The 72,089-nt window shown below is 38.5% G+C and overlaps 1 protein-coding gene across 3 annotated transcripts; it reads left to right on the top strand.

Annotated features, from left to right (window-relative positions):
* The first annotated feature begins 24,873 nt into the window (after window positions 1-24,873).
* LOC137006164 (NLR family CARD domain-containing protein 3-like) lies at window positions 24,874-60,787 on the top strand. 3 transcript variants are annotated; one of them, XM_067366712.1, is made up of 11 exons: window positions 24,874-24,957; window positions 28,656-28,725; window positions 29,632-29,789; window positions 32,472-32,750; window positions 36,741-36,803; window positions 36,987-37,049; window positions 39,105-40,887; window positions 41,288-41,461; window positions 45,022-45,186; window positions 58,455-58,501; window positions 59,804-60,787. In XM_067366712.1, the coding sequence occupies exons 4-11, from the start codon at window positions 32,492-32,494 to the stop codon at window positions 60,352-60,354; spliced, it is 3,105 nt and encodes a 1,034-aa protein (XP_067222813.1). In that variant the 5' UTR covers window positions 24,874-24,957; window positions 28,656-28,725; window positions 29,632-29,789; window positions 32,472-32,491; the 3' UTR covers window positions 60,355-60,787. The 3 variants fall into 3 exon arrangements, with proteins under 3 accessions (XP_067222813.1, XP_067222830.1, XP_067222820.1); XM_067366729.1 differs by lacking the exons at window positions 58,455-58,501; window positions 59,804-60,787 and adding an exon at window positions 56,573-57,044; XM_067366719.1 differs by lacking the exons at window positions 24,874-24,957; window positions 28,656-28,725; window positions 29,632-29,789 and adding an exon at window positions 31,748-31,857.
* Window positions 60,788-72,089: the final 11,302 nt, after the last annotated feature.

The raw sequence follows: 72,089 nt of genomic DNA, 5'->3' as shown, positions 1-72,089 counted from the left end.
GGGGTGTCTTTGAAAGAGTTAACTGCCAGATTTCTACAGTTCTCTGTTTTTCTGCAGGGAAAATTATCAACAGGCCCATGCCCCGCCGCTCTCAGGGTTTATGTGGCCGCTCTTTCGGCTTGTCATGCTTTGATTGATGGGGTGCCTTTGGGCAAACATGTCCTGCTCTCTCGCTTCGTTCCAGGAGCTAGGCGGCCTAGGCCTCCTTCTAGAACCAGGATTACTTCTTGGGACCAAGCAATAGTCCTGGAGGGCCTGGTTGAGACCCCCTTTGAACCATTAGAGTCAGTTTCTGACAAGCTGTTAACTCTGAAAATGTTTTTTCTCATGACTATAACTTCTCTAAAAAGAACTGGGGATTTGCAGGCTCTGTCCGCTGTGCCATCCTGCTTAGACTTTGCCCCAGGAATGGTGAAAGCTATTTTGCATCCTCATACTGACTATCTGCCGAAGGTATCTTTCTCGACCTTGCATCCAGTCACTCTCGAAGCCTTCTGCCGTCCGCCGTTCACAATGCCGGATAAGTCCCAGGACTGCTCTTCAGACAAAATATCTGCAGATGCACCTGCGGTTCATCTAATTATAGCCCTGCCTATGACGCAATCCAATGATGTCACATAGGCTATAAATATAGGTCAATTTCATTGACGTTGTTTTACACATATTCACAGCTGGTCATGACTAATGACTTCACATAGCACTAATCGCAGCTTGTCATTCCCACCTTTTCAGGGAACAGGTTTACAGTAAAGTAACCCGGGGCGTTTCCAATAGTCTATTTTGAAACCAATTACACTAGTTCTGTGTGCTGGAAGACACTGTTTCTTCTCTTTAATTTTTAACTATTTATTTAATGTGTATATTCTTTATTCTCTGTTGAAAAGGCAGATTTCTGCAAGTACACAATCAGTACATCATATCAAATGTTGGAAATTTTATCAGTTACTAACTAGATTAAAAAAGCACAGAAAATGTGACTAATAAGGAAAGCCCAGAAAGTGCACTGCTATAAAGAAGGAAACATATGCCCTGCTGACTTAAAATAAATAAACTTTAATCACACTGTAACTGCTGTACAAGTATAATGATACTAACTTTAGTTTCTTCAGCTTGAATTGTTGGTTCATCAGTAGATCACTGAGGTTTTTCACTCCTGTGTTTCCTAGTTCATTCCAGCTCAGGTTCAGCTCTCTCAGGTGTGATGGGTTTGATTTCAGAGCTGAAGTCAGGATGAGACACTGTTCCTCTGTAATACTGCATTCAATCAGACTGAAGACAGAAAGAGAAAACGACTCAAATCCATGTTCAGTCCATGTGTGAGTTTTTTAGTCTGTTCTCACTTCTGTCTTGTTTCACAGCAAAAATTTGTCAGATTTCAGCATATGAAAAATTTTATAGCTACAAAGTTTAAAGTGCTTTAAAGTTTAATGCTCTTTTTACTGATACACATACAAACCTGTTAATTAATACCATTTCTGAATCTTTCTTCAGATGAAGATGCAACGCTACAAATGATGTGACTTGTGCCCTGTTGTCTTAAAATAAACTAAACGCTAAATAGAGTATAATGATACTAACTGTTTGAAAACTGATGATGATAATGAAAGTTTCTCCAGCTTGAATTGTTGGTTCATCAGTAGATCACTGAGGTTTTTCACTCCAGAGTCTCCTAGTTGATTCAAACTGAGGTCCAGCTCTCTCAGGTGTGACGGGTTTGATTTCAGAGCTGAAGTCAGGATGACACACTGTTTCTCTGTAATACTGCAGTCACTCAGACTGGAGATAGAAAGAGAAAATGACTCAAATCCACGTTCAGTTCATGTGTGAGTTAAATGAATCATTAATGAATGCCATACGATCACTAATACACCAGCAAAATCATGGAAACTTAAATGATATAAACAAACAAACTTAGACAGGAGCATTTGAGGATACTAGTTACAATCCAAGTCTGAATCTGTCCTCGCTCCCAAAAATAAGTGAATTATCACTGTAGATTAATATATGGGATCAATAGAAAAACAGAAAAATTAACATTTAAATGGACTATTTTCATTATTAATGTAAGAAAATCTGATACATGAACTGATTAAATCATTTTAAAGTATAATTTACAATCTCTAAATACACATTTTGTTTAATAAAAGATGATTTAGTGAAAAGTATCATTAGTCCAGTATAAATGTAACATTTCAGAATAATCTATTTGTGTAACAGTTTTGTTGTGTTTTATTATCATGGTGTTGTCTGTGTGTGTTCCCTAGTTAGTGTTTCTTGGTTGTTAATTAGTTCCTGCAGCTGTTCTGTTTTACCTTGATTACTCTGTCTGTGTATTTAAACTCTTATTCCCCGTCCACACGGATCTGGCATTTTTGAAAGGTGAAACCGGTATTTTTTGAAACCGGGTCCCAGAGTGGAAAAATTTGAAAACGCCATCTTGCCGTTGTCGTGTGGACGGGGCAATCCGTATATTTCCTGAAACGATGATGTCATCACCCCACGTGTCGACCGTAGTCAGACGCGCTAACAGCACAAAACAGCACCAACAACAGCAATAGCAGACTCTACATGCTTGAGTTCGTGCTGCAGAAGCTACTGAACCAAAATAAAGCGTTATTTCTAAGCTTTGCTATAGTTTGTATACAGCGCACAAGGTTTATGCGCATGCTCCAAGTCTTCTTCGCTGCTTTAAGTGCATTTCTGCGGCAGAATTACAGTGCCACATACTGGTCTGGCATGTATACTACATCGTTTTGAGTCGTTTCAGTGGTTTCGTGTGGACGCAGATATTTTTTGAGACGAGGAAAGAAAAAAGATCAGTTTAGGTTAAGCTCCGGCTTCGTGTGGATGTAGCCTTAGTTCTGTCTGTTCATTGTTTTGTCGTTTATGTTGAAATGGTTGTGTTTTATCTCTCCTGCATGTTAGATTTATGATTAAAGACAGTGTTATTGTATTCTCCATCGTCGTGAGCTTCATTACAACCAGACATTCATGACAATTTGTTACACTGTTTTTAGTCTGTTCTCACTTCTGTCTTGTTTCACAGCAAATATTTGTCAGATTCCAGCATATGAAACAATTTTACAGCCACAAAGTAAAATGCTTCAAAGTTTAATTATCTTTTTACTGATACACATACAAACCCATTAACTAATACCATTTCTGAATCTTTCTTCAGATGGAGATGCAGCACTACAAATGATGTGACTTGTGCCCTGTTGTCTTAAAATAAATTAAATGTAAATACAGTATAATGATACTATTACATCTGCTGTGTATTTTGGTTGTTTCTTTCTCAACTGTCATAATTCTTAGGTTTATGATTGGTTGACTAGCACGTCAATCATCATCATCATCATCATTCAATGTGTCGACACCTCCCCCTAAGGAACCAATCCAAACTCGTCTGCTTCATATAATGATCCGGAAGTGACGAGAGGAGAGAGGCGCGTGTTTCCTCTCATTTTCCTCTCATCCACTCGATTTACTTTTTTTAGTTTGTTTTTCTTGGTTAATTTATTTCTCTAAAGCTGTGGTGTTGGATGTGACTTCATTGATTCAAAAAGATCTTCCCGGACTCAGAGGAGGGATAGTTAGTACGTCACGCAGGGGCGCAGGAGACATTTTCAAAGTGGGGGGGGACCAAACTGCATTTCGGGGGGAGAAATGGGAACGTGGGGGCACCGCGATGTGACCACAAAGCAAAGGGCACTTTCATTTTCGATCAAAGTGCACGCCACTGATAAGCATTGTAAATGCAGTATTTTATGGTGCGTTCAAGTCTTCCTGGGAAGTTCGTATTTACGAGGTGGGAAGTCGTGTGTACGACGGCAGGTGCATTCAAGTCACTTTCGTCGGAGTATGATGGCGGTGTGCCTTCTCTAAATTAATTACACAAAATAACAACACTTCTGCTTCTAGAAAATGTAGAGCAAAGAATGTGAATTAGTTGTATGTTTTTTTTTTTAATGTTTTTTAATTAATTTATGAAGCCATTGTAAACTTTATTGTTACATATTACATTTTTATATTGTGATACTATCGTATTTTTTGCTGGTAATCAGCTTACTTCATTGTAAATAGAAAAGCCTGACAATGTCACTGCTAAATACCTGTAAGTATTGTGGAATTTTGCCATGTTTCTGACTGACACGCCCCCAACTCGTACAGATCGGAGCTTAAAGAAAATTACAAGCTTCCCACTGGTATTTACGACATTGTGGTGGCGTTCATGTCGGTTCTGCTCGTAAATACGATCATACCAATTAAACGCGCAGATCTCCTCTCGTGCGTCCTCCCCACTGCGTCGCTGTTCGAGGCAATAATCACTTTCGTTTCGCTTTCAGATATCCATTTTATAGATGCCATTAATGCTTTTACCTTTCTAGATGTAATTACCAAAATCAAAACAGTCCATAAACTACAAATCCACATGGAATCTTCGGGGGGGGGGGTTATATGCCCTGCAGACCTTACAGGCAGGTGAGGGTGCAGGTGCAGAGAGGTATGAAGCCTACGGCGGATCTGGGAGCTCGGGGCGCCATGGCGGGTCTGGGGATCTACGCATCCCTGGACTGGAGCGAACTCTGGAGCGGGCTCATGGGCTGGAGCAGAGTCTGAAGCCGACTCGGGGACTGGAGCGGAGTCTGGTCAGGGGCTGAAGCCCTTACTGGACTCTGGTCACGGGCTGAAGCAGACACTAGAGCAGATTCAGGGGCTGGAGAAGACACTGAAGCGAAATCAGGGGCTGGAGAAGACACAGGAGCAGATTCAGGGACTGAAGAAGACTGTGGAGTGGATTCAGGAGTTGGAGCCACAGGAGCAGCAGCCATTTTGGGACAGATCTGGATGCCGTCCATCTTAGTTTGAGGATCTTGTGCTGGCTGGAAATCATATGAGGGAATAAAACTCTCCCAACATATGGCAACTGCCTCTCTCCAGTCCAGCCCATCCAGATCCGGAAGTTTCCGGGGGTCGACATATTTTAGCCCCAATCCTGTATAACCCTTGATGATCTCATTCTCCAAGGAGCTGTTCTGGATTAAACAACAGAATTTATCTGTGTAAGTAAACAAATTGCGGCTGGATTGAGCCACTGCTGCGGTGAATTACCAGCTCTCCCAGCTCATGCTGTTGTCTGACAGTGTAGGTCCGGTCTTCTGTTACGGACAGATACTCAGGGAATACAGAGGTACACATAGAATTATGTTTATCAGACAAACAGCAGGGGATAACAGTAATGCAGGTAAGTAAACAGGAGATGTGAACTTGGTAGAGTCGTAACTTGATACTGATACAGTCTTAACCCTCTGGAGTCTGAGGCTGATTTGGGGCCTGGAGAAGTTTTGACATGCCCTGACATTTGTGCTTTTTTCAGTTGTTCATAAACATATAAATGACAAAAGTGTCATTACACTGTATTCAGCACAAACTAGGCTACAATAATATATGAGGAACATGTATGTACATGTTTGTGTTTTTGAAGGAATAATGTTTATGCGTGGTTACTGAAAAAACAAAAAACTTAAGTCACTGAAATAAGGCCAAAAAAAGTATAGTAAATCTGTGTTTACAATACTTTAGGGTATTGGAGGTTGTAGACTATTGTTTTTGCTTCAGAATTATGTAAAAATTATGCTGCCTACTCCTTCATATAAAACAATATATTGATTTAGTTTTTGTAAGACACTTTTTGCCAAGAAACACAGTATGCGAGGAGGTGTGAATCACCATGAATAATGGGCCATTCTCACCTGAGAAGACAAAAGAATTGGATAGTAATGAGCTGAAATGACTTGCATATTAATGAGGCATTTCAGTCAGGTAGGCTGTGAAAAAAACCTTCTGTGATGTCTCATCATGATACATGAAACATACAGAAAAATATTATTACAATATAAAGTAATGGTTTTATATTATACTTTAAAATATAATGTATTTCTGTGATGCAAAGAGTCTGAATATAGGCTTTTAGTTTAAAAGCATTCACATTTGGAGAAATATTGGATTCTCATATGCTTATGTCAATTTTCTTCTTATATTTTCTTCTTATATTTATATTATATATAGAATATTAGTTATATTTATTTAATATTCATTGTCATTACTATGAGCGCTGGTGTTTTCAATTCATCCTTGAAGTCGGAGGGCTCTCTGTGCATTTTTAGTCCACAAATTCATCTAAAAGAAGAAGAGGCTATTCCATGAATGGAGTTTCCGATTCATACTGCAGCCGGAGGGCGCTAAAGAAACAAAAACTCATCTAAAATTCATCTATAGAAGAAAAGAAAACAGGAACTAACTGCATGTCTTCTAGAGCTCGCTAACCATGACTTTTACATCCAGATAAACACTTTTCAAGACAATAAATACACGATTGAGACGATGAATGCATGTATTGCCTCTGAATTTGCGTCTGAATAGCGCTGGCTCCGTGGGCGTGGCCGCATTAGCGGATAATGAGCTGAATCACGGATTTCTGACATGGCTCTCTTTTCATACAGATTACATAAACACAGAAGGTTTGTTTTCGATTTGACTTACATGATTTAAAACCTGACATCTTAACGTTTTTTTAGACATAAGTGTAATTTTTCTGTGATTAGTATTCATAAGTTACAGTTCATTTTCTGAGAACTATCAGATTGGACTTCGTTCAGAGGGAGACGAGAGATCACGCATCATGTTAGTTTTCTTTATTTTACAAAAAGCACAACATTTTGTTTTTACTTTGAGTGTATACAAATAAAAGGAGATATTCTATAGTTTCAATTGATATATTACTTATGTCTCTATGACAAAAAATGACGGAGTATTTTAAGTCTGTTTTGCTGCAATGTGAAAAAAAACCTGCAAAACGCGCCGGCGCGTTTTCAGACCTCAGAGTGTTAATTAAATTATATGCATTTCAATCTTCTGTTTATTCAGCTACAGCGATATGATGCATGTTATCTTCTTCTGCTGCAGGGCATATTTTGAGTTTCTGCGCAAGAGCGCCCTCTGACTTTCAGATGGATTTACTACTGATCTCAGAGCCTTAAAGCTCTGACAAGCCACACATTAAATAATCGCAGCCTTTGCCATATCGTGTGCGATTTTATCATGATAAATTGTGCAGCCCTACTCTGTTTCCTGGTATATAGACCACCCAATTTTAATAAGGATTTTATTTAAGAATTTTCTAACCTTCTGATCTCTCTGATGCCACATTATGATAGTTTTCTGATCCTCCGTGACTTTTAATATTCATGTCTGCTGCCAGTCCAAACCTTTGGTCAAATAGTTATGTCTCATGGACTCTCTTAACTTTGAACAGTTTGTTTCTGGCCCCACACACCTGTCACAGACACGCCAGGCTCTTCACTCATCCAATCACAACGCACTCGTTCCCCTGAGTATTAACTAGCTCCACCTGACACTCATCACCTCCCTCATCAGCGGCACTACAAAAGACACTCCAGATCACACAGTCATTGTCCGGTCTTGTTAATGCATACCTACCTGCCATGCTTACCTTAAGGACTCCTTTAATGCCTGCTTACCTGTCTCCAGTGTTCTCCATGATCCCTAGTGTCTCCAGTGAGTGTCATTGTGTCCTGTCTGCTCCACGGCAACCACAGTGTTCAATTTTTTTTGAGGCTGTGGCCTTCTTGTTTTACAAATTGTTACTGTGTATTTAATGTTAAATAAATGAATAATGATACAAGTGTGTTACGATTGTCATTTCCCCACAAACTGTTTGTATCCAGTGTTTCATTTACTATTTTGAATAGGCCTACTGAAACCATGGCAGGAGCTCTCGTCCCAAAACCTAATGTCAAGTTGCCAGTTTGGGAACATTTCAGATTTCGACCCAATGAAAAAGGCGAGCCAGCGAATTTAGATAAGCCAATATGCAAAATTTGTGGCAAAAAGGTTCCTGTGACACGCTGCAATACATCTAATTTGAGGTGCCATCTGTCTAACTGTCATCCAGCCATTGAAGCGCAGCTGCACCCTCAAGCATCAGGTTGTGGAGCAACATCAAAAAGAACAGCTGAGGCCGGTAACGTTACCAGCCGACAGTTAGGAGCAACTTGAAGCCTTTGCGAAATCTGTAAAATACAGCCGTGAAAGTAACAGGCATAAGTGCCTTACAGCCGCTGTCACGCAGTATTTTGTTCAGGAGATGGTTCCATTCAACACAGTGGAGAAACCAGCATTCAAATCAATGCTTCAAAAATTTGACAAGCGGTACCAGCAAAACCTACTTTTCAGAAACAGCTGTGCCGAAAATGTACAGCACAGTCAAGACAGCGATCAAAAGCGAGCTCATGAATGTTGACTACTTTTCTGCCACAACTGATATACTCTGAAATCACGTTGCCTCGATATTTCGGATGCTCTCCGGCATGCATTTGAAGAGTGGTCCCTGTATGAGAAGAAGCTGGCATGCATTACTACAGACAACGGGGCCAACATTGTTGCAGCAGTCAAAAAGTTGAACTGGCTATGGTTGAACTGCTTTGGTCACAATTTACATTTGGCAGTCACAAATGCATATGGCAAGCGTCAAGGACCGCACAACCCGAGCAATAGGCCTGTGTCACACATTGGTCAGTACATTTTCTCAGAGCTGGTTGAAGAGATCTAGCGAAAGCACAAGCGGAACTTCAAATTCCTCAGCATGGCCTCATACTGGTAAGTTATAAAATGTAGGCTAAACGATCATGTCATTAGGCAATAAATACAAATTAAACAATATAGGCCTACTGTTACAATAGGATACTTGTAGCCTATTAAATGTATTTTTGTTTAAAATAAATATTTTTTATAATATAAATTATTTCAAAAGGTATATTGAAGAAAAAAAAAATATTTAGGCTAATTTCAGATCAATTTAACGTCCATATCTGTGTGCATATTTAAAGACTATGCATTCTTTTGCAGTTGGGATAAAAAAAAAGTTTTTTTTTGTTTAGTAAAAAAATATATTGAAACGAATAAATAGCCTAATTTAAAATGTAGCCTATAATTTAGATTAGATTTTTTGTCATTGGCTAATTTCTATTCAATGATTTAACGGCCAATATTCTGTTCAGGACTGTGCTACAAGATGGGGCACCAAACAGAAAATGGTGGAAAGGGTTTTGGAACAAATCCCGGCTATCAGAAGAGTTCTGGATGATGGGAGACACCACCATCTACATCCAAGCTGGCAGGACATCGCTGTCCTTGAGTCTGTGAATGCAGCACTTAAACCCGCGGCTGAGTTTACGGATCTGCTGTCTGGCGAGAGCTACCAGCTGCCTTACAAAAACGCTTGGAAAAGGCCTGTTTTTCAGATCCTCGCTATAGGGGCGATCATATAAATGACACGGAGACAATCCGCACTCATCGAAGAGATGGTGGGAGTGGAGGGCGAAGAGACCGCTGCCAGTGCGTCAGTGGTTGGAGAAGAAGGGCAAGTGATGGTGCCACCACCAGTAAAGAAAAAGACTCTTGAGACCTACTGAAGTCACGGGCAACCTCTGCGTCAGCGCCCATACCCAAGAGAGCGCGAGCAGATAACGAGCTCATGCGCTATCTGCGTGAGGAGTGCATCGACTCCAACGCAAATCCACTGTCCTGGTGGCGCGATAATCAGTCTAGATTTCTGCTGCTGTCCAAAGTCACATGCAAACACATTTGTATTTGTGTAACGAGCGCAACCTCGGAAAGGGTTTTGTTACCCCCATGCGATCCTCCCTGAAACCACACAAGGTTACTATGCTGGTTTTCCTAGCACGAAACAAGGACATGATAACCCAGGTCTAAATCAAATTCGTTAACATTTAAGTAATGTTTCATTTATTTTCAGTTTTTTTCACATAGGCCTACACATTTTCAGGTGATACTGTAGAGTTCTTTGATTTCTTTTATTTTTAATTTTTTTAAATGGGAAAAGGCATTCTTGTTGCTGTTTTAGATTTAACAATAAACAAAATTGTTTTAAAACGTGTCTCTGTCGGTTAAAAAGCAACAATGTATGCTACACATAATAACTCAACAATAAAGCTTTGTATGCAGTAAAATTAGGTTTGTTAAAAAAAAATTTAAAAAAATGACAGTAATACCGCATATCGCGCTAAATTTCTTAACCGCAACAGCCCTAACCATAGGACATATGCCCTTGCTGACCACATTGAAAACATTCTACATAATCAAATGGATTTGTTTCACTCTCAGCTACAGCAGCAGACACTTTACCTATATTCTAATCATCATCAGCTTATTTTTATGCCATTAATTCTTAGACAAAGTGGTGTTCTGAAGTGTGTGCTTATATGCTGCTGTGATGACAATCAGGTGTGAGTGATTAGTACTCTGGTGATTGTGACCTCTGTGATTGGGTGCAGATGGAGTCTGACATATAACTTCTAACATACATTATTATTAACACACAATGAGAATGTTAGGTTTGTGTTTTTGACACCCTTACAAAAGATTACTGCAGTTTTTACATAGAGAAAACTAAAAGTTACTAATTGGGGTTTTATTTACCAATGTTTATATGGAGAAGACAATGTTCTGACACTTCTTAATGTCTGCCTGTAAGTCAATGATTTCATCCCTTAAAACTCATCTTTGATCACCAAAAGTACAAATTTAAAGTTTTTTTTTCTGTGAAAAAATGCCTTAAAATAGCTTGAAAATAACTCTACACCCTTGCTTCATTTAATATTCAGGGATCTATATGAATATGCTAATTAGCTCCGCCTCCACTCACTCGCATGTGAGTTCAGAAGAGATCGACTCGTCATCTTAGTGAGGTAAAGGCTGCACAATGATATCGCTTTTTACAACGTCGACACATGACGGTAATTATTATGATTAGCCTTTTGCTTGATTATCAAACAGCACAAACTATGTTCACATTCACAAGTCAGACAGCTGACTTCCAACAATCAGTGTCCTTACAATCGCTTTGAACAAAGGCATATACCGAGATTTTGAGAGTCCCTCGCGTGGCCAGTTAATGATATGCTAAAGCCTGCCGGCACGTTGACCTGATTAGTTACAAGGTAGTTTGACGTCATAAACATAAAAACCGTGGGTTTTAGACTGTCTTTGGTTTAATCCGGAGGTCGGCAACCTGCGGCTCTTTAGCGCCCCCCTAGTGGCTCCCTGGAGCTTTTTCAAAAATGTATGAAAATGGAAAAATATTTTTTGTTTTCATATGGTTTCTGTAGGAGGACAAACATGACACAAACATTCTTAACGTTTTCAAATGTTGTAAAAATGTGTATAATAAATATTAAATTTCAACATTTCTGTCAACGAAGATTTGCGTCATAGCTTGCGACCATTGCGGCACACGTTTCAGCGCGGCGCGAGGGTATGCATCGACGTCACTTTCCCGCCGAAAGCACGCTCCCTCAGCTGGACTGAGTGGCAAAAGAACCTGCTGCATGACTGGATTTAATAGAGGAAACTGCGAAAACGCGAGTAAAACAAACGATTACACTAAAGGTTGGACTCGAAAGTGTTTCTTACAACTTGTCAAATAAACCTAATCCATGGATATTGACATGCAGCCAGGAGTCGTGTTTCCTGACATTTATATGTGCCTGATTTCGATGCTGGGGAAATACATAAAGAAAATCTGCCTGTGAATATTTTATATAACTACAATATAGGTAGGTTTAAATCCGCGTAATCACTTATATCAATGTTATATATATCGTCATATTGTCCAGCCCTAAAACATATAGTTTTATAGTATAGTTTTTGTCAGTGTTTATTTTAAAACACACAATTATGCAGAATATAAGGTGGAAAATATTTAATTGATGATTTGTCAACATAATATATAACAATACAATATATATGGAATGATTTTACCTCAAAATCCAACAATTTGACACAAAATGATAAATGCCAATCCATGTTTCTCTGCCTGGAGTCCAGCTGTTTCTGTGAATTGCACCGATCCATTTGCTTCTTTTTTCTGTAGCTTTCAGCAGTTTTTATTATATATACCTCGGGAATACCTCATTATGTATTTGTAGCCTACTTAGTCATTTTGATAGTAGGCTAATATAGCTAATATACACTTACAGACTGTGTTGCCTTCATATAAGGCTTATATACGTTAAGGCTTTTAATTTTTTTTGCGGCTCCAGACAGATTTGTTTTTTTTTTTTTTTGGTCCAATATGGCTCTTTGAACATTTTTCGGTTGCCGACCCCTGGTTTAATAGATGGTGTTGACTTATGAATTTGTACATGATTTGTCTTAAAGCAAAACACCATAAACAACATTAAAAACTTGATTTTCACCACAGGGGGACATTAATTGCTTGCTAAGTTGGTAAATGATTTCAGAAACTTTATCAAATCCTAAAATGAAGTGTTTTTTAATTATTTTCATATTATTAGGAAACATTCTGAATCATTTTCCCCCACAAAATTATTTATTTAGTTGAAAAAACATCTTAAATGTGGAAAAAAAAAACATGAAGCACTGTGAATCAGGATTCAGTTTAACACAGTGTTGATATGAAACTATATGAAACAGCTGTGAAATGATCAAACCTGCAGTATATTGACTATGAAATGTTTTCTATTCTACAGGCTTTCCATAACAATTACAATGTTTAAATTTTAATGACGTTTATTTAGTGGCTAAAATAATAGACCATGTAGTAATTTGCATATCTGTAATATCAAAGATAAAAGAAAATGAGTTTCATTTTGAACAAAAAGAACAAAAACTGAACAAAAGAACATGTGGCACAGGGGAAACATACACACAACACTGAGGCTGCGTTTACACTGGCACAAAAAATCAGATCTTTTGCTCACATCTGACACAGATCGGAATTAGTCGCACACGTGTAAACACAAAAATCCACACAAGATCTGATTTTTTTTTCGCATCCGATACATATCCGATCTCAGGACATATAACCTACGTCTAAACACGCATATCCGATTCCCATTGGAATTCCAAGCCACCACATGGTGAGGGCGACACGTTTGCTCATTAAAAGGTAGCTTTAATGTAGTATTATGAAGCAGACGTGCCTGTATGCACTCACACTAAAAATTCACAGCTTTATTATTGAGGTCGAAATTTTATGTCTATTTTTTCCACACACACACACACACACACACACACACACACACACACACACACACACACACATTCAGCAGCTGAATGTCTAAAGTGAATGTAAACACACTGGCCAAAAAAAACAGATATGGTCAAAAGAATGGATCTGCGCATTAGTGTAAATGCAGCCTAACAGAAATCTAGATACCAGTATGATAAGACTGCACAATTTATCAACTTTTTACTAAACATTATACTCTGTTTTGCAAAAGAGTATGTATTACACCTATTTCTCACATTGACAAAGTGCGTGCGTTGTTCAAGAATCAATTTAGAGACCATGATTTTCTACGGTGGCCGAGAGACGCAATGCAAATAAAGAAAACGCAGGCAAATAGAAAAAACACCAGCAAATAAAGAAAACATCATCAGTTTGACAACACGTGCTGCAAAAGTTCACACATGCACAAGAATAATTCATCATTGCCTATGAAGATAATCATTAAAATATATTTAAAGTTCATTACCCCGTTTTCATGCATGTTAGGGCTTCCACAAGAACTACTTTTTGTTGTGCAATATATTGCACCAAAATTAATTGCGATAAACAATATTATTGTAATTTCAAGACCATTTTATGCCACTGATTATATAATGACAAAACAACAAAGAATGTTTTATTAAGAATATTTAGACATTGCAATTGGAATGTGAAAAAATATATCCTAACTAAATAAAACAAATAAATACACCTTTGTTAACAAAAAAAGAGCAAGGTAACAAGAACTAGAACGAAACAAAGTAACATGTTTAACAAAGTAAGATTAGACTGTTAAAGTGTCTCACACAGAAGCCTCAAAAGGCCATATCTGCTACCAGATCTATTTTTAATTGTTAGGCAGATTTCGAGAAAGGAACACAAACATGTTTACCTTGTGGGGCTTAAGGCAGGATCTTTCTGGGGTAACAATGTTACCAGCTGTGCTAAACATTCTTTCTGAGCTAGTGCTTGTGGCACAAATACACATATATTTTTGTGCTAATTTGGCTATGGTTATCACGCCACTTCATCAAGGGATCAGATGATGCATCAAGTGCTTCTTCCTGGAGGAACTTGGTCAGCTCCCTCTCTAAATAGTGTTAAAGTAACACTGAAGCAGAGTTAAAGTTAATGAGATAATTAAGCAATTAATAAGGCTGTGACTGAAGTCAGTTGTAGTACTTGTGTTTCTCTTTTCTTCTGTGATTCTGCTTGTTAACAGCAGGTGTTCATCACTTATGTAAATACATACATTTTGACTAAAATACAGTTTAAAGACTCAAAGTAAAATGGAAACAACAAAAATAGGCTACGTAAACACTATTGGCTCATTTAGCATATCCTAATGACACCTCTGGCAAATCAATGGCTGTGTTCATATCAATCATAGCTACTACATGACATGGCATAACACAATATAGCCTACATGTAAACTATTGTGCATCAATGACAAGTTAGAATATAAGCTTTACTTCATTTAATGCTGAAACAAGGCTAATCACACCAACATTTTTAGAGTCGCTTTTACAATTTTATTTGAAAAACTAAAATCTGAATTTTTATTGTAGGCCTGCTGAAATTCAATTATTTATAAAAAAATAAAATAAAAATGCAAGCCCAATTAGTATGTTTTGCCTTCTCAAAGTCAGGAGGTTTCATGGCATTTCACATGAAACCAGTGTTTGCATGCATGACATTAAATATAAAAAAATAAAATAAATAAATATAAGTTATAAATATAGGTGAAAGTACTTACCCAGTCAGTTTTTGGACCAGCTCCAGTGGGTTGTGTCAAACCGCATAAACCACAACAGTCATTCTTTCTGAACTCTGAAGATATCAAAATATTAAGCCAAAAACAGTTTCATAATGTCATTTTGTTCCCATTCAGGATTTCCTCAGTTCCTCCACATTGCTTATAGAGGAATTGATGTCCAGGTGGGAGTGAACTTCGGGGAAACTAGTGACAATCTTCCTTGCCATCTCTGAACAATAGTTGTAGTTAAGTGTAAGAATTAATTGTATTTAGTGTCAACTATAATGTACTTACCATTTGAGACAAAAATACACCACCGCTGTATGAATCCTGCTGGATTGTGTGCTTAATTGTGGACACTCTCATCTCAATCTCCACACACTCTTTTTTGCCGAACCTCATTTTGAAGTACTGACTTTGATAAATGTGTGACAGTTAGGGGTAATACAGTTAAAGTAAATGAAAGTAATTTTAGCATTGTATTTTTACCTAAATCTGATAGCATCTTGTTTAGAGTCCTTCTCTTCCTCAGTTCCTTGTGGATTAATAAGGAAACCCTGACTGGAAGATGCATGTAGATGCTGGACAAAAGAGGGAAACCATTTCAAATTATAGTTCAACTTTGACCACATATCCATGAAGAAGGACTTACTGGTATATTTTGAAAACTTCCAGTGGTTATCATTCTCCTTCAGGAAACTGATCATTGCTTGGTACTTTGTAAAGTCCACCTGAGATGTTTGATATTTTCACATTAGTAAATATTTTTAAACATGTGTTTTCATATCTTCAGTGTATAACAATACAATGATACCTTCCGTAGACTCGTCTGCACACTACATCTGTACCATACATCAGCATAATATATAAAGCCGTATAATGTACCATTTACAGTATTTAAACAATAAGTTATTCTCAAGGTCATGTAATCAAAAAACTGAAAGAATGAGGCAGCTTGATCTTAGGAATGGACATATCATTGTGACACTGACAATCAAATTAATTTCAACAGGCTTTTCATTTATTTGTAAAAAAAGTTTACAACCATTGGCCTTGGTTTAAAATCTACACCATGTCCATGTCACAGGCTGTGGAGGTGCACGATAACACTTTGATGATGTGTCGGTGTCTCATAATTATTAATGAGACTGAGTTTTCTTATCCTATGAGAAGACACGGTATCTTAAAGGGATAGTTCACCCAAAAATTAAAATTTGATGTTTATCTGCTTACCCCCAGTGCATCCAAGATGTAGGTGACTTTGTTTCTTCAGTCGAACGCAAATTATGATTTTTAACTGCAATCGCTGCCGTCTGTCAGTCAAATAATAGCAGTGGATGGGAACTTCAACTATAACAGTAAATAAAACTTCCATAGACAAATCGTCTCAGGTTACGTATGTAACCATAGTTCCCTGAGAACAGGGAACGAGACTCTGCGTTGAACCGAACGCATTGGGGAACCGTCACGTGTACCAGGTGTCGAAAGCACTATCCAACAACTCCAATTGCTATTGGCCGGCGACAGCCTATGACGTCATACGGCGCGACCCGGATGTATAAAGGGAGCACCTGGAGAGACAGTCACTATCTTATCGTCTAGAGGGACTGTTCTGAAGGCAGGCAACCTGAAGCATGGCAAAGGAACGCAGAGTCTCGTTCCCTGTTCTCAGGGAACTATGGTTACATACGTAACCTGAGACGTTCCCTTTCGAAGGGAACTCCACTCTGCGTTGAACAGAACGCATTGGGGAACGATATACCCACGCCGCCATGCTGGAGGAGAGTGCCTGCCAAAAAATATGGCTGAGGCAAAGACCTCAAGGCAGTTCTCAAACTGCCCAGCAACTCCCCCTCGGGTCACACCAGGCTGTCAGTGACAGCATTCCCTTTGGCCAACAGCCCAAGCTGACCTTCCCACAGGCTTCTACCTTTCTCTTTTAACAAATAGAGCCTAGAGAAACGCTAAGGCGTCTAGAACCCAATTTTCTTGTGAGAAAAGTGGTTCCTTTAAGGGAATGTGGCCAAGGAACCAAAGGGAACCTCGGCCAGTCACTCATGAGGGGAGCAAGGTCACCCTCATTGCCACCAGGGAGGCCGACCTGGTCTTCTCAGGGAACAGACCCAGTTCAGGCCAACCCTGTCTGAATACAGAGCCTCTAAAACGCATTCTTCAGGAAGATAGTAGGTAAGAGTGACTGCAGAAAGGCAGAAACCAGCTCAGACCCACGCATAGAGACGGGCATCCTGGAGAGCAGAACTCAGCTGAGTATACTTCAATGAGCGCGAGACATCACTTCCATTGTCAGAGCGCGATCAGACCTCACTAACAGGAAGCTGAACGGAGTTGGACATAGTGGTGTATTAGAGGTAAAAAATGATATAAATACTGTTCGGTTTCTCACACAAACCGATCGTTTCGTGTCTTAGGACATTAATATGCAAGTCACGAGCCGCAGGGTTTAATTTGGATTTGTCTGTGGAAGTTTTTTCGACTCTTATTGTTCAAGTTCCCAATCACTGCTATTATTTGACTGACAGACGGCAGCGGTTGCAGTTAAAAATCATAATCTGCGTTCGACTGAAGAAAAAAAGTCATCTACATCTTGGATGCGCTGGGGGTAAGCAGATAAACATCAAATTTTAATTTTTGGGTGAACTATCCCTTTAATTATTCAGGTGATTCCTTCAACTGACAGACATGTCAAACTGTGAGATTGCGCAGTAGAGGAGAGAAGCATTCATGGGTCGTAAGTGTTTGTTTCCGTGGTGTAAAAGTTTAGGTTTGTTGCATGGCTTTCCCCGCGAAACTGCTAAGGCAAGACAGTTGGTTGGCCATCAACTACTGACACATCGAAACTGTGTGTAGCAAGCGAGCTTGCCAAGCAGAGAAGCTGCAGAGAGGTTGGCCCCTGGAAAAAGAAGCGTTGTTAATCACATTTACTGGTGTGGAGCCTCATCATCATCAGGGAAGGAAATTGTTGCAAAATGGTGATAACCATGTTCAAGACATCGTTGTAAACCATGTTCAAGACATCCATGAAGATGATGGGGAATTCCCAAGATGCCAGCATCCTCCTCTTTTTGGTGACCAGGCAAGGCAGTGGCTTAAACCGAGTAATGAAACTTTTACATTTATTCAGTTTACTTAAAGGTCCCCTAGAACATGTTTTTAAAAGATGTAATATAAGTCTAAAGTGTCTTTAACTGCCTATTTTGGGGCATCATTAACAATGCACTGATTTACACTCGACCCCGCCCCCTGCCAATCGCGTCTTCCCTGCCACACAAGCTCTCGACTATATTACAGCGCATTTACAAAGTTCACACAGCTAATATAACCCTCAAATGGATCTTTACAAGATGTTCGTCATGCATACTGCATGCATGCTTCGAATTATGTGAGTAAAGTATTTATTTTGAATGTTTACGTTTGATTCTCTATGAGTTTGAGGCTGTGCTCCGTGGCTAACGGCTAATGCTACACTGTTGGAGAGATTTATAAAGAATGAAGTTGTGTTTATGAATTATACAGACTGCAAGTGTTTAAAAATGAAAATAATGACGGCTCTGGTCTCCGTGAATACAGTAAGAAACGATGGTAACTTTAACCACATTTAACAGTATATTAGCAACATGTTAACGAAACATTTAGAAAGACTATTTACAAATATCAGTAAAAATATCATGATATCATGGATCATGTCAGTTATTATCGCTCCATCTGCCATTTTTCACTATTGTCCTTGCTTGCTTACCTAGTCTTACCTAGTCTTTTTTGCTCACTTGCTTACCTAGTCTGTTGATTCTGCTGTGCACATCCAGACGTTCTGCCCTTTCTAATGGCTTGAATATGAGCTGGCAATGTTTCAAATAAACTTTCAAATAACACTTTCAAATAAAAAATGATAATTCACTCACCCCCATGTCATCCAAGATGTTCATGTCCTTCTTTCTTCAGTCGAAAAGAAATGGAAGATTTTTGATGAAAACATTCCAGGATTATTCTCCTTATAGTGGACTTCAATGGACCCCAAACGGTTGAAGGTCAAAATTACAGTTTCAATGCAGCTTCAAAGGGCTTTAAACGATACCAGACGAGGAATAAGGGTCTTATCTAACGAAATGATTGGTCATTTTCTTTAAAAAAAAAAAAAAAGAAAAAGAAAAATGTATATGCTTTATATAAACACAAATGATCGCATCACAAGTGCTTCCACCAGAATGCAATTCCATATTCTTCAAAAAGCTTACACTGAATGTCCTACACCTTCCCTATTAAAATTACGGAAAAAATGGTACTGGCGCTGCGTTCGTTCCGTAAGTTGAATAGGGAAGGAGTAGGACATTTAGGACATAAGTGTTTTGAACACACTTCATGTGTGTTCATGACAAAAAAGCTCCCTCTGAGCTTTTAGCTCAAAAGCATGCACATTTTGAGAAATATTGATGGATTTTCCTGTTTACATCAAATTTCTAAACAGAGGAGTAATATTTATTAAGTTTTTACCCAAAATGCACCAATGTAATCATTACGAGCACTAGAAACTAGGGATGGGCATATCGATATGAAGTATCGATATATCGATACATCGATACTGACGTTGACTATTGAAAGTATCGATACTCAAATTAATATATTGATACTAATGTTTTTTTTTTGTTTTTTTACCAGTTATTATGTTTATTTAACAATAAATTTCATGCATACAATATGCATTGAATTGGACAAATAACCTTTGTTAGTACATAATTTGTAGTAGAAGTAGTTTCCTGCTCATCTGAACACACAAATGCTGCAAGTCAGAACCAATCAATCACAGAGAGCATTCGCTCACTGCCGACACATGCAAACAGGGCTGCGTTTAGTATCGTAAGAGACCATTGATGCTTTTGGGAAATGAAGCCCAGAAACATGCTTAACAGCAGACAGAAAAATAATATTAGTTATTTCACAATAAACAAATGAAATAGTAGCCTACATAGTTTGTGCAGTTACATTTATTTAAATTGAAGGTTAAAAGTTCATATTGATGTTCTGTCAGAATACAAATGTTTCATTGTATGTGTGCAACAGCCTGTCACTGGCAGTCCCTTATGAAACTGAACCATTACTACAGTGACCATAGTTCAGCTAAGCCTGTAGTATTTGTAGATTTCCATAGTTTAGCAAATAAACATTTTAACCATGTGTAAACAAAAATATAATCTAATAAACTGCAATTAAGGCATATTGAATGTTAAAATGCCTTTCAAATATAATGTTAAGTGGGTATCATTACCTATTTTACTCTTAGTAATTCAATAATTGAACAAATGTTAAAATCTATAAGTTCATATTGGAGGTATCGCATCGGTATCAATATCGGCGATATTGGCCTTGAAAGTATTGGTATCGAAAACAAAATAAGTGGTATCGCACATCGCACAGAAACTCTGCTGTGTTTTCAATTCATACTTGCAGCCGGAGGGCGCTCTGTGAACACATTTAGTCCACAAATAGCACATGATGAAGAACTGGCATACCATGTGACATATGTCAAGAGTGTAACAAGCAGTGCTTTAATTTACAGCCCGCAATGTCATACTTACCCTGTAACTACATTTTTAAAGTACATATTACATTTATATTTACATTTATGCATTTGGCAGACACTTTTATCCAAAGCAACTTAGATTGCATTACACTATACATTTGTATCTGAGTCTGTGCAATCCTTGGGATCAAACCCATGACATTGGCATTGCTAGTGCCACACTCTAACCACTGAGCTACAGGAAAGCTTTTTTGTATTAAAAAGGTTGCAATAGTTCTTTCTACTTGGCTTGAACAACTTAATCTTTCTTGCTATATTGCTCCCAAGCATAAGCTCATGTACCTACCTAGACAAAACAAGAAGTCGTCCTTGGACACACTGACACTCTCACACACATTTACGCACATACATTTCTTATTTGTTATTATATTTCTTGAAATGCCATACATGGTAAGGTTTGATTCTTAAGTCGTATGATTGGAAGCTCAAGCCATCCTGGAGATTGTTGTTTGACCTCTGTCTATAAATATGACCCTTCTTCCTGAATAAATCTGAGAATGCTTTGTACCACACTTGATCTGTGTCTGCTTGGTCATTCTCCCGAGATCTCGCGCTGCTGCTGCTGCCACACATCACAGGGGTTGAGGCTCCTGTTTCTAAACTGATGACTGAGACTGCAAATATTTTACTTATGTTTGAGATTTTCATCTAACAGTATCCGACATCCGTGTGACTTATCGTGTGAGTTTCTTGGTACGCTTACATCAAGTTATTTCAGGCATAATTTCTCAACCCTCTCATGCACGCACAGGTAACAGTTGGTCAGAAGGGTTTGTCTACAGTTTAAAAATGTAAAATATTTAGTATTTTTCTTACAAACACATCATTTCACTTCAGAAGACATTGAGTCATCCAATGGGGTCGTATGAATTACTGTAGTTATTACTGTATGTGCTGTTTGATGCTTCGACTTTTAGGAACACATGAGCTTGCATTATAAAGCTTTCCCAGAGATTATTTATTTTTCTAAAAAACTTTGTGTTCATTTTAAGAAGGAAAGTTGCATATATCTTTGATGGCATGAGGGTAAAAGATGAGCAAATGGTGAGGATATTTCTGGGTGTACTGTATTTTCTTTTAATATATACAGAATTTAAAGAAAGAAAAAGAAGAAGAGGAACAAGAGAAGGAGGAAGCCAAGCAAGAGAAACGAATAAGAAGTGTTGCAAATCTGTTATGAAATAAGTTGTTTTTCAAATAAAGGTTAAGTGATATCAGATTGTGTATAAACATGTTTTTATTGTCCTTACCGTGTAACTACATGAAATAAGAGGGCAACAAGCACCACATTAATTTACAGCCAGCAATGTTATACTTACCCTGAAACTACAGTTAAACCAAACTTTATTCAGACACCTTGAACATTCTTTCATTAATTTACATTAGTTTACAAAAATAGTAATGAAATATAAGATCTCAGAGTTAAACTGTGTCATAAAAAAAATATCTTAAGCAAAACATGGTCAAGTCAAATTGTCTGAATAATTTTTGGTTCCAGAATTTTTATCAATTTTACTGGTAGTCCACTGAATGAAGAATTTTTGGGTATAATATGTCAGTTTACTTTATTTTGCTATCCTCACTTTTTTTGCTATCCTTTTTTTAAAGTTTGGGGTTAACTGTACATGAAACAATATTTCCCCAGTATTAAAAAAAATAAATAAAACCAAAATACTGTATAAATGCACTGTTATGTAGCTTACCCCGTAATTAAAAATGGCTTTATTTATTTGTACACTATTATTACAAAAAGGTGTGCAGTGTATGTGCTCGCTAAATTCTCACATAAATTGTTGTCTATCATAATGGTATTGGTAAGTACTCCTTAGTTCTAAAATACTTACAGTATAAATAATTTGTTATTTTCCTGGTTGTTACCCCTTTATTCCCAATACTTTACATAAAGTTCCCCTATACTTACACATACTTACTTTATAGTGTTTTGCAGTGTGTATTTTGATCTTAACACCTTTAACCTGATTTATTATTCTCAGGTTAGGTAAAGTAAGTCGAGACTGGCCTAAATTATAAGCATTTAAAATGACTTACAATTTGGTCAGAAGAACTACATGGAAATGACATACAGTGAGTCTCAAACTCCATTGTTTCCTCCTTCTTATATAAATCTCACTTGTTTAAAAGACCTCCAAAGAACAGGCGAATCTCAACATAACACCGACTGTTACGTAACAGTCGGGATCATTAATATGTACGCCCCCAATATTTGCATATGCCAGCCCATGTTCAAGGCATTAGACAAGCCAGTATTAACGTCTGGATCTGCACAGCTGAATCATCAGACTAGGTAAGCAAGCAAGAACAACAGCGAAAAATGGCAGATGGAGCGATAATAACTGACATGATCCATGATAACATGATATTTTTAGTGATATTTGTAAATTGTCTTTCTAAATGCTTCGTTAGCATGTTGCTAATGTACTGTTAAATGTGGTTAAAGTTACCATAGGTTCTTACTGTATTCACGGAGACAAGAGCCGCCGCTATTTTCATTTTTGAACACTTGCAGTCTGTATAATTCATAAACACAACTTCATTCTTTATAAATCTCTCCAACAGTGTGTAATGTTAGCTTTATCAAACTCATTCATAACCAAATATAAACATCCAAATAAACACTGAACTTATGGGCAGGGAGCATGAGATTTAAAGTGGCCACAGCGTAAATCGGCGCATATTTAATGATGCCCCAAAATAGGCCGTTAAAAAAATGAATAAAAAAAATCTATGGGGTATTTTGAGCTGAAACTTCAGACACATTCAGGAGACACCTTAGACTTATATTACATCTTTTAAAAAGACGTTCTACGGCACCTTTAAAATGCTATAAATCAAGCCAAGGTAGGCAGCTTTTGTAATCAATTAAATTTCTTTTAATAGGTTACTTTTCTTTTTATAGCAAAGAAAAATGTAAAGGCCATTAAAACTTTATCATTAAGGTATAAAATACAGTAATCACTCTTTTGTCCTCAGCTCTGGGCTTCTAGGCGTCAGGGGGTACTGACGTATCAGTATCCGAAGAGGCAATCAGCTCATCAGTCTTTTATACTCGTGTTGTTTATTGCAGACGTTGGGTTATCTTCTTGATTGACGTATGTTGTAACTTTCCCAAAGTTTCCAGATCCTTCTCAAGGCCTCGCAGGTGCAAGCTGTCTGGCTTTTGTGTCCTTGAACTCCAGTAAACTCAGCCAAGATGGCTGATGTCCTTATAAGGTTCTAAGAGTAGAACCACAGTTCTCTGTGTCCTTGAGCACACACACATAGAACCAGACACATATTTGTTTATTGACACACACTCCCGTTCACACCTTCGGTTCGTCACTCTCTTGATACACATTTACAGGGTTTTTTTTTGCAGTCACCAGGACACATTTCTCAATACTTAGGTCACTTTTTCAAAGTTCTTCACACAGTTTTCATAACCAACTCGCAGCTTAACAGAGAAGTTACAGTTTTTTAAATGTTACATACAGTTCCTGAAACTATGGCTCCATTTCTCAAAACTCTAAACCACAAAACACACACATCTTGCAAAAGCAAACACTTCTAAAAATTATTATAAGATAATTGACATTTTTCACATCTGTGTGTAGTTTTGCTTGTTCAGAGTGCAGTGGTGTTCTCAGGGAATAGCATATAAGACGCAATCCAAGTTTCCTTCGAAAGGGAACGTCTCAAGTTATGCATGTAACCATGGTTCCCTGAGAACAGGGAACGAGACATTGCGTCTCCCTGCCATGCCCCGGGAGCCACCTGCTGAACAGTCCCTTCAGACGATAAGTGGATGGCTTGTTCTCTAGGTGCCCCTTATGTGCGTTCGAGTCACACTAGTAGTGACGTCATAGGCTTTCGCCAGCCAATACGATTGTTGCGATTTGATAACGTATCAGACACCGGTTCCCGCGGAGGCGTTCCCCATAGTGTGTTAGACACAGTGTCTCGTTTCCTGTTCTCAGGGAACCATGGTTACATGCGTAACCTGAGATGTTTTGTATTATGTTAGTTTTGAACTTAAATTTAACAGTTTAGAAAAGAGTATGTAAACATGTGCAAATTGGCCTGTATGTTCAGAGTTTTGGTGGTGTTTGTGTCGAAGTGAGAAATGAATTCATATAATTTGAAAGATGTCGTCATTGAATTCATTTTGCGCCAATTAAATGATAAATGATCTGCAGTTTATTGCACATTATACAATCACATTGGTCCTAGTGACTATAAAAATCTGTAATGTTCAAAACATGTATTAACAAAGTTGGAAAAACCTACTTCCAAAAAGTTCAGTTTACTGAGAACACAGATTTAAGAATAAAAAACAGTTAAGAATTAGTGTGTTTGCGGACATCTGACTGTCACTGACACTTGAGAAGCAGTTTCACTTCCTTTATTTCAGAGAAAGTGAAAAAATTCAGAGCTGCTGCCCAACGCGACCGTTCAGAAGAGAAAAAAATGAGAAGTCAACAAATATTGTTTGAGGTGAGTGTTTCATCTTTCACTAGTTGCTTTCATCTATTTTCAGATACAGAAAATTCCCATTGCAGAAATAAAGTGTCCATAAATACATAAATATTTTCACTTTTGAATGCAGATCTGTGAAATGTGAGATGGGAAATGTAGGACTGAATAATAATTATGTATAATTAACTGACACATAATCTGTTGTCACACATCTGAAGCTTAGAGATAAACTAGTAACTAAGTAAACTAAACTAACCCTGAAATATCTTCTGAGACATAAACCTGCTTTCTGGAAAGTGTGTGTGAGTGTGTACTATATATTATATATATATATATATATATATATATATATATATATATATATATATATATATATATATATATATATATATATGGTTAATGACATGGGTATTACAACATTAGGATTAGTAATTTTGCACTTTCTGTGTCCTCCTAAACCAAATGACTAAACAGTGGTTTTTTTTAGTTAAGAAATGTAGAAAGTTTTGTGTGATGTTAGGTTTAGGGGTAGGGGTAGTGTAGGTGAGAGAATGTACAGTCTGTAGAGTATAAAAACCATTACGCCTATGAAGACTACCCATAAACTACATTTACAAGTGTGTGTGTTTTAAAAAAACACAGTGACAAAAAGAGCAGCATATTGACTCTCTCTCTCTTGTCAGATCTATTTCCTCCACTGAGATGTGTAAATCTAATTTAAAAACGTACTTATTTTCTGTAACTTTTAATTGTTGGTGTTTTGGGGGCTGTATTTTGTTTTATGTTTATGTTTTTGATGTATATATTTGATGTTTTTATGGTGTTTTTACTGACTGTAGAGTCTTTTGGTCTATATAGGTGCATCTCAATACATTAGAATATCATGATAGTTTTTTTTTTGTCTGTGATTTAATTAAAAAAGTAAAGTACTTTTTTGTTTTAATTTTGATGATTACAGCTTGCTGCTCATCAAAATAAAAAAAATCAGTATCTCAAATGATTAGAATATTTAATTTCAAGTTTTATTAAATGACCATTCTCAGGGAATAAATACTGGGTTTAGGTCAGTAATGCCAACAGCAGTCATGGGGAAGTCTGCTGACCTGACAGTTGTCCAGAAGACGATCATCAAGACTCTCTACAATGAGGGTAAGCCACAGAGGGTCACTGCTGAAAGAGCTGTTCGCAGAGTGCTGTGCCAAAGGATAATCATGGAAAGTTGACTGGAAGGAAAAAGTGTGGTAGGAAAAGGTTTACAAGTGAAAAGAATGAGCACAGGCTTGAGAAGATTGTCAAGCGAAGCCGATTTAAGAACTTTGGAGAGCTTCATAAGGAGTGGACTGAAGCTGGAGTCAGTGCATCAAGAGCCACCACACTCAGACGTCTTCAGGAAATGGGCTCCAACTGTCACATTCCACTTACCAAGCCACTTCTGAACCAAAGACAACGTCAGAAGTGTCTTACCTGGAGAAAAAGAACTGGATTGTTGCTCAGTGTTCCAAAGTTATGTTCTCTGATGAAAGTAAATTTTGCATTTCATTTGAAAATCAGGGTCCCAGAGTCTGGAGGAAGAGAGGAGAGGCACACAATCCACGTTGCTTGAAGTCTAGTGTGAAGTTTCCACAGTCTGTGATGGTTTGGGCCTCCATGTCATCTGCTGGTGTTGGTCCACTGTGTTTTCTGAGGTCCACAGTCAATGTAGCCATCTACCAGGGAATTTTAGAGCACTTCATGCTTCCTTCTGCTAACAAGCTTTTTGGAGATTCTGATTTCATTTTCCAGCAGAATTTGGCACCTGCTCACACTGCCAGAGGTACCAAAAGCTGGTTCAGTGACCATGGTGTTACTGTGCTTGATTGGCCAGCAAACTCACCTGACCTGAACCCCATGGAGAATCTATGAGAGGAAGATGAGAGACACCAGACCCAACAATGCAGAAGAGCTGAAGGCCACTATCAGAGCAACCTGGGCTTCATTACACCTGAGCAGTGCCTCCATGCCACACCGCATTGCTGCAGTAATTCAGGCAAAAGGAGCCCCAACTAAGTATTGAGTGCATAGAAATGAACATACTTTTCAGAAGCCTGACATATCTGTTTAAAATATCCTTTTTTGTTGATCTTATGAAGTATTCTAATTTATTGAGATAGTGAATTGGTGGGTTTTTGTTAAATGCGAGCCAGAATTTTCACAATTAAAAGAACCAAAGACTTAAAGTACTTCAGTCTGTGTGCACTGAATTTATTTAATACATGAGTTCCACAATTTGAGTTGAATTATTGAAATAAATGAACTTTTCCATGACATTCTAATTTATTGACATGCACCTGTAGTGTAGTTGCAAAATGCTCTGTAAATGAAATAGTCTTGACACTTGGGACATGGCCACTGACTATATTACCTGCTGAACCTGGTAAAGTTAACCTGGAGATGTTTCCAGCAGGCTGGAGATCCTCTTCTCTATCAGCTACTGCTGGAACCAAGTATCTGTTAAAATGAGGAAGTTCCTCTGAAGACACAGAGGAAATTTTGAAATAGCTGCCAAGTGAATTTGCTTTCACAAACCAAGTGCGGTTTTCTCTTGCAGCTTCTTGTGTCTCTGTCATCATTGGTGTTTCGATGGCTGGGATGTTGTCTGGACTGATAGTTTGTCAAAACAGTGATTAAAAACAGGATCAGTCATGGAAACAGCTGTGGAGACGGTTCAGATTCTGCTGTAAAGCGCCTCTAAAAGACAGAAGTGTCATTATTTAGCTCAAGTCCATTCAGTGTTTATTCAGATGAACTATAAATCATAATTTATTTATCACAATTTCTTCTCCTCTTGATTTATTTTGCGTAATCGTGTGTGATATTTGCCTGCTGGTTATTTATCCTGAAAACATTTCATTTTATTTTAGAATTTGCATTTTCTTTCATTGATATCAAGCCTCCACAGAAATTTTCACTTTGTAGTTTTAAACCAAATGTAAAAGAATAGATGAAGAGCTGAATGAAGATCAAATTCACATCAGTACAGCAGGTGGAGCTGACAACCAGTTTACTCCCATACTGGACTGTTGAAGTGACCGCTTTAACACTGACATAATGAGCATATATTTTTAAATCAAACCCAGATGGTATGATGAACACAATTAAAGTCATCTGCACTTTTTACAGTTTTTACTATCGTCTTTGGGACATTTCGCAATACACTTTTTCAAAACACTTTACACAGCTCTCCTCATCAGCTTTCAAAGCAGAAGGTGGATGGAAAGAGGCTGGATGAAAGCAAAAATGCTAGAAAGCAGTAATGCAGAAGTGAAAAATGATGTTACAAAAATTGGGTATTTAACAAATAGAATTAATAAAATATTGGTGATGATACCTGTAACAGCTAGGGAAAGAGCAGTGAGGAAGATGGTGTCAGTAAAGATGCTATACCTCTTTTTTGTTTTGTTTTTTGCTCTCCCAGCCATGTAAAGAATGAGGTTTGTCTTAAAATTGCAGCTCTGTGATAAAGTTATTCCATTATAGAGGCTTGTTGGTGTTCATCCGCTTTTGAAATTTTAGTAATGTAGGGAGATTTTACTCTTGAAAAGTTTTAGAATTATATTTTTCTGTGATGCTATGCTGTTTGCATTAATGCAGTGCCAATAGACATTGATATTCTTGATGCTGCTCTGTTGCGCTGTACTCTGTAGGATGACAAAAAATTAAAAATGTTACATTTTTAGGCTGGTCCGCTTCAGTGAATTGTGAGAATTCCAGTGTGATGCTTCAGTTTTAATGGTGCAGGAGTTAAAGGTAAGGTATAGGCTAACTATTCATTATAAATGTCAACTGTTTTATGATAGAAATGTTAAATGACTGACAGCAATGCTGTGATGTACTGGACTTTTTTTGACAAATGCTGCCATTTTGATTTTGAAATGAATATAGATTATTCATGTGATTCTGATTTAAGTAATTCGTTTGAATTTGATGAAACAAGAAACATTAACAGCCGTTTTCGTCATATTAGGTATATAATAAAAAAAATATATTATTTGCAGATATAATTTATTGTAATACATTTGAACTATTTATTTTACTATTTTATCTCTGAAATCCCTTTAAATCCTGAGCCACAGTAAACTCATGAAATTTGGCAAGGCTCCCTAAAGAGCTGTGCGGTCACCAGAGTTGGGAAGGTTCAAATGTACAAAATACATGCTTTAAAAATTAATTTGTAACATATTTTGTTAGATTACACATGTTTGGTAACTTAATCTAAATACTTTACAATACTTTGGAATACTAATAAGTTATGTAACAAAGTGTCTACCAAACATAGAACTTGGTTTTTCTCTGCATATTATTTTTAGCAAAATCAATTTTCCACAGTATTTCAGAAGTAAAAAATGCAGACAACCTATAAAAAAAATACTGATGCAACAACATGCATTAAGAGCTGGGGTGTGTACACTTTTTGAATTGCATGAACAGGGTAAACTGTGATTATTTTGTCTTCTGGGAATCATGGAAGTATTAACTTTCGAAGGGCAGTACTAAATAAAAAATATGATCTTCAAACAAAATTTGCACATCATCCTGTTCAAAGTTTACATTCCCTGCTCTTAATGCATTATTTACTTCTTGAGCATCAGTACATGTTTTCACGCTGTTGTAATAGCTGTGTACGACTGACTCAATTATCCTTTGTGTGAAAAGATGGATCTCGAAATAATACAATCATTGTTGGAAAGGTGTCAAATATGCAGAAGATGCTGAAAAATCTGAGAATGTGCAGGACCTGGAGGAAAGTTTAACTGTTCAGGACAAACAAGGGACTCACAAACATCGAACAAAGACAATCGTGGATCACTCAGGTAATGACAGACAGTTAAGATTCAAAGGGATGTCATTTTTTTATATATATACAGTTGTGCTCAAAATTATTCATACCCTTAGTAAATATGACCAAAGAAGGCTGTGAAAGTAAATCTGCATGGTTAATACTTTTGATCTTTTATTTAAATAAATCTGTCATAAATATAACAGCCACTGTGATAAGCCTAAATGATTATATTTCAACAATTTGGAGTAAAAACATAACTTTATAATTACATAAATACATTATAATAAATAATTACATTATTTATTACATACAAGTTAATGGAGACACTGCCTTGCAAGTTTTTTTTTAATTTGAGTGTTGGTTATTATATCTAAAAATAAAAAGCATTTGAATTTAGGCTAATAGTTTGGGCTCTGTTGTTAATCAAGTTAGGGCTCCCTATATAGTTTACAGCATTAGCAGACATAATTATTTTATCCTTAAGAAACAAACAAAACACTCAAAAACTTGAACAGAACAACTGGTATAATGGAATGCAAAAGGACAACAAACTGAACAAACACAGGGTTTAAATATCAAGAAAATCAACCAAATCAACAGGTGCATCAACTCAAACAATCAATAAAAACCCATGGTAACTGCAATCGATTCCACTGTAGGTAAGTTGAATTGAACCCAAGTGCAGTTTATTATACTTAAACATGAACTAAATACAAAACAATGACATGGCATGGCAAGCTCACCAACAATGGTTAACACAGACAATGCTAGATCAAGAGCAATGAAACATGAGGGATATTTATATACAAGGACTAATGACAAACAAGGAACATCAAGACAATAGGCTTGTTCGACCGATCAGAGGCTGACATGAAGCAGTGCATGCCGGTAAGAAATTTTGTCCGACTTGAGACAGCACAGATGCCATGTGACTGTGACGCATCACATCAAATTACCCCAAGAGCGATTTGAGAGTCAGTTGCACAAGCTCTGATGACGACATAGCTGTTCCACGATTGGCCAGATTCACCGCATGACAACAATCATGTGTGTTTCGTGTTTATTCTGAAACCTTCACTTCCACTAATGCTCAAAAATCTGTATTTTTACAGCAGTTAAAGCTCTTTTAATGTAGTTACTATGTTGTATTGTCATGTTGTCGTCAAAATAAAACTCAAGTTTTATTTAAGTGACTACTATATATATATATATATGTATATATATATATATATATATATATATATATATATATATATATATATATATATATAAATTTTTGTACTTTCAGTATACTACTGTTCCAATTTAGTTATTTTTTAAACTTGAAATATACCTTTAACTGTACTTTTAAGTTTTATTTATATAGCGTTCTTTCCATAGATCAAGGTCGCTTTACATAGTGCTATGCAATACATTTACACACCCATGTACAAAATACAACCACATAAGGCCACATTATCCAAAATACATATTAAACAGATATGTTTTTAGCTGAGTCTTGGAGGTAGACAAAGATGATATATTACGAAGTGTAAGGGGTAGCGAATTCCATAAACCAAAAACCTGGATCAGATTCAGAATGATGATTAAAAGTAGAGTAGAATCGAGTCCATCAACTCAATCAAAAGATTGATTACAAGTAGGCTATAGGGCAAATATACTTTTTCTGTCAGTATAAGTCAAGTATGCTTAAGTGCAATTTAAAAAAATAAAAAAAATAGTAATGGACCGATTTCAAATCGGTGGTTCAGATCTCCTATCAAACAGCTAAACTGCTGAAATCATGTACTGACAGTCACTGATTCGATTCGCAAAGCTCCGAAGCAGTGTTTTGAAATCAGCCCATCACTATATTGTTGAAAAGTCATTATTTAGTTTTTTTTGTTGCACAAAAATGTCCTCGTCCCTTTATAATATTAAGGTAGAACTGCTGTACTCGCATGAACTCTTTAAATTATGTTTTTAGTACCTTTATGGATCTTGAGGGAGGAAATATCATAGCTGTGAATTCAGGCCTCACTGAGCCTTTGGATTTAAAAATATCTTAATTTGTGTTCTGAAGATGAACGAAGGCCTTACAGGTGTGAAACGACATGAGGGTGAGTAATAAATGACATTATTTTCAGTTTTGGGTGGACTAACCCTGGTGTGTGTCATTCAGCATGATACCACATTGAGTTCTTTTTTCAAAAATTACTGCATAATACCACTCTTTTAAAGATAATCGTTAAATGTACACACTTCTTTGACTTGACTTGATCTCCTCCACGGTCTCTAATATTCCACCTTTACTAACTGGAAGTTAATGATATCGAATTGTGAATTGTGAGTCCAAAATTTACTATGACGAGGTTGGCTACATTTGTTTAGGCTATTCTCACGTGAAAGAAGACTACTACTCACTTTTATGATCACCTAGCTATAAAGACAATTTAGGAAAGAAGAAATAGGGCAAAACATGATTTTTTCATAATAAGTGTGTAAACTAAAAAAAAGAGCTGAAATATGAGAATGTCCCAAGAAAAACTGGTCATCTGGTCACCCTACCTTTAACAGATGATTTTGGATGAGTTGACTCTGATAGTCCTGATCCAATCACAGCTTAATTTTATAATCCAAATAACATTTGAGCATTTAGGTCCACATAGTAAGAGTGAAACTACTTGAGTTCTTTATTTCTTTTCTTTCTTTTTTCTTTTTTTTTGTCCTGCAGCTGCAGATCGGTGAAGGACGATGGGGTCTGTTAAAGACCTGCTCAAGAACTCACTGAAAGATCTGGTAGAAGCTGAACTAAAGGAGTTTCAGTGGCAATTAGTGAATGATCATGAGTGTATAACAAAGTCTGAAATGGAGAATGCAGATAGGTTAGACACAGTGGATAAGATGGTAGCACGTTTTGGACCAGAAGAAGCTGCAAAGATCATGGTGGAGATCCTGAGGAAGATGAACCAGAACTATCTGGCGAAGCAGCTAGAGAACAAACACAAGCAAGGTAAAAATTAAAATGAAATGGTTAAATGTACTGTTAAAAAAATAAATAAAATGTAAAACTAATAAATGGATCTTTTTATAAATATATTTGAAAAATTGTACTATTATTCTATAACTGATGTCTCACAGAATAAATGTTTACAGAATAAGCTAATAACTGCTGGCTTTCAACCTAAACTTTCCTCTCTGTTTTGCTGATGTGTTTGTGTGGTTTAAAGGGTTAGTTCTCCCAAAAAGAAAAATTATTCCATGATTTACTCACCTTTAAGCAATTCTAGGTGTATATGACAATCTTCTTTCAGACGAACACAATCAGAGATACATTTAAAAATGTCCTTAGCTCTCCAAGGTGTATAATGGTTGTTAATTGCAGCCCAAATTAAAAAAAAAAAAAAAATGCATCCATTCATAATTTTTTTTATCCATATGGCTACAGAGGGCTAATAAAGGCCTTTTGAAGTGAAGGGATGCATTGTAAGAAAAATAGCCATATTTAAAACATTATAAATTGAAATAACTAGCTTCCAGCAGACAACCATATGCAGAAATCTTAAGCTGTCTTGCACCTACTGATGCAATGTATGGCGCAAGATGTAAGAGTATCGAAAGCTTAGACGCCTCTCACGGATCAAACAAATAGGCCTGTGCAACAAACTCAAGCTTCTCTTCTCTTATATCGAAATAGTCTCATGTTACGTATGTAACCATGGTTCCCTGTTTGGTTCGATTTGAAGGAACCCTGGTGCGTTTACTCTGTTTGTGCGGTTCATTTGAACATGTGTGAACGCTGCCATCCAAACCCTGGTGCGCACCAAACAAGTGGACAGAGACCGCTGAAAAGATGGGTCTCTGTCCGCTTCCAAACGAACTCTGGTGCGGTTCGAATAATATATGAACGCAACATGGACCAAAGACATGTAAACAAATCAAAAACAGGAAGACGAGACCCTAAAAAGGACAGAATCCTCACACATCAGTTTTTCTTGTCATAGTTGTGAGTTTGCCCATCACAGGCATCAGACGCTCGTCTCCACGCAGCAGATTGTTTGTGTGTGACGGATGGATTCCCGCCGCTGTTTTGACTACTTTACACGTTTTATAAGCTCTTCACGAGATCCCAGCTGGCCAAAATACCATCACATGCAGGCTACACACACACAACGAGCGCTTTTACCTCAGCACACAGCATTGTTTTGGATGTTCGGTAAGTTCCGTCTCAAAATAGGCAATACGTCATAAAATCTGATCAATCACATTGTGAATGTGTCCCTATGCCTTAAGGTTTGGTATCTTTTGGTTCAGTGATAAAATCTGAACGCTAATCGGACCAGAACTAAATTTTTTTTTTTTTCTTCTTTGGTCCGGACCAAATTAACTAAACGAACCGAACTACAAGTGTGACCGCACCCTAACTTCCCCACCCTTTGAGCAGGATGGCTTGATGAGCTTGTAGAATGGACATTGTGTGCAACAGTGCAACCATGCAGCCGCCTGACCTGTTGCCGAGTACACTTTACCCACTAAAGCAGAAAATGTTCTGAGTGGCTTTGTGGGTAACTTCAGGGCTTTTAGGGAAGATGCAGACTCAGGGGAGAGATAGCTCGCAAGCGTCTCTTCCACCCGAGGCATCTCCCCATAACCACGCCTTTTTAGTCCCATGATATTGCTGTAATTAGATATTTGGGGACTAAAGGAAGCGCTAGACCCGATAGGAGGTGGGTCTATTCCACGACCTCAGTGTGGAGGTCGGGAAAGAAAGGCAAGCCCCGGCATGGAGGTTGTGACCGGGATGGAAGGAAGCGCTCGTCTAATAGACTAGACTGACGGGCTTCCTGCTTTTCAGCTGGCCAGCTTATGTTCAATCTGGCAAACATCTCTAGTTACAACCTCCACTAGCTCCTCATACGCTTGTGTGTGAGCTGGCGAGTCCTCAACATCACAAGGATCGATGCTAACAATGCCATCTCTAACCCCTCTACAAGATCCATTTGCGAGCCCCACGACACAAGCCGTTGCTGTGCCTCAGCAGCAGGAGGACCGATTTCAGAGGACCGAGACAGACGATTTCACAGAGAGCGCTTACTGAAGACACAGAAACTAACTCTGTTTGGTTCAGGTGTGGTTTATAGTTTCCTGGTCATGACGTCACCCGCCTATGACGTTCCATCACGCCATTGGACTGATTTCACATGTGCTTCATGATGCAATCACGCAGAGGCATTCCCAAAGCATTTGACGCAGCGCGAGTTCCCTTGAAAGGGAACCTCCGACATTTCTCTTTAAAATTTCTTGTTTTAGACTTCGTGACCAGTGTTTGTTGTGCTCTCTCCTCTGTACCTCCGCGTTCCTCATTGCGTGGGGTCAAAGGTTGCTCTTCCACCCAAATCAACATCTGCATTCTGTGTACAATCATCTGCCGGAAGATCATTATTTGAATGTATAAAGTTTTAAATATGGATACTTTTCTTACATAACCCCCTGGAGTCATATGGATTCTTTTTTTTTATGGATGGATACATTTTGTTTAAAATTTGCTCTGCCATTATAAAACTTGGTGGACTAAGGATATTTTTAAATATATCTCTGATTGTGTTTGTCTGAAAGAAGATAGTCATATAAACCTAGAATGGCTTAAGAATGAGTAAAGTTTAAAACAAAGATTTTCCTGTCAACACTCATGTCGAAGGGCATCCCAGCAACCATACTCCAATAGTTCAAGTCTTACCTCTCAGGTAGGTCCTTCAGGGTATCATGGAGAGGTGAGGTGTCCAAGTCACATCATCTTGCTACTGGGGTACCTCAGGGCTCTGTGCTTGGACCACTTCTCTTCTCCATCTACACGTCATCACTAGGATCTGTCATTCAGGATCATGGTTTCTCCTATCACTGTTATGCTGATGACACACAACTCTACCTCTCATTCCAACCAGATGATCCGACGGTTGCTGGTCACATCGCAGTCTGCCTGACAGCCATTTCTGCCTGGATGAAGGACCACCACCTTCAACTCAACCTTGCAAAAATGGAACTGCTTCTGGTCAGTCCCAACCCAACACTTCACCACAACCTTTCAGTTCAACTTGGGTCTTCAACCATTACTCCTTCCAGGACAGCCAGGAACCTTGGAGTGGTGATGGATGATCGTTTAAGCTCCACAGATCACAACAGCCTGGTCCTACAAATTTGCCTTGTACAACATCAGGAAGATTAGACCCTTCCTATCGGAGCATTCCACACAAATTCTTGTCCAAGCTCTTGTTCTATCCAGACTGGACTACTGTAATGCTCTCTTGGCTGCCCTTCCAGCATGCACTATCAAGCCTCTACAACTGATCCAGAATGCTGCAGCAAGACTGGTCTTTAACGAGCCGAAGAGAGCGCACGTCACTCCTCTCTTCATCAGTCTGCATTGGCTGCCAATAGCTGCTCGCATCCAATTCAAGGCTTTGATGTTTGCCTACAGAACAACCACTGGCTCTGCACCACTATACCTAAACTTGCTACTTCAGTCAGAAGTTTGCAAATAGTGCCATCCCAAAGGGGCACAAAATCACTCGCACAGACCTTCTCTTAGTCTGTTCCCTGCTGGTGGAATGACCTCCCTAGCTCAGAGCAGCTGAGTCTTTAGCCATTTTCAAAAACTGCTAAAGGCATATCTTCTGCTGATGTTATGTCAACACTTGACATATAATATCAGCACTTACTTTTTCTTTTTTTCCCTTTTTGTTCTCTCTCTCCATGTTTAAAAAAATCCTTGCTACTTGCACTTTGCTGGATTAACTGGGACTTGACATAGCACTTGCATACTGTTGTACTCATGTTGATCTGATTGCTTCTACTGTTCTCATTTATAAGTTGCTTTGGAGACAAGAGTCTGCTAAATGACTTAATGTAAATGTAAAAGTAAATCATGGGATAATTTTCATTTTGGGGTAGACTGTCTCTTTAATGTCACGGTATTTTCATTCTGATCTCTTTCTCTCTCACACAGCCCAGTCTGAGGGCAGTATTGAGGATCCTGCACTTGCTGGAGCTAGATCAAAACTAATGGAGGGTAAATAATGATCACTGTCTGTACAGAGAATCCCCAAAATCAGCTGCTTTATCATGGGTTATAGAATAACTCATAAATGAATAACTGCTGGTTTTCAGCTCAATATTTCCTCTGTTTTGCTGATGTGTTTGTGTGGTTTAATGTCACAGTATTTTCATTCTTATCTCTTTCTCTCTCACACAGGCCAGCCTAAGGGCAGTATTGAGGAGCCTGTGCTTACTGGAGCCAGTACAAAACCATTGGAGGGTAAATAATGATCCCTGTCTGTACAGAGAATCCCCAAAATCAGCTGCTTTATCATGGGTTATAGAATAATTTATAAATTAATAACTGCTGGTTTTCAGCTTAATATTTCCTTTTGCTTACTGGAGCCAGTACAAAACCGCTGGAGGGTAAATAATGATCCCTGTCTGTACAGAGAAACCCCAAATTTGGGTTTATTCTTACAGATGTGGCCTTAAAGAACACAAATTTTTTTCACCTGGTATGACACAATTAATCACGGGTGATCACAGTGATTCCTGCAGGCACGGCTCTAAGATTTTAAATAATGGTTCATTTCTACTGAGCGGTATGGTTCAGTTCAATACAGTTTGATCTGATTCGGAACAGTACACCCTGAACAGGCTTGTGTTTCCACCACCAACAGTACCCTTACTTGATAGGCGTGGTGTAGCTGGACAATGGCGATCAACGTCATTCTCGCACAAAGAAGAAAATGACACCGTAAACAACAATGGAGGACATACAGCAGATCTTGCTCTTGCTTCTCTGCTTTTGGCCGTCTGTCACAAGAAGAAGACAAGCTTTGCTTGCTGCACGCCAACATTTAGTGTTTCACAGTACCAAGTACACAAAGTTTAGATATCCATGGTAATTGGCAATCAGTGCAGTGGCACTACTAGTTTAACTACATTTTTCAGTAGCTTGTATGTAGTTCAGCTACTTTTAAAACAGTGTAGCTTTTCCAGTAGTTAACTACATTTTCCAGCAAGTAGCGGTGTAGCGCGACCAAAAGCTACAAGCTACTTTCTGTTTTGCGTTCTGACGAGCCTAATTCATTCATAAAGCAGCACAGCGTCTTCAGATCACAAACTAAAATCGTGCATTACTGCCATCTATTGTTATATAATGCATCTTGTGGCTTTACAGTTCATCAAGAAGAGATCATCTGATGATTATGTGAGGACAGGAGTGGGTTTACACTTCACACGAATCGATTAGTAAAGGTTATGCCTAGTTTATAAACAATTGATTAAAACGCTGTCTGTGTCGAAGACTTCAAGCACATACAGGTGAATAATAGCCTTTTTAAATTGATTGTCCTGCTTTATTGCAGTCTATATCAAATGTATGCAAACTGTTTTATACAGTGGTGACCCGTCATAGTCTAATCTGTCCCGTCATAATGAATCTAAGATCACTAAAGCTGTGTTTTGCGTCATTGCATTGGCAAAGCATCCGTCAATTGAACAGAAAACAAAAATGTGAGCCTAGTATGCTTATCACACGACAAAGGCTGATCTAATAAAATCGGTTGCGTGGGTTTCAGAATGACGTTCACGCAAGAAGCACATGATTCGCGTCTCAAAGCTTAATCACTGCATGTGCTGTGAGTTTAAAATTTTTCTGTCCAATTTAATTTGCATATATTTTGTTCTTTAGGGTGCTCCTGAAATTAGTCAGGATGCTACAGTAAAGTGCAGATGTAGTGTGTAAACAACGGCTCCACCATAACAAGAATAGCAATGTACAGTGAGATTTTTGAAGTCATTAATTTTACAAATAATTGGAATAGAATTGAAAAAATATTGATACAAATTTTTTTCTTGTCTGCGCATCGCTTATTGTTATTATTATTTCATATTTTTGTCCCATGTTATGGTAGTAATTTTGAGCTTGAATCCTGCATTTGTATGTACTGTATTTGTTTATTTTACTGTATTACTGAGGTCGTCGGTCCTCTTATAGCATGAAAAACAAAACTTGTATTAATAAAATAATATTTTGTTTTCATTTGTTTGCCTCTACAAAGTATGCATAATCAATAAGGTGAATATTGAAATTGGTCTTTTAATATAATACTACATTAGATCTTACGACAAACCTGGTAAAAAATGACTGCCGGGCAATGGAGGAAAGCCTTGTTTTGCCCTCCAAGGTGGGCTTTCCTTTAAGGGTGTGATGTCACATGAAAACTATGAATAGGAATCACAGACTAGATTGGAATTTACATAAAGATTTTATTATTTTATTTAAAAACTGATCACTTTTTGCTGACTTCTTCCCTCTTTCTCAAAGGCTCAGCTGCAGAGGACAGTAAAGCTGCTCTTCATGTGATCAGCCTCAGACTAAAGGGCAAATTAAAACAGGAGTGTGAGCAAATATTGGTTGGTAATTCTCAGATGGGTCATCTGAACCATATTTACACTGATCTATATGTGGTGGAGAATGAGACTGGAGGAATAGTTGAGCACAAAGTGAGACAGATCGAATTCAAACAATTTGATGCCAAGGACACACCAATCCAGTGCAATAACATTTTTAAAGTCCATAACGGTCGACAAAACAAAAAAGTGTTGATGATGGGCATTGCAGGGGTAGGAAAAACAGTCTCCGTCAATAAATTCATCCTTGACTGGGCTGAAGGAAAAGAAAATCAGGATATTGCCTTAATTTTTCCTCTGCCATTCCGTCAGCTAAATTTAATCACAAATAAATGCAGTCTCATGGGACTGCTTCACAAGTACTTCTTTAGTGATCCTAAAGAACTGCCTTCTCTTCCTGATGGTGACGGTAAAATCATGTTCATCTTTGATGGGCTGGATGAGTGTCGCTTCCCTTTGAGCTTTAAAAAGGATGACAGATTTACAGATGTTCACAAAGAAACAACAGTTAGTAAGATAGTTACAAGCCTGATCAAGAGACAACTGGTTCCCTCTGCTCTCATCTGGATCACATCCAGATCAGCAGCAGCCAGTCTGATACCCCGAGACTACATTGATCTGGTGACAGAGGTGCGAGGATTCAACGATGAGCAGAAAGAGCAATACTTCAAAACTAACAGTAGTCCTATGGTTGCTGGAAACATCATCCGTCATATCAGGAAATCCAGGAGCCTGTACATCATGTGCCACATCCCCGTCTTCTGCTGGATCTCTCTCACTGTTCTTCAGCCTCTACTGGCTCGAGAGAGCAATGACAAAACACCCACAACTCTCACAGGGATGTACACAAGGTTCTTACTTACTCAGCAGCAACAGATGGAAAACAAATACTGTGATGACTCTCAGCCTAAAGCCAATGCCGGGTCTTTTGATGAGATTATTCTGAAGCTTGGGAAACTGGCCTTTCAACAGCTGGAGAAAGGAAATCTGATTTTCTACAAAGAAGATCTTCATGAATGTGGATTAGATGTCAATGAAGGGTCGGTGTTCTTTGGGTATTGCACTCCGATTTTTCAGGAGGTAAAAGCTGTTTCAACAAGAAAGGTTTACAGCTTCGTACATCACAGCATCCAGGAATTCCTTGCTGCTCTCTATATGTTTTTGATTAAAGATGAGAAAGCAAAGCCACTTTTTAAATCCTGTAGAGAAAAACTGACATGGAAACTGTCCAAAAAGACACAGTTTCAGCTTCATAAGGCTTTAGTCAAAAATGCTTTGCAAAGTGAGATTGGACACCTGGACCTTTTCCTCCGGTTCCTTCTGGGACTCTCTCTGGAGTCCAATCAGAGTGACCTGAAGGAACTACTGCCACGACTGGAACTCAAAACAGAGAACATGAAAAACACTGCTGACTATATCAAAAAGGAAATAGAGAAGGAGAAATCAGTTGAGAGGACCATCAATCTCTTCCACTGTTTGAGTGAACTGAAAGATGACTTTTTGGAGGAAATCCAAAAGAATCTGAGCTCAGGAAATCTTTCAGCACATAATCTCTCCTCTGCTCAGTGGTCTCGTCTGGTGTTTGTGCTCCTGATGTCAAAAGAGACTCAAGAGAAGTTTGAACTGCAGAAATACAGAAGATCTGATGAAGCCGTGATGAGACTGCTACCAGTGATCAAAAACACCAAAAGTGCACTGTAAGAATCTTCTTTACATTAATTTATATACTGTTGGTCTTTTGTAATTGGGCTTTCTTTTTACATGGATAACTTGTTGGCTGAGACTGTTCAGAAAAATGAATAAATGTAAATGTATCAACGGGTGTGATGATATTAAAAGCCAAAATGTCTCCACCATCAGACAGGTTGAACCTGAGTGTTACCCATGTTATGATTCTTAATTGTATCATAAATTAAAGAAACTGAAAATACTGATTCATTATTATAAGAGAACATCATTTTTTTCATTATTATAAGAGAACATCATTTTAGTTTTGCTTACATGACAGTCAAAAGTTTTTCCAAGTTACCAATGCTCTAGATTATAAACACTACTTAATAAGCATTAATATCGCTGTTTGTTTTGTTCTCTTCACAGGCTACAGTGCTGTAATATCACTGCTCAGTGTTGTGAAAGTTTGTCTTCAGCTCTACAATTCGCAAACTCATTCCTGAGAGAGCTGGACCTGAGTAACAATGACCTACAGGATTCAGGAGTGAAACTTCTTTCTGATGGACTAAAGAGTCCAAACTGTCAGCTGGAAATACTGAGGTAAACTCTTTAAAACCGGATGGAGTGCCCACTCTCCCGTTTGCTTGTCTCTCTTTAAGGGCCAGTAAAAACTGAACCCATATAGGTAGCACAAAAATTCTTTTTGCATACAAAACCAGAGTCTTTACATGTTCAGATAAAGCCAACATGCTTCTGTTGTGTTGTTTTCACCCTCTAATGAGTCTGAGTAATATGTGTTTACAACAAAAACAGCACAACTGCTAACTGAATACAAATATGTAGATGTCACATGCTCATAATTTCATGAAAAATGCACAGATCATAGAAAATGGCATATCATTATTTAAAGCAGATTCTCATGATTAAAATTAATCCAAAATCAAAGTTTGCCTTGATCACAAGATATATTACTCACGGAATGATGTAACATACTTGGATAAAAACACGTCTCTCATCTTTCCGGGATGCAGTGTGTATCCAATGTTCCCGGAACCATCCATATTCTTTTTCCAACGTGGAATAACAAAATAGGCATTTTGAAATTTTGAAAAACTCCTAAAGAATCCCGAGAAGTGCCTCTAAAGTTTATTTAGCTGCAAAAATTAATAACACTTTATTCAACTATACTTTATCAAAATAAAAAAAAATGAAAAATCATAATATATATGTATCTCTCTCTCTCTCTCTCTCTCTCTATATATATATATATATATATATATATATATATATATTGTATTTTATCTGCAATATCTCAGCATGAAAATATCCAAATGTAATGTAATTTATATTTCCTAAAAATTTAAAAAGTGTTATTTCAAATGATACCTACCTTTTGAGTCTCCTTGCTAAAGTTTTGCCGTTACAAGTCTTTACTTTTGTGTATGTCGCTCAGAAAAAAAACTCTAAAAAAGCCTTCAGGTCTTAAAAGGTTAAAATAATGAATGAAATACTATCACAATAAATGATTTTTTTTTTTATACAGATGTGCATATTTTCTGAGTTGAAAGTATGACCCACTTGGACTGCATAAGTCAGAGAAAAATATTTTTTTCCCCATTTATCATTTCTACCTAATGGTTAGAAATTGTAACCGCATTCAAACCCATAATAGCTTTAGGTAATTTACATAAAGTTCATGTAAGCATAAAAATCACATATATAATAAGAGAAATTCAGTTACTATAGTAACATTTAGAAACAAAAATCCAGTACTGGATTACAGAATATAACATTATCCATTAAGTGTAATACAGGATATTGCCACAAGGCATATTCAAATGAGCTAATAAATGGCATAATGACATAATAATATTGCATCATTATGATAAATGCTTTAGGCAAAGCAAGGCAATTTTATTTATATTTCATACACAATGGTAATACAAATTGCTTAACATAAAAAGAAAATAAATACATAAGAATAAAAATGGAATGAATAAGAAATAAAAACAATAACAAAAGTGTAACGGATGGGAACGGGAAAACGGAGTTGGAGATTATTTTTACAGGAGAGCGTAGTCATAGAGGCAGTTGGTCAAACACCAGCAAACAGAAACAGGAAGGCAAGGCAAAAGAGTATCCAATACACAGGCAAAAGCACAAGGCAGGCAGCAAACTATCACGAACAAGAAATCAGTCAAGGGTCAAAAACACAGGCAAGGCTAGGCAAGACAAGGAACGGACGGAATGCAAACAAAGGGCTAAACTATACTCAGCCATGTGTGCGTGTCTGAGTGCAGCTTATAAAGAGTCACTGATGGGAAACTGATGTGAGTGTGTGATTGGTTCCTAGGTGGGGAATTGTGGGAAATGGAGTTCATATAATGAGTATAGAGCACGGTCCCAGGGCACATGTAACAGAGCCCCCCCTCAAAGGAGTGGCTTCCAGACACTCTTAAACTGTCCCGGAGGGAGGTGGAGCAGAGTCAGACCAAGGGGCGTGATGGAGGGCCAGGTCCATGAAGAGGTAGGCGACCTGGAAACTGAAGCAGGGCAGATGACCAGGGCGAAGAAGGCTGGACAGACAACCAGGTAGACAGACCTGAAGACCCGCACGGCGGAGCAGACGACCACCACTGCAGTTCATACAGGTTTGAAGACCCCCATGGCGGAGCAGATGACCACCACTGCAGTTCATACGGGTTTGAAGACCCCCACGGCGGAGCAGATGACCACCACTGCAGTTCATACGGGTTTGAAGACCCCCACGGCGGAGCAGATGACCACCACTGCAATTCAGATGGGCTTGAAGACCCCCACGGCGGAGCAGATGACCACTACTGCAGCTCAGATGGGCTTAAAGACCCCCACAGCGGAGCAGACGACCACAACAGCAGATCAGGTAACACTGGAAACCCACACTGCTGAACAGGAGAAACTGAAACATGAAGCACAGAGAGGTTAGAATTGGCCCCTAGGGCCATGACAGTGCAGGCAGGGAGCTCAGAAAAGCCCTCCAGAGCTCTGACTGGAACATCCTCTCTGGTCATTTTGCGGCGGGCAGACAGTTCAGGAACAATCTCTGTGGTTACATTGGGACAGACAGGAAATTTGGAGACAACCTCCATGGTCGTGTCAAGGCAGACAGGAAACTCAGGGACGACCTCCGTGGTTGTGTAAAGACGGACAGGAAACTCAGGGATGACCACAAGGCTGGATTCTAGGACTGGGACAAACTCTGGACTGGACTCTTGGACAGAGGTGGACTCAGGAATGGACTCATAGATTGAAGCAAGCTCAGGAGCAGTTTCATGGACTGGAGCAGGCTCTGGGACTGTAGTTGATGTGTGCGCAGCCCACACACACAAAATGGCAGTGGCCATAATGGCCAACGCTGCAGTCTCTGGGGGCTCAGGAATGGCTGCCATCTCGGCTGAGGGCTCAGGAAGATCTGCTGAGAACTGACACGGCTCTGGAAGATCTGCTGAGGCATGACGAGGCTCTGGAAGACCTGCTGAGGCGTGATGAGGGCGTGATAATCAGAGTGGAAGGCATAGAACTTTGCAGCGGTACAAGCTCCGCTGCCACTCTGCTGCCCCCCAGTTCAGAATCTGAATCAGTTGAGACCCAAATAGATTAAGCTCTGATGAAGCATTCCTGTTTTTATTACAAAATGAATTTTTGGTAAATCTTGGTAAATCTTTGGTAAATTTTTTGGACTGTTTAAAGATTTTAAAATATGTACACATTCAGTCTTGTTTGTATGCCTAATATGCTGAAAACAATTTCTTCATATTCAATTACAAATCACATGAATCACGTAAATATATATTTTCAATTCAAAAGTCACTGGAAATTAATCACTATTTAAGTTTTTTAAAAAGTTAAAAATAAATAAAACCTAATGAATTGCTGAAATAGGTACAAATGTAAAAAAATATTCATATAATGCAAATAAGTATAAATGTTTCTGATGACTTGGCCTGCTTATTCAAGTAAATTAATACTTTTACTCTGGTTTATTTCCACAGACACTTGTTACTTTTATGGCTGAATTTACAGAAATTAACAGCTTACAAACTGCACAGGTCAGTGTGTGATAGTGACTGATCTGATTGCCAAACTAATGTCATGTGGACTGTTGCTATGTGTGTCTGCAGGTTGTCTGGCTGTATGGTGACAGAGGAAGGCTGTGGTTATGTGTCTTCAGCTCTGAGTTCAAACCCCTCACACCTGAGAGAGCTGGACCTGAGCTACAATCACCCAGGAGAGTCAGGAGTCAAGCTGCTCACCGATACACTCAACCATCAAAACTGCAAACTCAAGTATGTTGAGCAGGAAAAGTTTGACTTTCTTTCTTACATGCATTTACAATGTTATGTCCTTACATCTTACAACAGCAAAAGAACCAAAACCCACAATGATATTGAACAAATATGTATAACCAACAATAGGATAACATGACAAACTACTTGATATTCCCACAAAGTAAGTTTTTGTTATCTATGGAAAGCACACCATTTCCCGCATGTTATCTCCCGCTTACAGTACATACACTTACAGTACAGACACACACTAACACACACAGATAAACATACACATGCACAGAAAATTGTTGTCGGCACTTTCCCACGACTTAATCAGTTTCACAACTTATGTCTGAAAGAGGGACTATATGAAGTGATGTCCGATTTCTAGATTTCCTCAAGGGGTGTTGGTCAAAACGAAGGACCCATGCTTCATCCAAAGGAGGGTTATTTGTTCCCAACACAAGGGTAACTTTCATCCAGGCTGTACACAACACATCTGTACACCGTTTTTACAGAGTTAACCCATATTCATGGAAGGGATGTGTGCATATATACTTGAATATAATTAGGGTTGGTGTGTATGTGTGTGTGGCTTACAATAGAAAGAGATTATATAAATTATCTTACATTTCTCAGGTATTATCTGAAGACAATACTTTTTACAAGTTTACATAATATTTGACAAAAATTCAAGTGAAATGTTATTAAAGTATTAAACTATATAAATAACCATGGAGTCTTATGCCACCTCCTATTGGAAATGGTAAATACATTGAAACCCATAACTGCATGAGGTAATTTACATAAAGTTCATGTAAGCATAAACATATTGTATATAGCAGCAGAAACAATGTCAGCCTCAGAGGTGTGGAAATACTTCAAAATTAATGATGACAACACACACACTGCGAACTACATGCTTTAATCACAATTCGTTATCAATTAGTGAAGGCGGGATAGGCGGAATCGTGATGAATGACACATTCTCTCTCTCGCATGCGCTCTCTCTCTTTCTTGTGCACGATCCCAGTTCTCTCAGACAGCACAAGATCAGTTCTCCTCGCGCCTGAATGGTCAAATGCACACATAATTGTCAAAATGTCCATCATGCGGAGTATCTCACGTAAATACAGTGGGTTATGGCTTAAGTGGACGTAAACATTTGAGTGAAAACAGGATGTGTGTCAGTATCCATGGATTCGGTCTTAAAGGGACCGTAGCCTATATTTGTTATTAATGTTAATAAAACAACAAAACATGTTAAATAAATGTATACATGGTAAATAAACCTACTGTATCTGAAAAACAAGTTTATTTAATTTGTGTCTCTATAGTATTTGTTGTATTGTTTGTAATTTGTAAATTTCTTTTTATATAACAACAATTATATATATATTGGTAATTATGCCCTTTGAAGGTTATTGGACACTGTGATATTTTTGTTTTTTAAGTTTGTGACAAGCACATAAAAATTATTACTTTTTTCATTAGAGTAATAATAAAGAAGCTGTCCATTCATTAGTTTACTCGCTGTGTTGTGCTTGGAAAACTGCAAAATCACAACAACAAAAAGAGAGAGAGAGAGAGAGAGAGAGAGAGAGAGAGAGAGAGAACTTAATAAATGTATAGGTATTGGTATATTTAAAAAAAAAACTCAAGTGAAAAAAATTTCTTCATGTCTTAAAATAGCTATTTTGAGGGGTTTTTTTATCCTCCATTAAAAGCAACAAAATTACTGACATTCAAGGTCCAGAAAAAAAGTAAAAGTGAAATATGAACTAAAATATTATCTCTGTATTTAAAAAAATATATTTAGTTACCACTTGTAGTACACTATTGGTTGAAGTGTACCCAAAAATTTATTTAAAAAAACAAACAAACACGCATCATTATGAATGCCCGTGCTCATGTATTACTTTCACTTTTGAAGTAGTGGCAATTTGGAGGTGGCAGTTGCTTGAATGGTTGGGTGGGTTTATTATTATTCTTAATGAAAAACACAACAACAAAACAGTACAATGACAAACTCACTTAAATATGCGCTTTTACATTGCGCTTTTCAACCAATTTTTCATCCCTAGTCTTGTCATTCAGAAAAGTGAGGCGAAATGGGCAAAGTGAGGTTCAATCTGACTCCTGCTGCTGATCTGTGCTGCAACTCTCATTCGACTCACTGAATTGAGCAGACGCGTTCAGTTTTTAACTGTATCTCTTCTCCAACTAAATGATTTTAATTACTATAAATAAAAAAAAAACGACGGTGGGGCCAGTTTTATCAACTGGCAATTTTCAATGCACATTTAAAGGATTAGTTCACTTTCAAATTAAAATTTTCCTGATAATTTACTTAACCCCATGTCATCCAAGATGTTTATGTCTTTCTTTCTTTAGTCGAAAAGAATTGAAGGTTTTTGATGAAAACATTCCAGGATTATTCTCCTTATAGTGGACTTCAATGGCCCCAAACGGTTGAAGGTCAAAATTACAGTTTCAGTGCAGCTTCAAAGGGCTTTAAATGATGCCAGACGATGAATAAGTTTAACGATCTGTCATTTTCTGAAAAAAATTAAAATTGTATACGTTTTAACCATAAATGCTCATCTTGAACTAGCTCTCTTCTTCTTCTCCTCTATTAGAATTCCATCAGTGTAGACACTGCTAAGTGTATTACTGCCCTCCTCAGGTCAAAGTTTGAACTAATTGTTATATACTTGCACTAGCATATTGTATATGACAATTTAGCGACCTGAGGAGGAGAGTAAAGAGTGCAAGTTGCAACTATTAACAATGGAAAGATGAGGCTTATCAGTATGTCACAATATCACCCTGTTTGGACTCTGTTTTGCACAATTTCCTGCCAGTCTCTCATCATAGTTATGCATTTTGATTCACAAGCTTGCATTTCAAGTCAATATCAGTTATTTTGGATATACTGTATATCAGGTAGACTACAGTACATGGCAAATTTTTTCAAGAAAAAAAACTCAACTAATGCTGTATAATATACATGGGAATCAGTTGGTACTACATTAATATTGAAGGTTAAATGAACTGATTTGTATATAAACTTAAATTACACTTAAGATAATTTTTATAATAATGAAGTTATAATAGGCCTACTACCTTTAAAATTATTTCTACTCCAATACGTTTTTTGAAATATAAACATTTAAATGGTGGCTGTCCACTTGATGGATTTATTCAAACATGCATTATATAGGCTATAGAAGAACATTAAAAATTATAATTAATATGTAAAATGGTGCATATATTTAGCTCTCTATTATGCGCCTCTCTATAGTTATTTTCTTTATAGTTATTTAAAAAAAAATTATTAACATCTTTCCGCGGTTGAACACTAAGTAAGCGATTACACGAGGCATGACATGGATTTCGGTAAGTTGATCTGAATCTTTTAATATACCTTTAGTTGTTCAATCATGTTTATTTCACACTATAACTGGTATTAAAGCGGAGGATCAGTTCACGTGTGCATCAGGCTGCTACTTCTCTTGAACTGAGTCTACAGCGACCCATCACACCACATTAAAGAGCGCCAAATCTGTATCCTCACTCTTTTTTAAGTGGATACGGAAATCCTTGACCTTTCCTAGTGGGTATAAGGCATATACCTGCGTATCATATAGACTACACCACTGGGGATCCCCCTAGGGAGAAAATCACGGGAGCCATTATGACTGCGGTTACGCCCACTGAGTGGCAAAAGTCTGAGTGGTATCATGGTTTTCAGCATGAATGCCGCAAAAAATACACAAATCACATCTGTAACACAGTTTGGAGGACACAAGCATAATAAAACATAATGTAAAGTCCAGGCCTGGGGCCTCATTTATAAAACTTTAAGTAGATTTCATCCTAAAAGTGTACGTACGCGCAAAAGCTAAATTCTGCGTACGCACAAAAATATTCAGATTTATAAAACCATGCATATGCCAGGACCTGCGCACAAATCCCTTTATAAATCTCAGTCAGCGGAAGATTGTGTATACGTGCATCTCCTCCCCGAAATCACCATATATGGAGCTTATGACGCCTAGTTTTACTATGCATAACCTCATCTGCATATCATTTCATTGCATGTTTCCACGTGACACCATGGTTAACGCCGTCAAAGGTACAAGACATTAGAAAATATTAGATATGGACTATAAATGCCATTTGTTCAATACACTACACTGATCAAAGACATCCAGTATCCTCTTTATGTTTTAGAATAAATACACCAGATTATCCATAAAAAATATAATTGTTTCATTCATTTTCACTGGCCAAATAGTATTTTAATGGTATAAAACAATTCAAATCAAATTTATGCAGTTTTGCTGATAAGGTGAACATATCTTTTAGGAAGTTTATACAATTGTCTGTCTCGGCGCGTCACTGACAAGGTATTTTAAAAAAGGAAACGTGCAAATCTTACCATTTTCCTCAAATTATATCCTTTAATTATATCCTTCAAATACAGTGGTAATTGTTTGAAGATCCTTCACACGACATCAACACCTCCGTGCAGTAGCATATCTATTATCTAAATTCATATCATTTTTGTTTAACTTCTCCGTAATGACTGTGTAATGTAATTTCAGTGCTTATCGCCAATAGTGAAAGTGTAATATTAATGTAAATGCAAGTTTAAATCGTTCTTTTTTTTAAACTTATTGTGAACATGCACTGTATTTATGATTATGACTCATAATTAGGAAGTGGTTTTCCTTCATCTGCCGTCAGTCCCTCAGCTCACCATCGGTGTCGCCAAACTGCTGTCTCCAAAATGTTTGTACGCATGGGTCAGAGTTTGCATGGAGGTGCGCAAATTTTCCCATCAAGTTTGTTTTTATAAATCTCAACTTATGCATAGAAACTGACGTACGCACTTTCAGGGCCTGTTTTGTGCGTACTCAAAGTTTTATAAATGAGGCCCCTGGTCTTCTCTCGTCCTTCACTGTTGTCACTCCTCCTTTTATGCTTCCGTAGCTCCTCCGTGAGAGATTCGAGACCAGTGTCAAGTGTGATGTTCATTAGCAATCGTGCTGTTCCCTCTCTGCTCTTACCCAATGTAATGCGGTTTAAGGAGTGAGACATGGAAAGTGGGGTGAATTCTGTATTGAGGTGGTAGTTGGAGCTGATAGGTGACCGGGTTGATCTGCTTCAGGATGGTGAAGGGACCAATGAATCTGGGACTGAGCTTTTTGCAGGGCAGGCGCATTCTGATGTCCCAGGTTGACAGCAAAACCTTTTGTCCTGGTTGGTAAACTGGAGCGGTGGAGCGTCTCAGGTCGGCTGTCATCTTGCGCTGCGAAGAGCTGCGTCCCAGACCCTCTCACTCTCCCGGAACCAGTAGTCGACCGCTGGAACATCCAATGGTTCCCCAGACCAGGGGAACAGAGGGGGTTGGAAACCGAGTACGCACTGGAAGGGAATGAGTCCAGTGGTGGGCTGGCGTAGCAAGTTCTGAGTGTACTCAGCCCAACCCAGGAACTGGTTCCAAGACTTCTGGTGGCCATGGCAGAGGTATGTAGGAAGTGGCCGATCTCTTGGATCTTCCTTTCCGTCTGCCCATTTGACTGCAGATGGTAACCAGATGAGAAGCTTACGGTCACACCTAGGAGGGCAAAGAAGTCTTTCCACACTCCTGAGATAAATTGTGGTCCACGGTCTGACACAATGTCCTGGGGAATCCCATAGTATCTGAAGATGTGGTTAAACATGATTTCTACAGTTTCCATGGCTGTGGGTAGATCCTTGAGGGGTATCAGCCGGCAGAATTTTGAGAATCTGTCGATGACCACCAGGATACAGGTACAGTTATCAGAGGGAGGTAGATCGGTGATGAAATCTACTCCTAGGTGTGACCATGGTCTGTTGGGAATGGGCAGAGGAAGGAGCTTGCCGGATGGGAGATGGCACAGGTCTTACATCCCAGTACATACCTTCTCACATACCTGGCCATGTTTGGCCATCAGAAGCGCATTTTCAGCAGTGAGAGGGTTTCATCGGCCCCTGGGTGGCCAGTGCCCCGAGATGTGTGGGAAGAGTGGATGAGAGGAGTGCGTTGAGTTCTGCTGATGTATTGTAATCCAGGAGGACAGCCCGGTGGAGTGTTGTTGGAGACATTGATGGTAGGATCAGATGTTTCCAACCATTGGATGGGACTCACGATGACACTCTCAGGTAGGATGGTTTCAGGTACTTCAGGGGTTTCTTCTGGAGCATAGAGATGTGACAAAGCATCAGCTTTAACATTCTTGGGACCAGGACGATAGGAGATACAGAAATGGAAATGGGTAAAGAATAACGCCCAATGGGCTTGACGTGGGTTGAGTCTCTTAGCATCCCTCAAGTACTCTAGGTTTTTATGGTCTGTGAGTACAGTAAACATGTGCTTGGTGCCTTCCAACCAATGCCTCCCTTCCTTGAGTGCCAACTTGATGGCTAGCAGTTCTCTGTTGCCAGTGTCATAGTTCCTCTCTGCTGGGCTGAGTTTACAGGTGTAGCGGTTCTGTACAGTTATTAATAAATGTATGGGTTAAAATTATGAATTATAATAAATCATAAAAGTTATGATAAATTATGATTCATAAATCGACCTGAGGGGGAATTAAACATATACCGTGAATTGACCACAACGAATTGTACTCAATCACGTTATATGATTAGTTTCTGTTTTAATAATTATTTAGAGAACTATGTTTGTCCTGCAAACTAGCTTACTCTATGGTATGACTGGATTTATCCTTCGGCCAAAAAGATAAATTCCTATCACCGCATCAAAGCATAAAATTGATCGAACGTTAAAGTGACTCGGGTTTTGGTTGAATGAACAACCAGAACAATCGAGAAGAAATTATGTGTTTAATATGCAAACTACTACAGAGGATACGTCTATATACAGAATGTACAAATATATACAAAAGTGAAAGTAGAGGAAAGGAGAGAGATAGAAGAAGCAGCAAAACTTACAAACAGTCCTTTGAGGCCAGCACGGAAAACAGTATCACTATCTGAGATTGAGAAACGGCAGTATACTTGCATTGGGTTGCGTGTCAGTTTCGTTGTGACGCTGGCGCAGTTCGTTGGTTTCGTCCGTTCCGCGGGAGATTTGAACTGAGGACTTAAGTTAGTTTCGCTGGAAGAATGGTGATCCCGAGGGCTGAGCGCGATGGAAGCGCGGTCGCCGTGCATGAGTGGGCAACGGATGGTTTTCGGCAAGACGGGAGAACACACAGGGGATTCTTGGTGTTCCTTTTTATGACAGATAAGTTGACACACCTTCTTGAAGTGGAATAGCCAATGACATTGATGCAGAGTTGGCAGGCAAGCTCTTTCTTTGTTTGGTCTCCTAGATGAATTTGCATACTTTACGACTATCAGATCGGATTTCGAGATGGAGTGCTTTCTTCACAATATCATTAAACACATAGAAAAATGCATTTGTCAGCTATGTGACATCTCTCAGTGAATAGCTCGAGTCCGGAGCTTTAAAACGAGATCAAACTCGATAGATCAGAAAGGCATATGTGACCAGTCACGGAAAGTAGGGACACAAGTCGGTTCTGGGGCATTTTGAGTTATTCACAGATTCTGACAGTGCAGTCTCCAAGCTTTCCAACGATGTGTGACACATGGAAATCTGATAATATTTGGAGAAGTTGTGGCCATTTGAAGGTAGTCACTCAAGAAAGCTCTATAGGGAGAAAAACGCCTCTAAAGTTGCAGTTCTCGCCTTTTTTATGATTAGTATTCACTAAGTTACAGTTCATTTTCTGAGAACTATCAGATTGGACTTCGTTCAGAGGGAGAGGAGAGATCACGCATCATGTTAGTTTTCTTTATTTTTCAAAAAGCACAACATTTTGTTTTTACTCTGAGTGTACACAAATAAAAGAAGACATTCTATAGTTTCAATTGATATATTACTTATGTCTCTGTGACAAAAAATGACGGAGTACTTTAAGTCTGTTTTGCTGCAATGTGAAAAAAATCCTGCAAAATGCGCCGGCACGTTACCCGACTCCAGAGAGGTAATGTCTTATTATGCCGCTTTCATCGTCGCTCAGATCGTCTTCAGAATCAGTGAGCACTTGTTCATAAGCATCCGGCTTGTCGAAGAAGTACTTCAAAACATTTTCGGTGTAACAGCCACGGTTCTTCATTGAATTTTGATATCAGCTAGAGCCGGCCAGAGCGCTGCATAGTAAGTAGCCACGCTTCCCAGTATGGAAATACACACAGACAATGACACGCCCCTACTGCGTGCTAGAATCTCCGAAAAACAAGCCGATTTCAACCTCAAAATGTACGCTTTTAAATATACCAATACTGCTATCTCAAACACGGAAAGGCTTCTTCATGATCTCAACTAACAGATTCTGCAAAAAAACGAAAATCACCAATTTTGAAAAAAAAATGCTTCTTTCTCATTTTGCTCAAGAGTTGTGCTGCCGACTTGTGTCCCTGGTTTCCGTGACGGGTCACATATACAAGAAGTTATGGTTTACAGACAAAATTCCCTTATTACAACTAACACTAGCACCAATACACTCATTTAAACACTAGAAAACATGCATACGCTTCAAAATACAGGATGGGTATATGTTGGCATAGTTGTATTTTACATAATGATGTATGATTGTGTGTTTCTGTGTGTGTGTCTGTGTGTGTGGGGGGCTCCTTTGTTTATTGTCGCTTGGAATGCGCGCCTGTTTCATCGCGCCCGCTCCCCTGGTGGGGGACATTCCCTTTGAAGTTGTTAGCAGATGTCCGTTATCTTATTAACAGTTATAAAATGAGTCCCGTGTGTCATTTGGCTTGTGCCGGGTGGGCGCCAGTTGTGAGACTTGGACCCAAAGATTCCAGAATTGAGGTTTAGCAAACAGCGCAAACAGGGGATCTGTTTTCCTTCAACGCTTGTGCAGACGCTACACAGGCACTGACTCACCCAGAAGCAGATTGATGGCACAGTCCCATGGCCGGTGTGGAGGCAGCCTGGAGGCTTTCTTTGGGCAGAATACATCACTGAAGGGGGTGTAACATGGAGGAATATCCACAGACTGTTTCTCTACAAGGCTCTCTATGGATGTAGAACAGACTCAGGATGAGGAGCAAGAGGCTGAAGCTCATGTGGAAAACAGTCTGGAAAACAGTTGTTACCCCACTTCAGGATTTCTCCAGTGGTCCACAAGATGATGGGGTTGTGCTGCTCCAACCTGATGAACAGGGTAATGACCAAGTGATTTGCCAGTTACTAAATGGATCTGGTAGACGGACAGCGTTGAGGTTGTCTTGAGCTGACAGCAAAGGGCACCAGAGATGAAGTTGCCGGCTGAACCGGAGTCGAGGAGAGCATAGATTGGAATGGAAACATTGACAGCAGTAAACGTTATGATTGTGGTGAGTGGCTTCATTTTCTTAATGGAGGGTATAATCGCACTCGACATGGGACGAGGAGGACGAGTGGGACATGTAGATATCACATGTCCAGTAGCACCACAATATAAACACAATCCTCAGGTCAACTGTCTCTGCCATTCAGCGGAAGTTAGATGATTGTTCTCCAATTGCATGGGTTCTGCTACTGGTTCAGGGGGGCTGATGGACCCTGGTGTTCTTTGAGACACGACTACATACGAGTGGCGAATCTGATGGAGAGTTGTATGAAACGTTCGAGCCCAATGGAATCCTTGTATGCAGAAAGATGCAGCCGCACCCTGGGATAATAGACCCTGACGATAGGTAATGAGCAATCCCTCTTTGTTCCATCCACTGGCAGCAGCAAGAGTCCTAAACTTGAGGGCATAATCGTTAACAGACATTGATCCTTGTTTTAACTGATAGAGTTGCTCACCCACTGATGAATCACCAGCTGGTCTACCAAAAATCTCTTTGAAATGAGTAAGGAAATTAGCCAGAGACTGGGTTACTGGTCCATGCTGCAACCAAATGGTTTCCGCCCATTGTAGTGCACGTCCATTCAACTGGGATATAATCAAAGCTACCTTGGAGCGATTGTCAACTGCGGCTGCATCTCCAGGACCAGCAAGCGCTGTAGGATGAAGCCATTGCAATCCTCCGCCAAGCCAGAAAAGAGAGCTGGTTTGGCCATGGGACTGGCGTATACTGGTGGTGAAGGAGTGACGCCGGTGCTTGCGGAAGTGAGCGCTGGTGAAGATGTTGAAGGATTTGCAGAAAGCGTTTGATGGAGGGCATCCACGAGTTCTTGAATTGGATCTGGTGAGCTCATAGTCCTTGGTATTATCAAGACCAGACAGTGAACTGAGGTGAGTGGTGTGCTTCTGTGGTGATTGGGTGATGATGAGGATCAGGTGTGTTTGGTGAGAACTCTGGTGAGGGAGTGCACTGTGATTGGCTGATGGTTGAGCCTGGCGGGTCTGGTGTTACAATATATTCGGTTTCTGAAATATTCAGTTTCACTGGGTGGCGCTTACGCGAATATTCATGATATCCTCCTATTGTGGGCGTGTCCTTGAGACAACGCGCAAGTGAATGGAACTGAAAATATTAGTACACGCTCCTCAAATTGCAGCTGTTTAATATATTATTTCGAAATGTTAATAAAATATTCCTTTGAAATATAAACCTTTGGAGCTTTGTTTTGATGACAGTGTTCATGCCAGCAGCTACTTAAAGAATGTTATTTTTGTTTAAAATATTATAATTATGATAGGAAATTATAGTTTAGTTTCGTTTTATTTAAAGTTTAACAAGGCAGGATATTGCAGCACAAAACCCTGAAATGTGTCAAACATAACACATACTCAAACAACCTTATGTAGCCCAATTTCAAAAGCCGTCAAATAAAATAATTCTGATAATAATATAATTTATTTCTGAGGTAATGCAGCACAAATGCACAGAAAAAATAGACAGCTACTTTACAAGATGACGTTATAGCCTACTTGTTATTATAAACAATGTCATAATATGGTCTTGTTTTGCTTTTGTGATTCCACATTATACTCATCATCTTGAAAGTCGCTGTCTGTTTCAGATTGGATGTGAGAGCTGAAGTCTTAGCAGTGTGTGATCTGGACATGCATGAAGGCTGTTCCTGGGTGTCAAGGCCCTGTTTAAATATTTACCTCAGAAGCTCACATTTTGCATTGCTTCATTTCACACATTGTTTTGAATTTCAATTTGATTTACATTCATAAAGTAATTACTTCTGTACTTGTTATAAGATTTAATGTAATTAATATTTATAAAGGCTACAACTGGATTTGTTGTTTTAAAAATTGAAATAAAAAACTAAGAAAAAATGAAAAAAAAAAAAAAAAAAGTCAATTTTCAGAATTTTTTAAAGATCTTTAGAAAGGGTTTTAACAATGTTTGTCATGTTTTTCAATTGCACATGCACCTATAGGTCAATCAAGGTCAGTTACAATAACTTAGGACACTAAAGAGACCTTTCTACTGACTCTAAAAAACACCAGAATAAAGATGCCCATCTCTGATCACCTGTGAACGTGCCTTAGTCCTGCTGCAGGAGGTATGAAGACTGCAGATGTGAACAGAGGAGCAATAAACTGCAATGTCTGTAAGATACCGGAGACAGTGCTACAGGAAGACAGAAGGACAGCTGATTGTCCTTCCAGTGCCAAACCACATGTAACTATAAGTCCCACCAGACATGTTTGAGAATGTGAATTGCCTTGATGGAAGAGTGGAACATCTCACAGCAAGTTCTAGCAAATCTGGTGCTGAGGATGAGACATCAGACTTTCAGATGTTCATCAAATGTCTATGAAATTTGTTCAGTTTATGCCTCAGTTGTTGAATCTTTTTGTACAAATATTACACGTTAAGTAATTTGCTGGAAAACAGTTGAAAGTGAAAAACTCAATGTGCACCAATATTGATTGAATAATAATCAAGAAATTAAGGTTGACATCGAATATTCACACCAGTCTATACCTTATTTTTATTAGGACACAGATACATTTGAGGTTTATTTCAAGTTGTCAACACTATGCAGTAGTCACAGAATGACAACGAAGAAAGCAGACTAATCAAACTAATAAAAAAAAAAAAAAAAAAATTAAAGCCTCAAATAATAATAATAATAAAGCTAAACATAAAACACATTAGTGGAAAACAAGATTATTGGCTCATGTTTGCTCTGTATCCTTACGTTAACCGTTTATCTGAATGCCTGTCCTCTACTCAGTCAGGCAAAATAGCTTAGACGATTTATCATATTACACAAACTATGCATTGTTTCGAACATGTGAACTGTTGACTAACATTGTATATTTTATTACCTTTTCGAAATAATCTATTAAACCGTTGCAATTTGAGGAGCGTGTACTAATATTTTCAGTTCCATTCGCTTGCGCGTTGTCTCAAGGACACGCCCACAATAGCAGGATATCATGAATATTCGTGTAAGCGCCACCCAGTGGAACAGAATATTTCAGGAACCGAATATATTGTAACACCGTGACAGTAGTTCGGGAGGAACAAAGTCAAATACGCTATCCAATTGTCACATCATCTCAACCAGCTGTCAACAATCAGTAATCAACATATCTACCCAATCAGAATGAGTACAGGCATATACATATTTAACCACAGTTAACTCACCCATGAATCCTCGACAGTTTTCAGCATCCCTCCACCACCCTGTCTCTTCACACTCACTTGGTTACTTCCTAACCTAAATAGGGGGTGGGGGTACTGGGGAGGGGGTACTCTGTGATAGGGCCAAATACCGAGCTCAGAGCCCTTTCCCCGGACAGCACACCAAATACGTATACCATTTATTTTATCTGACTTATTTGTAAGTGTGAACTCATGAAATGCATATAGAGAAACACTCTGCAAAAGTCCACAACACATGCAAATAGAGAAATGCGCTACACAGGTGTATTTACTGACTATCCATGAAGGATCCTCCCAAAACTGACTTCAGACAGACTGAGGCAGAATGACCGTCTTATGATTTACAACTAAACACAGAGTGCTTTAATGATAAACTAAGACAATACTTTATTACAACAATACTCATTTCTTGATAGAAATCACATCAAAAGTGGAAAAAGCTGGTCAAAAACATTTACCCACAAACCGACCGCAACTAAGAAATAATTGAAAATTTTACGTGATGAATAAATTACAGCCCTGCACTGCTGTGTGTGAATCATTAACCTGATATAAAAGCAATACAAGTCACTTACAGTATATAGACACACAAGCCTGTGTGTGTGTATGTTTACTAACTAACTGTGTCACTGTGTGTTTTCTAGTGTGGATCATGGGGGAGAGTTCAGGATTACAGCAGGACTACACAAATGTAGGTCTACACACACACACACACATCCTTGTTTATACTTCTTTGTGGGGTCCGAATTATTGCAGTGGTATAGCAACCTGCAAGATCTCCAAATCCAGTAACACTTTACAATAAGGTTCATTAGTTAACTGCATTAGTTAACATGAACTAATAATGAACTGCACTTCTACAGCATTTATTAATCTTTGTTAATTTCAACATTTGTTAATTTCAACTGAAGAGGATAAAGGCTTCTTTCGGCTCTTGTGGTGACCCAGTGGCGATGTAACACAAGTTGTCACTGAACTCAGAATGACAGTTCATTTATTTGCAGTTTTGTCACCAAGCTGTGCATGCTTTGCGCTAAGATAGACTGCAGAAGACAATCAGCACAGTTTTGATTTAGAGATAATGAACACTGTCTACTAGAATTTCTATATAGATGATTGCCTGAAGAGCCTTCAAGGAAGCAATCCACATGGATGTGGGATTTTTGTCAGTGGTCAGCTATCACCACTGATACTATCTGTCAAGCTCCTTCTACAGGGATTATGCAGGACAAATTATAGCTGGGATGATGAAGCTCCTCCAATCCTTGATCAACAATGGATCAAATGAGTAACTGATCTGGATCACCTGAGTGCTTTTACAGTTGACCGATCTTTAAAGCCACATGGTTTTGGACAACCTGTTCAAGCTCAATTACACCATTTCTCAGATGTCAGGGATATGGAAAAGGGATATGGCTCTGTAACTTACACTAGATTCAACATGTTCTATGCCTATATAGGTCATTTGCCACTTCCCTGAAATATGACCCATAGGAGCATTTACTAAAGTTTTGCCCCTATCGACAACAGGACACTTTCATTTAACTTCATAAAATACGTCCCATAGGAGCGTTTGCTAAATTTGCACCCCTGTCGACAACAGGACACTTTCAATTTAATGCATTGTTCCCTTTTATCTGCGTCATATTTCGGGTTTTGCGTAGCTCAACTGGTAGAGCATTGCAATAACAATATGCAGTCATGTGATCATGTGATCATGGGTTCGATCCCAGAGAACACATGTGCTCATAAAGTGTATACTTTCTAATCTATATTTATTAGAATCCCGCAGATGATGTGTCTACACGAATAACTGCACAGAAGCTCATGGCTAACAAAACGTGGTTAAATGGTCCACAGATTCTGTGGAAAGGCCTGATTAATGAATTTGAATTAAGTTAATTTAACAAGCAGCAGAAATCATGTTTACAGTGTAGATTAAAAGATGGACAGATTGATGATTCCTGATTGTGATGTGTTTTATCTCCATCAGATTCCCATCGGATCACTCTGGATCTGAACACAGTAAATAAAGAACTCTGTCTGAAGAACACAGTGATTACTAACACTTTCCCAGAGAGTCAGCAGTATCCTGATCATCCAGACAGATTTGATGTGTGGCCTCAGGTGTTGTGTAGAGAGAGTGTGTGTGATCGACGCTGTTACTGGGAGATTGAGTGGAGTGGGACATATGTGGAGATATCAGTGTCATATAAGAGCATCAGCAGGAAGGGACGGGGTCATGAGTGTTGGTTTGGATATAATGATCAGTCCTGGAGTTTGAGATGCTCTCCCTCCAGATACTCATTCAGACACAATAAGATAGAGACTGATCTCCCTGTAAAGACCATCATCAGGAGAACAGGAGTGTATGGAGTGAATCACTATAGAATAGGAGTGTATGTGGATCAGAGTGCAGGAACTCTGTCCTTCTACAGCGTCTCTGGAGACACAATGATCCTCATCCACACAGTCCAGACCACATTCACTCAACCACTCTATCCTGGGTTTCTGGTTGATTATGGATCATTGAAACTGTGTTGATGAATCAGAACAGACTGTAGAGAGATTCTACCCATAATGCTTTAACTCCCTGAGGTCTGAAAACGCGCCGGCGCGGTTTGAAGGTTTTTTTTCACATTGCAGCAAAACAGACTTAAAATACTCTGTCATTTTTTGTCATAGAGACACAAGTAATACATCAATTGAAACTATAGAATATCTCCTTTTATTTGTATACACTCAGAGTAAAAACACAATGTTGTGCTTTTTGTAAAATAAAGAAAACTAACATGATGCGTGATCTCTCCTCTCCCTCTGAACGAAGTCCAATCTGATAGTTCTCAGAAAATGAACTGTAACTTAGTGAATACTAATCACAGAAAAATTACACTAAAGAAACATTGAGATGTCCGGTTTTAAATCGTGTAAGTCAAATCGAAAACAAACATTCTGTGTTTATGTAATCTGTATGAAAAGAGAGCCATGTCAGAAATCCGTGATTCAGCTCATTATCCGCTAGTGCGGCCACGCCCACGGAGCCAGCGCTATTCAGACGCAAATTCAGAGGCAACACATGCATACATCATCTCAATCGTGTATTTATTGTCTTGAAAAGTGTTTATCTGGATGTAAAAGTCATGGTTAGCGATCTCTAGAAGACATGCAGTTAGTTCCTGTTTTCTTTTCTTCTATAGATAAATTTTAGATGAGTTTTTGTTTCTTTAGCGCCCTCCTGCTGCTGTATGAATTGGAAACTCCATTCATGGAATAGCCTCTTCTTCTTTTAGATTAATTTGTGGACTAAAAATGCACAGAGAGCGCCCTCCGGCTGCAGTATGAATTGAAAAAACCAGCGCTCATAGTGATTACAATGAATATTAAATAAAAAATAACTCCTCTGTATAGAAAATTGACAAGCATATGAGAATCCAATATTTCTCCAAATGTGCATGCCTTTAAACTAAAAGCCTATATTCAGACTCTTTGCATCACAGAAATACATTATATTTTAAAGTATAATATAAAACCATTATTTTATATTGTAATAATATTTTTCTGTATGTTTCATATACCATGATGAGCTTGAGACATCACAGAAGGTTTTTTTCACAGCCTACCTGACTGAAATGCCTCATTAATATGCAAGTCATTTCAGGTCATTACTATGCGATTATTTTGTCTTCTCAGGTGAGAATGACCCATTATTCATGGTGATTCACACCTCCACTCATATTGTGTTTCTTGGCAAAAAGTGTCTTACAAAAACTAAATCAATATATTGTTATAAATGAAAGAGTAGTCAGCATAATTTTTACATAATTTTGAAGCAAAAACTCTACTCTACAACCTCCAATACCCTAAAGTATTGTAAACACAGATTTAATATAATTTTATTGGCCTTATTTCAGTGACTTAAGTTTTTTGTTTTTTCAATAACCATGCATAAACGTTATTCCTTCAAAAACACAAACATGTACATACATGTTCCTCACATATTATGGTAGCCTAGTTTGTGCTGAATACAGTGTAATGACACTTGTGTCATTAATATGTTTATGAACAACTGAAAAAAGCACAAATGTCAGGGCATGTCAAAACATCTCCAGGCCCCAAATCAGCCTCAGACTCCAGAGGGTTAAGCTCATGATGAATCAGTGAAAGTGAGATGTTATAGAGTCTCTTCATGTGTCTGTGTGTGATAAATCCTCATATAGATAGGCAGATCAGTGTGTGTATTTGTAACATATCAGGACACAAATGTGTATAATGACATGGGTTTGATAGGTATTACAAGGAGAGGGTGACTTACGAGGACATTACTCATGTCCCCACTTTTCAAAAGTCTTATAAATCACACAGAATGAGTTTTTGTGAGAAAGTAAAAGTGTGCACAGTTTCCTGTGATGGGTAGGTTTAGGGGTAGGGGTAGTGTAGGGGGAGAGAAAATACGGTTTGTACAGTATAAAAACCATTACGCCTATGGAATGACCCCACAATTCATGTCATTGTCATAATTCATATGATTTTCCTCTATTGTTTGTGCTCAAATAATCAAACACAATGACAAATAAACTTGAGATCAGATTTTTATTGATGGTGAATATTGGTGAAATGGTGAAATGACTAAATGCTGTATGAATCATCAGCTGCATGTGAAATATAATCCATTCCTTTAGCAGAAATCAACTGAATAAGACATTAATCATATTTCATAACTATTTTACTGTAACTACAGTAAAGCCATTGTAAATTGTTATGGGATCTCCAATGACAGTGTATTTATTGAATAAATATAAATTATTTTACTTACTAAAATAAAATATGTAGGAATGTGTTTAAAAATGTGCAGACCCTGCTGAAGTGACTTGAACAGGTATTAACTTAGATATAATGCAAAAATTACTTTAGCTAAAGTATTTGTATCAATATCAAAACTGTATGGAGGGCCAAATTACTCAAAATTAAATCATTAACCCTCCATGGTCTGAGGATTTTTGGGGCCTTGGAGTAGTTTTGACATTTGTGCTTTTTTCAGTTGCTTATAAACATATTAATGGTGGACTCAGTAGAATTTCAAAAACACTGTTTGGAAGTTAGTCAGGCCGACACCAACAACAAACGTCTAACCAATCAGCATTAGGAGGCGTATGACGGTCGAGGAGAGAGAACAAGCAAGAGGGAGATTTGGGGAAAAAAAAAAAAAAACTGCAGACCTAAAGATGGGACACAATACAAAAGAGCTCAAAAGAATATCACTGGAATGGAGGTTTATGCCTGGGCAAGATCTTTAGGACCCACGTTAATATTAGAAAAGCTTTCCAGCGCTGGAGAGAGCTAAGTGGGAAGGCCTGAAAACAGATGCGGAGGCTGCTTTGATCCCGCTTCACATGTGAGTTTTGGAGGCGGAGCAATGAAGAGAGGGGTGTGTTTGTTTGGGTTGATTTCAAATATTAACAATGTCCAACAGCGTTGTTCAAAATCTACTTGCAGCACTTTTAATGGCAAAAGTGTCATTACACTGTATTCAGCACAAACTAGGCTACCTGGATTGAACTGGAATTAATCATTTGAATGTTGCGATCCTATCAGACTTATGATAGCTACCTGAATCGTAACAAAGCACTGTTCGCCAGAGGAGAACTGGCCCCCTTGCCTGGCAAGGCCAGACTGATATATATTCTACAAGATATATCAGTCTGGTCAGTCTGCCATCAAGTCGCAATTCAACTCCAAAACGTACTGACGAATCAGATTCGTTTATTTCAGTGACGCAAACAGCATCACTCTAGTGCGGCGAAAGTCCCTTCAATATCGAGCGGAGCAGACCATGTCTCTTAAAGCTGCTTCTCTTTAGCCTTTTTAAATAAAAACACTCCAGCGAATCGACAAGATTCGATCACAAGAATGCATTAGAAGTGTACATTTAAATATTGGATGATGTTTTGAGAGAAACAGAGACTGCTCGCTAGAGGTCTTCACGGGTCCAAAAATTCATACCCGAACCCGAAGAGACCCGTAAATGTGCTCCACGGAACCGACCCGGCCCGACTGTTATTTTGAAAGTTGGACCCGAACCCGTGCACAACCGAGAAATGCCATAAATGTACTACCCGGACCCGTCTAAGCTGGACCCGACCCGACCGGACCCGTCTGGACCCGGCACATAGGTCTATTCCACAGCAAATTGCTATTAATTAGTCAATAAACAAGTTGCGAAAATAAAACGTGTTGTCTTACCTAATATTAGTAGGCTAAATTAGCTTTCTCCCTTGTACCTGACTGTGATGCACTTGCCAAGAAAGTTCATCCGTTATTCCTCTCTAGTTATTCCTCTCGAGTCAACTCACATAACAAAATAACTTTGACTGTTTGCCCTTTTGAACTATAATAACGATTGCTTGTGACATGGCCGCTGACATTAGCATTACTTATTTGCGGTCATTTCTGTGCTTTCTGAGCCGAGTCTGACCAAAACTTTAGATATAACAAGACGGCATAATGTTATTATAAAAACAGGAGAAAGAGTGCGCTCGCATGAGACATGCGCGTTAGCTGGAGCAACCTGAAACAAGCTTTAAGCGTCACAGAAAACATTCGTGTGATAGTTCATATTTTGTTAATGATTTGAAATAGGCTATGTTATTTAAATGCGAATGTGCAAGGCTACAAGCAGTTCTTGAGATTTGAAGTTTGTTTGCATTACTGTTGCACACAATAGTAAAACTCGATGATCACCGTTTGCTTGCATTAACTCCGCCGCTCTGGTTCTGATGGCTGGGGTCACTCGTGTTTTTTCACCTTATTTCCCGGCTCATACTTTGCAAGTTACAAAACACGCACAGCACTGACTGACTCCCAACACGGCCGGGTGATCTCCAAATCAAATCGGCTCGGGTATACACACAATTTTAATCAGACCCGGGAACCGAAATAATAGATTAGGACCCGACCCGGACCCGGCTGACCATTTAAAATATAGTCCCGAACCCGTACGGGTCCCGGGTCGGGTCCCGGGTCCTCGGGTCTTCTTTGTAGACCTCTACTGCTCGCGTCTCTAATGAAGCTTGTGCTCGTCCATTCTCGCTTCATTGTGTTCAAAGTACATGGCGAATCTCATTCAAGCGAGCACAAAAGCATTAAAGAGCTTCTTTGGTTTGTTTGACATCTGTAAAGAGGCTCGTCGTGTCGCCCGCGCCGCTGCTGATCACAGCACGAGCAGATGAGCGTGAGAGGGACACGAGACGGTTTCGATTCCGTCCTCAGTTTGTCAAGATTCATTACATCTTTGTTTATGCCATCTAGAATCTCAGCACTGATCGGGTGACTGTATGTTTTAAACAGTTTATTGAACAGCTTGATGGCCTGATACGATGTCACACACACACAAGTGGCAATAACACCATGTATTCTCAAATTCTTACTACAAAAACAACACAAGTCATTAACGTCGCTTTCTCTAGCGCTAGCCATGTTAAACTACTCTCCGTGCTTGCCAAAAAACTATTGTGCTTGCCCGGGAACGTTTATTTACTTTTCGCTGTTGACTCTCTTGTCGCTTTGCTAACGTCATATCTGCCCTTCTCTGATTGGTTTACTCCGCTTCCTGTTTGCTCGGATTTGCTCCGCCTTAGAAATCGAATTGATTCAATGGCCGATTTTCCAAGCAACTGGCCCCCCGACTAAGCCTGGTTTCTCCCAAGGTTTTTTTCTCCATTTTAACACCTGTTTGCCACCTGATGTCACCTGTTGGAGTTTGGGTTCCTTGACGCTGTTGCCTTTGGGTAGCTTAGTTGGGGACACTTGACATTTGATTTGACATTTGATATTCAATAGTGTTTTGATCTGCATTGACACTGTGATATAAATTAACTAAATTAATAACTACTGTTTCTTCAACAGAAACAAGAATCCAACAGAAACGCTAATTTTAGCCCACACCCGACCCGACCCGACCCGTTTGACATAAAAACCACGACCCGACCCACACCCGCATTAAATCTCCTACATCAGGTAGACAAAATATTTTCCTCATGTAGCCTAACACAAGCAATAAAACCAACAATTGGGAATTATCCCATACAGCACGGCGGATTGGCCACAGTGGTATCACGGCTTTCAGAACATATCCGCGAATAGACCCCAATCAGCGTCCACTTGCGCGCAGTGACGGATCCGCAACGAAGGCGGATTGTGGACCCGCCGTGGCTCCGCACTGCATCTGCTCCACTTTGGATCCGTTTGGGACCCGCAAATTGATACAGACTTTACAGTAAAGGCGCGTCCGCGGATCCGACATGGGTCCGCTCAGGATCCGCTGATTGACAGTAGAATTTACGGTGCTGCCCGGAGGTGGAGCTGATCCTATGGGCGGCACCAAAATGAATGTGACAGTCAAGCGGGTTTGGGGACTTGAGTGCGGATCCACCTAGGAGTCTCCTGCTGTGTGGGATATGTCGCTGCATCTAATTAATCATTGCATTAAACAACACAAGTAAAATAATACGACAAAGATTATTTTAGTAGACCTATTTAACTGTAAGTTTAAAGCTAGTAAATATTTTGTCAGATTCACTCGCATTTAAACGCGGTTGTCTCTTCCAAAACTAAGCAGTGTTTGCCTGTCCTCTTGTAGCAGTGCGAAAAATTTTCTAAAACATTTATTCAAATTGTAAATAGCCTATATTAAATACATAAAGTGAGTAAAGCGAGCAAAGCGTGCTCCCTTCAATAATCATAGCTTTCAATCAGATGCAGCACGATTGGCTACGCTCAGCGCTGCGAATCCTGCTGTAATTAGAAGCCTTTAACGGTCTTCAAACAGAGCGTGAACACAAATAAACACAGGACCATTTGAAAGTAGCTGTCAAATGCACCGAATTGAGTTGGAATAGTGGCTATTGGACCCGTAGTCTACCCGTGCCTACCGCGTGTCTGACCCGCACCCGACACGTAAATATTTTCCCACCCATTACATAAAATGAGTTATTAACTCTGGAATCTACTTAAGATGGATACTGACACCATTTTCTTTAAGAGCTTCTGTGCAGCCAAAATTATGTACCAGTTATCACTGTAAAGCTGCTTTGACACAATCTGCATTGTAAAAAGCGCTATATAAATAAAGGTGACTTGACCATAATATGTGAGCAACATGTATGTACATGTTTGTATTTTTGAGAGAGTAACATTTATGTGTACCTAGTGAAAAAAAAGTATACTTTATTGTATTTTAAATATATTCAATCTTTTTCTATAGTACATTCCAAATATACTAACAAAAATGTACTATCTTTAAATATATAAAAAGTATATTAGTATCATATTTTCACAATACAACTTTTAACACACTTTAAAATAATTGTACTTTAGTATATTTTCTAAAAAAATATTTTAGAAAAATATACTTTAAGTGTAAGTTCAGTTTATGTTTTAAAAGTGTATTTATTTGCACTTCATAAAAATATATTTGAGGTATATTTTAACAGTGTGCTGAAAATGATCATTGTAACAATGCACTGAAAGTATATTTTAAAAAAAACATTATTTAATATCCTGAAGTTGTAGTGTATCTAATGTTAAATTTGAGTATATTTTTTTCATCCTTGGTATTAGTTTTATTACTTGTGCTTATTTATTTCAGTATGACTAATGCATTAAAAGCCCATTTTTTATATGCAGTGTAGCCTATAATTTCTAAATAAATGTAAATATGTTTAATAAGTTTACACTGGCAGAATCATACACACAAATCTATATTGAACAACACACCAGCAGCGGTCACTCCTCTGTGTAAGCGGCCATCAGACACAATAATGAGAAGATCATCAGAAAATGGAATATAATGTGTAATTTGTATTTGTGTATAGAGGGTCACCATTGGTCCAATAATCTTTTTTCTTTAATGAAAAACATGGTAAGTTTTGCTGAATCTTATGTTAAGTTTAAATAAAAACCATTGGATTTGCCAATGAACTGTCAGGATAAGCCTGAGTTGATGCTTTTAACCAGACTTCCTCTATCAATGACCTGCTGGGAATACGAAGAAATTACCATTACCATCATGTTTTTTGCAACCTGGTCTCATGACGAAAACGTACCCGTGGGCACATTTTCGTGAGTCGCAAAATACGTACCAGTATGTACATATCGCTGCAGTTTCGCTCTGAAATGTCCACTGAGTGGCGCTAAAAGCGTGTTTTTTTTTGGTTTTTTTTGCTGGAGCAGATAATATTGTGAATGCGGTACGTTTTATGACGTTGCTTTTTAGACGAATCGTCGCGGTTCTCAATTTGACATTTGCGCTCCGTTGCGTTTTAAAATAACGTCCCACCGACGCTACGCCTAAACCTACCCGATAGTGTTAACAAAAGCAAACGTGGCGTAAGAAGCGTCCGCGATCGTACCGTTTTTCAGCTTGTTTAGATCTCTCTTTTTTTTTTTTTTGAACCAGTCAGTCGCCTTTCACGGGATTCGTACCCAGGCAGGGGGGAGTCGACTCCTCGTTGTAAGTCCAACTCCGTATCAGCTGAGCTACCGAGCAAGCTTGGTTGCGGTCAAAAAAGCGAAACGTGTAGAGACGAAAAGTCCAAAAGTATGTTCGTTTACAAATCGGGTGCTCCGGTAAGAAGCGTTTTGATGTCGTGACATCATATTGCACGAGGAGATGCGAAAACGAGTCTTTATTCATCCATAATCCGACCCCGGCCATCATCAAACCCGTGTGTGAAAACAAGGAAAAAGCGCCTATTGACGTTTTAACGGCCACTAGCGTTCGTTTCTGTTGCAAGACGTACGTATCGGTACGTAATTTTGTGTCTCGCAAAAACGTGCCCGCAGGTACGTCTCTACTATGAGACCAGGTTCGTTTTAAATGCATTTTTGATATATTGGTTACAAATAAATAAATTATTTATATGTGTTTGGTGGGTGTGACTTCTTTAATTAACGGTCTATAAAGAAGGACCTCAACCCATGTGTCATAAGCTACTTTATGAATCATGGCGTGTCCTTTCATAGATGAGGTAGTGTCCTTTAATAGATGACGTAGAGCATGCAGAAGGGAACGTACTTTCAGGGACAGGTCAGATCTTTTCCAGAGAACCACCTGTATGAGAGGTATAGGTTCTCAAGAGAAGGGATTGGATATATCTGTAGATTACTCAAGCCGTACATTGCACATAACACATGCTGCAATAAAGCGCTCACTGTCACACAGACTGTATGTATAGCGCTTCGCTTTTTTGCAAGTGGAACATTCCTATACACCGTTGGAGATGCAGAAAACATCAGCAAATCATCAGTTTGCCGCTCTGTGCGAATGGTGTACCTAAAGAATCTTCTATCACCTTCCCTGGACACAGAGCAATTTATACCATTAAACAGGCCTTTTATGGAATCACTGGTAAGTTTAACAATTGTGTAGGACTCTGAAATATTTTTGAAAATTAATGTTCGATGTGACAGTTGGAAGCTAAACCCTTTTACTTTTGTTGCTTTCCCAAAAGTTATTGGGGCTCTGGACTGCACCCATGTGCGTATAAAGCGTCCGTCTGGTCACCATGAAGCAGACTTTGTTAACAGGAAATCTCTGCACAGTATAAATGTGCAGGTACGGTCCCACTGAAGTGGTTATTTTCAGGATTATGTTCTGTTCAATTCAAATTACACTGATCTAAACACATTTTCTTCAAATACTGAATCTGATTCAACAGTTTTCTCCACAGTTTAAATGAAGTTACCCACATCCCTCTTTACAGACATTTCTGTTATGCCTATATTGCAATGTAGTGACCTATATATTTGAGGACCATGAAACAGGAAGGGTTATAAGAGACACATATGCAAATTATCTTTTTGGTTAATATTATATTGCAAAACTTCTGTTAATGCTTTAATTTTCTTATTTCTAGCTCCCCTGCTTTACCTTCATTTAATTATACAAGACACAACATTCACATAATTTTTCATTTTAATGTCAAGTTGAAGCTGCCTGTTGGGGAAGAAAGACATATGATTAAACAGTGTCAAAAAACTAAAAAAGTTTAGGTGCCATAGCTTTATTATGTTCTACTTGCATCTTTCTCCAGTTTTTGGATTTCCAGCTCCAGCTTTCTCATTTTCAACTTCTTATATTGGATGTCTACATCCAAAACATCTATTTGTTTGAGCAGGTAGCGCTTATACACGCTCTTTACATTCTCTTCATTCTGTAGAAAACAAAATTGATTATTTCCTGAAATGCTCTTGACAATTTGTTGTTAATACTTAACCCTTACTTTGTCTCCTGTAGTCCCAGTCTGAGTGGGTTCTGGAAGGATCTCGGTGTCCTGCAGCCAATCATTTTTGGAAAATACATACTATTAGCCCCTCACCACACAAGTCGTCTTTAAGTAGCTATAATGTGCAATCAGTGCTTACCTCAGGCCTCCCTGAACATACAGACACAGTCTCCTCATCCTCCTCAAGAGTTTCATCCTGAAACCAACAATCAAACTGTGGTTAATAATCACCACTTAGACCACTTTTACCCCCTTTCCACCAGCACAAACCGGGTGCTAGTTCAGAGCTAGTGCTAGTGCCAGAGTTGGTTCAACTGACGAGTCTTCTGAGAACCGGTTTGCCTTTCCACGGGCTAGAGAGCCGTGCAACAGACAGAAATGTTTTTGTTACACTGACTGAATCCGCGTTTAGAATGAATCAGTTTAATCAATGATTAAATGTCCATTCAATAAACACTCCTGAATGAATGAATCATTTGAACAAATCAGTTGAATGAATGACTCACTCACTCACTCATTAAGACAGTGACTTGCTGCCACCTACTGGCAATTTAGTTTCATATTTAAGGTACATTTTAATTAAAAAAGTTAAAATTAGAAAAAAATCCATATTTAAATATTGAATTAAATTTATGTAGACAAATTGTAATTTCAATTTTATTTGTATAGCGCATTTAGAAGTAAGACGCAAGCGGTTCTTCTAGCCCAGCAATGTGTTGGTGCTACTTACGAACCACTTTTCCTGGAGCTGGTGCTTTGTGTGTCGAAAGACAAAGAATTGATTTGAAACTAGGCTCTGGCTCCGAACCAGCACTCAAACGGCCTTGGAGGAAAAGGGGTATTAGACAGTCAATCAGTGCTTTAACGTCTCTCATACTCACAGGGTTCAACAAGACTCCAACAAGCACACAGAATTTGGCATCACTATGACAAAACATGTTTGATTTGATCAAGAATATGCTAAAACATACTGTATATCAATCTTCTAATAGGTGGCATGGATTTGGAAGATGTCCCCCTTCTGTTCCCTCGATGACGGCATGGTCTCCTCTTGTTCAGGAGTGAAGGGTGCTGGCGGTGGCCAACCCCAGATCCAGCAACATCACTCTTCTTTCTGGAGCTGCATTAATAAACATCATGAAATCAGACATTTATGGCATCAAACCAGATATGTTTAAGCAGTTATATAGCCTATATACTTATAGCCTTTCTCTCTTGTTTTATTTATTGCTGCAATATTGCCTTTTTCATTTATTACACGTTTTACCTCTTCGTAGGTTTCTAATAACAGACGCTGCACTGTAAAAATGATTTTAGGGTGAAGTAAATACTACAGAAAAAACACATGTAATTTTTATACGAAAAAGTTAGTTCAGGCAAGAATTAAAGTAAATTCTATATTAGTACTCAATTTAAGTTTGTAGAAATTAAAGTGTAAATATCAACATTATAAAATTAATAAAACTACTCAACTTTTCTGATACTGGCGTTCCCATCATGCACTGGGCCTTGAATAATTAATGAGGTCAGTTTTTCGCTGTTTTTACACTGTTTTATCTTTGCTTTTGTGGTTATGTTTAGTAACTTGCCATTTTGTGATATTTGGAGTTCATTTTCTACTCAAAATGGCACATTCACACTCAAAACGATCCATCGAATGTTACCGTCATCGTGTATCGTGTAGCAAGTACTGAGCTCTCTGTGTTCAAGTGTTGTGTTGCTTCTAATATAATGAGATGACATCTACACAATATCTATTGAACTATTTACTTAGATGTTTCTGAGTAAAGCAGAGACTTTAAAAACATGGCTTAATTCAGCGTTATATTAAGTAAAATGTATCACAAAAGAAACTTCCACAAAGTAGAAATTACTCACCCTTTTGCTGGCCAAGTTAAAATTACTCATTTTCTTTGTTAATTTTACTTATCTTCGTTAAGTAGAGTTACTTTATTCCATATTTGAAATGTACATAAAAATATGCTTGAAAAAACTTAA

Source organism: Chanodichthys erythropterus, chromosome 3 (assembly GCF_024489055.1).
Source record: "Chanodichthys erythropterus isolate Z2021 chromosome 3, ASM2448905v1, whole genome shotgun sequence".
In the NCBI taxonomy this organism is placed as follows: Eukaryota; Metazoa; Chordata; class Actinopteri; order Cypriniformes; family Xenocyprididae; genus Chanodichthys; species Chanodichthys erythropterus.
This window is presented reverse-complemented; position numbering and strand designations above follow the sequence as displayed.

Coding starts and splice junctions, on each gene's coding strand:
- LOC137006164 (XM_067366712.1), top strand. CDS start 32,492: ATGGGGTCTGTTAAAGACCTGCTCAAGAACTCACTGAAAGATCTGGTA. Junction 32,751..36,740: donor AGAGAACAAACACAAGCAAG/GTAAAAATTAAA, acceptor TCTCTCACACAG/CCCAGTCTGAGGGCAGTATT. Junction 58,502..59,803: donor TACAGCAGGACTACACAAAT/GTAGGTCTACAC, acceptor TATCTCCATCAG/ATTCCCATCGGATCACTCTG.